Raw genomic sequence first — 72,089 nt, 5'->3', positions numbered from 1 at the left:
ATCCATAACAGTGAATAGTTGTGTAACACATGCTTTGCACTTTGGCATCTCCTGTTACAGCCTGTCGTGCTTCCTCAGCGCCTCCAATGTGTAATTCTTTTATAATAAATCTACATTTCGTACATTGAATTTCAATAATTTTCATTAGTATGTAAACATCATTATGAGAGTCAGAATTAAAGTCAGAATTGAAAGAGATTAACAAAACTCAAATAAAACAAAAAGACAACAAGAAAAGTACATTGAAGAGAATTAATATATATGAAATTGTTCATATGTCACATATCTAAACAACAACTTCTATAACAAACAATTTATCTTTTGGTCTCCACGCTGTATGATTAATGGTCTTATTACAAATATCCTCTTGTTAGTTTTGTAGTCTTTATTAATTATTGATTGTGGTATTGTATTCTGTGAAAGAAACCCATTTTGGTAGTGTAGAGGAGCAGCTGCATGCCTCTGCAGGAAACCCTGCCCCCCTACCTCCCATATGCTGGAAGCCAGAGATTGTGCTGTGTTCGACACCAGCAGTTGTGCCAATACCACAACGTGTGTTTGCAAGAAGCTACCCGTTGAGACAACCCTATCAAATGCATCCACAAAGCGATGACAACCTAAGGGAGGAACTCCCAGAAGGAATATGAAAAAGAGCAGAGAAAAGAAGCCTGTGACGTCACGAGAGTGTGAATGACGTTTCAAGATAATGGTTGAAGAAAACTAATAACGAAGTAAAGAATCAAAGGAACTTTTAAATACGAAAAATAAGATTAAAATGTGCACAAAGAGCTACAGAGAATCAATTGTTCAATAATTGCAAGGATACAGAAATGCAAGTAAACTAATTCATCATAGAAGCTGGCTATACATAGGGAATAGAATGCATGCAAAGCCGCCATTGTACAGAAGTTGGACATCAGTACCATGAATTTAGTAAGCCAGAACCCATTAAGATGATAGGGAAAAACTATGTTGCAGCAAGAATAAGCTGAATCGCGTAGCTGCATGGCGAGGTTGTCTAGACGGAAGTCAAGATTGAAGCAGCCAAGGTCAGCTATCTATTCTGAAAAGGAGTGAACGTATGAAGGATGAATCACCTCTTGTTAAGGAGCAAAGAAATAACACCAAGAGTGGCAAGTTTAATTCATTTAAGACATTTAAAAGCTGCAAAATGGATAGCGAGTGCCTTCCCTCCTGTGTATTCTCAGAGACAAGGATACTCTGCAAGGACAAGTTCAAAGACAATCTTCATGGCAGAAGGCTTGGGTGATGAGAGATATTGGGCTAATTGGGTGGGGAGGTAGAGTCAGGCCCATCGCCTTGCACCTGGGTCTTGGCTTACGTGCTGCTAAGTGAACCGAATGTTCCAGACATGGCACAAGCGTGCCAACCAATTGTGGTGGTCCATGTAATGAAGGACCTTATAGATTGGAAACCAATAAGAAACCGTGTATCTAATGTTTTTGAAGATTACATGTTTTAGAGGTAGGCACATGTTGTCCACCTGAAAGTGGGCAGCCAATTACAATCCTAATTCCTATAGATAGTATACTTAGATGTTGCCCTTATCCATCCCGATCCCTAGTTGGTTTTTCATTATTTGCCACGTAGTATGACATCACCTCTGATGTATTTTTGGTATATAACTTTTATTTTGTGAAAAGATCGCTGAGAGAAATCGAGCGTACGTCCATTGATGTCAGTTGTAACTCCTTGAATTAGATCATTGTTAATAAAACGGCACTTTGCCATCTTCCTAAATTGGTCCAGTTATTTGGACTCAGAGTTATTCTGTGTAAACCCATCCATTGCATGCACATTCCTAAAGGGCCCTAAGCTCACATCGTAGCAGTACGGATGGTTCAAAAGATCCAAACCAGTTCTGCTCCAGATTTTCAGACGATCGGGCATCCTCCACCATTAGCTGGAAGATCACAGAGTTACCTGCAGAGAGTGGCCGAATAGAAATAAACTTGAAAGAAAAACTGAGACTGTGGGCCCCATTTGAAGAAATCCCTGCCCGGGCGCTGTGCGGTCGGAAGGCGAAGGGGTCAGATAGAAGGAGGAGTCGATTCCAAAGTTCTCGAGTCGATTAACGCATGGTGAGTAGACTAAGCGGAATGACAAATAATTGGACGGGATTGTAATAATTTTGAGTAAAAGGAAATAATTGTAGCGATAAGAGATACTGCCTAGAATTCCTAATTCAAGGGAGTAAGAAGGAGACATTTCAAATCCAAATGGGGGTAGAGTGAAATATAAAATGCGTAGTCAAGACTACGTAATGTGATGTCTCAAACCCAGCACAGAGTAAAAAGTAAAGGCGAGGAATGAAGTGATCACAGTTTTTTATAAAGTATAACTGTTTGACTTGTCTAAATGTTGTTTGTTGAGTAAAATATCGAACAGCGATAGAGATTGTGAAGAATTGAAAAAGTAACAGTGAGTAAAAATAAAGTGTAGTAAAACGATGGCACCAATCAAAAGAATAGAGTGGATTTAGTAGCGATTGATGGTGCTTGCTCATATTGTTGTTTTAAAACATTGAAAAGTGGTGATTTAAGGCAAGGTAAAAGATTTATTGAATTGCCTAGTAAGTATCACAGAATTGTATCCTTGAAAGGAACTGAGAGCAGCAATGAGGTACAGTAATACAAAATATGAACCACCACTTACAGAAGCGACGATTGTCCAGAAGAGAATAAAAGAAAGGAAGAGATTTATAAGTTAATACAAGACAAGTAAGAAAAAGGAGAGAGGTTGAATTTGTCAAAAGCGATAGACAGGGAGAAAAAGATAAGGCTGACAAGGTAGCACTCGTACAATACGAATGGATGGGAGGACAGATATTACTCAAGATAGATGGGAAATGTATTGAAGAAGTTATGCAAAGAGAAGATAAGGACGAACATGAAAGAAAGGATAAGGAACGAGAGAAAACAATGAAAGACATGTCAGATGCAGAAAGAGAGTCCAGTCTTGGGGCAGAAGGAGGGAGAGCGTGCACCCCTGAAGGAAGTGTTGAAATGGATAAGGAAGTGAGATGGTCAGATCTGGTACAGCCTAAAGATAGAACACCAGATCCAATAGCATATCCTCAGAGTCCCCGAGGATGATCACATAGTGAGAAGGAAGAGTCGCCACCATATGTAATTAGGTTAAGTTCATTACCGACAAGAAGACAGACAGGCACGATTATCCCTGCCATGGATAGACAAATAGTGGGATACGACTATGAGACAGGGTTTACACAGTTTTAGAAAAAGGGGGAGCAAGACCGTAATACATACTATGGTCATGTATGGATAAGGATAACTTAAAATGTAAGCTCCCTAGTTTGATTTAGGGGGCTGGGAAATGGATATACGAATTAGAGAAAATGACAGGAGGAAATACGCTGAGCATACATAAAAGGTCTCTTGACAGCCATTCTTGGAGCGAGGGCTCATGACATATGGAGAAGCGCGGGATATTCAGGTGTGACTGCACAAAACACAGCAAGTGATGCAGCACCATTTAATAATTGTAGACCAGACGTTTGGAGGGCTCGCAGGTTACAATATCCTGAGACATCAGATATGGGTGCAATTATGACACATAAAATGAAGGAAGATGAAGACCCTATTGCTTACATTCAGGATATTCAGGAGAAATGGCAGCTTGAAACTCGACAGCTGCGGGAAAATTCGGTGCCACTATTTCATCATATTCTAAATAAGGGGTTGCCTGAGCCAGTACATAGGCAGATGAAAAAATAAGTGGAGGCAAAGCCATGGGCTGAGATATAGCTGACAATAGTGTACCATTGTCGGTTATTACAAGAGAAAAACAAAAAGAAAGATGAGAATTGGAAAATTGAGGATGGCTAGTTAGTTCAGCAAAAATTGTCAACATTTGCCATAGAAGGTGCGGTATTGACAAGCCGAGAAGTAATGGGAATGCAGGAAGCAATGGTACATCACAGGCAAATAGTCTCCGCCCGATGGACCAAGGTGAGTATGGGTTTAGGCCACAAGGCAGCGGTATGGGTTATAGAGGAAGAGGAGGAGGCGGATTTCAGAATAACCAAGGTGGTTTTCAAAACAAACAGAACGAAAACCTAGAGCACGCATGGAGGATATAACCAAAGAGGGATTAACAGACGTGTTACCTCAGTATGTTGGAATTGTAGAATGACAGGACATATTGCATGCATATGTGGGAGCCAAGGGAATTTACAAAATGGCCAGTTTTCCAGTGCAGGTACAGCTTATCCTCAGCCATACAGCACACAGACCAGAGAGGGCTTTGCCCAAGATCACACATCTTATCAGGCACAAGCACCACAAGTACAGCAGGTGCAACAGCTATGCAGACACAACAGTATACGAATAAAGGACAAGCATTGACATCTAGAATAGGAGGTGTCACTGTGGTAGCAGGAAATCCTTCCACAGGGACGGGGATGAAATTGGATCCACAACTGGACAGCTCACAGGGTGACTTGATGTGTTCAATACTTTCTGTGACACCAGACCCCCCAAGAGGAACCAAGGGTTGATGTGACGATGGGAGGCCAATCCTTTTCTTGTAGACACTGGAGTGACTCGTTCGTGTATACAAAAGGGAAAATATCCAATGTCGGGTATTGCCATGAATGGTCATGTCATGCCGCCGAGTTCCTGGCGTCTATGGAGCCGCTGGCGACGCGGAACTGAGTCCCGTTCGCCGGCAGCTTTCGGCCACGCCCCCTGTTTCCTGGTTTTGATTTCTTTCTGTTCCTATTGGTTGGGCACTCCACGGCCCAGTGTTTTAACCAGCCACTCCTGGGTCACGGATGCGTCGCAACGCTTCCGGTTTCATCCGTTAGCCCTGAGTTGCCTGCTACCTGTTGCTATCCTCCTGGGTTGCTCGCTTCCCGCCGGTCGGGTCCTCGAGCCCAGTCTGGCTCCCCCTCTGTTCTTCATTCATCCTTCCGCTGGTCCTTTCTGAATTTCTCTCGCTCCCTTGGCTTTGTTTCACTCGCCCGTCTCTTCTGCCCTCCTTCCAACTGGTTTACCCTCCCTCCTTCCCATCTTCACTTACCGCTTTTCCTCCTCTTGTCTGTTCCGCTTGCTCCATCCTTCTGTTTCCTGCTTCCTCTCGCTCTGCTCCGTACCTTCCGTGTGCCAGTTCCCTGCCTTGTCCATTGGACGTGCTCTCGCCTACCTTCTGGATTGTTTGCTGTGACCTTCCGTGTACCAGACTCCGGCCTGTTCCCCTGGACTGCCTTTGCTTACCGTTTTGTTACTTCCACTTCTAGCCTCGTGTACCAGATCCTCGGACCGCTTACTGGACTGCCTGTGTTCTGGGGGGATTCACTCCACGTGTTGCCTCCAGACACTTTCCACCAGCTCTCACCCTTCGAGGATTCCTGGTTCCACACCTCCAAGGCACCCGACGTTAACACAGGGGTTTTTTGTGCCTAAAGGCTTTTTCCCCTCTTGGTCTATCCCGGGGGAGGGGCCCCCTGGTCTCCCTTCTTGGGGGGCACAGTGGCTTCCTCCCGGGGTCGTCCCTATCTACATAAGAAAAAGGTGCGATCACGAAGAAAGGAAAAGAAGGGTTCTTGGAAGGAAGAAGAAGGTGAGGAGTCGGGGGAGATCTCAGAATCTACACTGTCGGACGAAGATATCACCGACCCCGGTGACAGGTCAAGAGTTCCCTGGAGCTAAAAGTCGAGTTTCTTTTACTGATAAATTACCAGTCTCCTTAGGAGAATGTGACATGCCCGTTCCCCTATTATACTCATGACAGACACTGGTTAATATTTTAGGAAGAGATTTAATGACAAAACATAACATGACAATTTCATTTACTGATCAAGGAATAGTGTGTTTCTCTTCTGGAATACACTATTTTAACATAGGAGAGTTTATAATGGTGTTCACAGGGTAAGTAGCCCTGCGAGGCCTTCCAATAGATCCAGGGATTTTTCTTCATGCTGTAAGCATTTTACTGACATGGCTACCTGGCGTGGTGGGAAAGATTGTGAGGATACCTGACGAGTTTTTTGTTCAGACCATGAATACCTATGGATGAGCAGAATGGACAGATCATTCCTATAGAGTTGGAAGCAGCTATAGTATGAAAAGAAATGGCAATGCTCGAAGAAGTAGACAATGAGGGTAGACCATGGAGAACAGTGATAGCTCTCGAGGAAGGGTACAGATTAACTTACATAACTGATGATGATATGGTCTGAGAAGACCGAAGCAATGATGAAGTAGTGTACTTCATGAGCATTACATATTGGATAAGGATAGAGAAAAGGGAAGTCCCACAGCAAATGTCGATAATGTGGCAACAACCAGCATTTTTTCAGGAGGATCTAGAAAAGGTGCCAAGTGCCCTATGGACCACAGGCCCTTATTACGTAGGTTTATTGAAGGGATATGGGATATTAAAATAAAGCATAAGCTAGGAGAAATGTTACCTCGCGAAAAACAGTACCACATGTCTCGAGAGGCTGATGAAGGTATATTTCAGACTATTTCACCACTGATGAATCAGGGGATTCTGGTGCCAGAGTCATTGTGTAATACTGCTAGTGTATCCAATTAAAATTTCTAAAGGAGAGTCATGGAGATGTATCCAGTATTTTAGACCTCTTAACCAGATGCTGAATATCCTTTAGTTCATAATCCGGCAACAATATTGTGCATTATCCCAGTTGAAGCTTGATAGTTCACAGTGATCAATTTCAAAAATGTGTTTTTCTCGATCCTGTTGCATAAGGACTCCCAGGACTTGACTTCATTTACGTTTCACAAAATAAAAACTAGAACAGAGTAGGCTGCCTCAAGGGTACTGTGATCCCCACTGATATTTAACAGAGTCCGATAGATGGATTTAGGCAATATCCATATTGAAAGTGCGCTGATACAAACATAGATGACCTGTTGATTTGCAGTACAACAGAGGATGAGTGCAGACAGGATTCTATCTGATTAATGACTATTCTAGCAGACAAAGGATATAAGATGGACAAAGAGATGTTACAGTACTGCCAAGAAGAGGTTTTATACATAGGTCAGATGGTTTCTCATGAAGGAAAGAAAATGGCACCTGATTGAGCTGAGGTGATAAAAACATCAATAACAAACACTGTGAGACAAATGCAACGGTTTCTGTGTTTGTGCAATTATGTTAGTGCCTCAGTGTTTGATTATAGTACATACACAAGGCAACTTCTACAACCGAGCACAAGATGGTAAAACAAAACAAGAATCGACCGAAGAAATGGAGGGAGGATTTGAAGAACTGAAAAAAGCAATTTTTACAGCCCCAGTTTCAGGAATTTTCAATTATGGCGAGGAATTTGATCTGTTTTAACACACAGATGGGTCAGTAATGACGGCAGTGCTTACATAAAGAACCGAATTGGCATAGACACCTTTGGCATATTATAGTGGGATTCTATATCCTGTTATGAGAGGAAACTACCCTTGCAAACAATCTTTGACAGCCGCCACATTTGCAATTGAGAAGTCTACAAGTATTGTCATGGGCTGCTCTATGACTCTTTTCATGGAGAATGCTCTATTTGCCATTCTAGAGAATCCCAAGGGCATATTGACATCCCAAAGAGCTAAAATTGTAAGATGTAAAATAGTGAATCCAGCCATGTTTATAGTTGAGCCAGTAGAGGAAGGTAATCATGTGCATGACTGTGCAAATTATGTTGAATTTTATGATGATATACCCCATGTAAAGAAGAATGCTTTAGCGTGAGGGGAGATTCTTTTCATTGATGGGTCTCTAAAAATTGATCAGACTAGTGGAGAAAGGCATTCAGGCGCTGCAGTAGTAAGTCACAGATTAAATGATGAATTTGAAGTAGTAGTGAGTGAAAGACTACCGTCTCACTTTTCAGTGCAAGCAGCAGAATTGGTAGCGCTTATTGTCACACTTGAGAAACATGAAGGACAGGAAGTGATGATGTACAGTGACTCTGCCTATGTGACATCAATCATACATGCAGGGTTGGCACGTTGGAAGAGATGGGGCTACCTCCACAGAGATGGCTCTGCAGTCCAACATGTGTCCTTTTTGGAGAGGCTCATTAAGGCACTATAACTTCCAGCAGGCATGAAAGAACAAGGAAATATTGAGGCTGAGTACCACAAAGGAAATACACCAATCACGGCTAAAAAGATTCGCAGATCTTTTATTACTGTACAGTTTACAAAGCAACACAGATAGCTATCTGGCTCCCAACACACCGCAATGTGCACCAGTCCGACAGAGAGAGGTGAGAGAGTGCTGGATGTCTAAACGTTTGTGCTTTTATACAATTTTGAGTAATATTGTCCAGCCTGTCTTCATGTTAATAATTCGTGGTCTAGAGTTCGTGCCTAGTTCACATACGGGTCATACAATATTATACAAAGGATTACATAGGTTTGCATTTCCATGGAGGCACAATGGCGATGTATCTTCTCAAATCCTGCAGTAAGCATCATTCAATATCCCTTTACAATTGCGTTCGGCCTGTGTCTACGCTCGAAGTATGTTCTACATTGTCCCCAGTGTGTATTCAAGGATGAGTCTTGTGAGCGCAGACAACACTTAGACAACAGTTCATATGCAGTGCAAGGCCTTAATGCCTACTCTAAACAGTCGGCTCTTGGACAGTCTAAATGTTAACAGAACTCAAAGGTCGGGAAGCTTGGTTGCAAGTTGAAAACACAGTCCACCATTTTAGAACGAAGAACACACAAGTGGAAATCAAAATGGCGGATGAATCTTAAAATGGCAGCAAAGTCAACCCAAAATCGGAACTTTGCAACACGGTTTTCCATGTAGCGCGACTAGGCTTAGGCCAATATAAATATAAAGGGGGCACTATACAATTACTGTTTAACAAACCCTCCTTTTGGCCTAAGCCAAGAGCTTTACAAAAAATAGCCACTTTACTCGTAACTCAACGTCTCAATGTCCGTACATCCTGAATCACATTCATCAGATATATCAATTGCCATTAGATCTATGACAGTAATATCCTTCATCACGAATACATTAGTCATCTTCTCAGGTGAGTGCACTTTATGTCCTAATGTTCCTACAGTTTGCGCACAACATCCCCCTAACATCGAACATATGGCAGGAAGACATTGTATGCAACAACAACAGAACAACAGAATGCCAAGGATTACCATAAAGACTGAGAGAAGCTTCCATCCCTAAGAGTGTAAGAAGTCCCAGAACCAAGTACTAAGATCCTAGTTTCCCTCAGGAACATGCACTTCTGAGCTTAGTACGTGCAGATATTGTATTGCCTTAAATATGGTCTGGGAGGAGTCAGGTACGAAAACACAACAAGCGGACCCCACCGATTTGCATACTCCACCACGCTCAGCCAGGATGATGTCTAACACCATGCGGTTCTGTAGAGCCACTAATCTGATTGCTTTCTGTTCTAGAGTCATGTTGTAGAGTATGTCAGTGGTCCGGTTGATGGTTCTCTCCAGTACTCTAGCCAGTCTCATAATGTCCTCGGAATTCATGATCTGTCCCCAAAATGGTACAAAGGATTTTGCTACATCACCCAAGACTTGTGAAGGAGTATCACCATTCTCGTCTCGCCTTGGACGAGCCCTTGTGATTTCAGTGGTACTAGCAACATATACCCCTGCTAGCAGGATACCCAAATAAGTTCCCTGCCAATCGCTAGGTAGCAATGGATAAGCTTCATTACCGCAAATTAAATAAACTGGATCACCTACATACAAAGGTCTGTCCTCACTGGTCAAGTTTGCAACATTGGTACAACCCTCAAAATTACCCATTGACTGAGAACCATTTCTTGTATGCAGAAGGAGACAGAGCTGGGGCTATGATTGATAGTGTAATAAGGTGGTGTGGCATCCCGGTTGCCTACAGAAGCCATCTTGAAAGAAATCAGTGATTGGAAAGGTTGAGATAGTCTATCGGAAGGCCTAATAGAAGCAACATTAAGCTTGCTCCTATTTGCAACAGGTGAGCATCCCAAAGGTGTCAGGACTCGCCTTTCGAACTCATTAAAATTAGTCCCGTCAAAGTTCCCTGAGATGCTATCATTCCAACGACCAAAGAATAGTGCCCTTAGAGAGACATAACATGCAGTAGTTAAAGGCAAAGGATGAACATACCAGCCCAATCCTTTTTCCCCATGCTGTGGTAAATGCAAACACATCCAACAATTTGTTCTATTCAGAATCGCATGAGTTGCATTCATTATTAACAGAAGTGTATTATTATAATAGCTCTGTTTGTGTTGGGAGTCCTAGGAGTGTGCAGGTGGACGATAGATGTAGACATAGTGGGAACATTCTCAGTAGGCAAAAATGTTTCAATTGGACGCACTCCTTCAATGTACCAAAACCCAAGAGCAATCAATATTGTAAGACTGGTTAACACAATTACGAGAAAATAATACGTCCTCAAGGGCCATGTATTTGATTGTCCTATGTGTTTGTTGGCCACACAATCGATCGGTTGCTCCTCACCAGTAGAGATAACGACAGGCATTGTTCCTCAAAGGCTCTTTCCCAAAAAGTTCCTGCGAAAACTCTGTAGTCAGTTTGCTGGTGATCTCCTGATCACGTGGTTTATTGATTGAAGATAGTTTTTCCCAGTCCCCAGCCACTTGCTTATACTTCAGCACAAAAGTGGCAAAGAACAAGCTCAATAATCGTTTCCTGTGGGCAGAGCCGTGGTTGTGCAGTAAGTCTAGTACCGTGGACACAGATTGTACCTTGAGACTCCTGGTACTGTGTGATCTGCGAACAGTGTATCGTTGCTTCCTGATGGAAGTGGTGAAATAACAACAGAATCGTGCAAGGGTGCAGAAAGATCCAAAGAAGAGTTCAGAGGCAAAGCAGTAGTCTCCCCAGGCCCCACGGGCTCAGGAATTGTCCCCATAACACCCTCGATGCTGTTCAAGACTGATTGATCATTGGGAACAGAGCAAGTAGTTTTCTTCTTATCTTCTCCGTCGTGTGGCAAAGGGAAAGGTATCCTCTTGACATGAGTTGCGTGGATCCAATGTCATTTCCCAGCTACTCGTAGGGCAGTCTGTGTGGCCAATATGACCTGGTAAGGCCCTCTGCAGTGCCATGCAAGACTGGATGCTCTCTCAAATGACTTTGTGAGCACCCAGTCGCCGGGTCGAATTCTGTGACCTGGCCCCTCCTATTTAACTGGGAGGGCTTCTCACATCTGTTGATAAATCAAATACACATTTTGAGTTAACCAATCACAGTATTCAGAGAAAAGTAAATGCTCTACATCTATCAGATACCTAGGCTTGGGGAGGCTTCAAATGTTGGCTGGCCTCCCCATAACTATTTCGAACGGTCGTTATCGATAGGAGTGCTATCGGTAAGGCGTCCGGACACTTCAAATTGCTGCCAGACCTTAGCGATCTTATTCTTTAAAATACCATTGTGACATTCTACAAGTCCAGCACTTTGAGCATGTCTAGCTGAATGGAACCGTTTATCGATCTGTTATCCTACGCATACTTACAGAATAACAGCAGCGATAAAATGTGGACCAAAACTACCCCTCGGTGTCGACGTACACTTCCCCACATTATGCTGTAGACAGACCAGACAACTCTGGACAAAACGCTCAGCAGTTTTTGGGATGTTAACATTTACCCAGACAGATTCTAACATTTTGCAGATCTTCCTAGCACATATATGAGTGGGACCATGGGCCATTGTAATCATTGTGGTGACATACGCATCGGGTAACATCCATTTTCCCTTTGAATTATCCACGCAACACCCTTCTTCATCAACCTCGCCAAGCCCTCAGACAATGGTTTAGTTTCTTCTAGAGTGGCATCTGCTTGAATATTTCTTATGGAATCAATCCCTTCATCTATAGTACAAGTGTTTGTGGCTTGCCTTGCAGCGTACATTTCTGAGTAGATGTCAGTGGCAGTCTGGTTAGCTATCTGGTCAGCAAAAGCTTTCCCTTTCCCTACATCATCTACTATTTTCTGATGTGCCGCGCACTTCATAATTGCTAGTTGAGTGGGAAGCGCAAGCGCTGAGAGTAGCTGAACTATCAAGGTGCCATATTAGATTTTCGTTCCATGTGAGGTCAAGAAACGTCATTCTGCCCATAATCTAACGAAGTTGTGAACCACCCCAAAAGCATACTGGCTGTCAGTAAATATATTCACTCCAAGCCCTTTGGAAAGTTCACAAGCTCGAGTCAGTGCAATAATCTCTGCGGCCTGCGCTGAGTTATTCAAAATTCTCTTGGTTTCCACAATCGTGCTTAATGTAGTGATGGCATAAGCAGCAGTTGATGTACCATCCGGAAGTTTAAAGCAGGAGCCATCGCAAAACAGCTCCCCTTGAGGATCATTCAAAGGTGTATCTTTCAAATCAATTCTGCCTTTAGTTTCTTGTTCTGTGGTATAAAGGCAGTCGTGTGACATTTTGTCACTGCAAGCAATATCTTGCGGAAGAGGTAACAATTCAGCCGGATTCAGTATGCAACACCTTTTAGTTTGGATATGTGGAGCAAACAAGGTCAATTCATATCTTGTTAATCGTGCGGAAGTAAGGAGTTGTGTTTGCCTTCTATTTAACAGAACATCTACAGAGTGAGGTACCAACAAGGTTAAAGTATGGCCCAGGACCATACCCTCGCTCTGCTTTACAGACACAGCAGCAGCAGCAGCGACAACTCTCAAACATTTCGGCAAAGCACATGCAACAGGATCAAGGGTGGAGGAAAAGTAACCGCATGACCTATTCTTCCCCCCATGTTCCTGCGTTTACACAGCCAAAGCACATCCATCACGTTCATGCACATACAACTCGAAGGCCTTTTCATAATTTGGTGTGCCCAAAACTGGTGCTGAACAGAGTGCAGTCTTGAGCAGATCAAAAGCTTTCTCGTGTTCCAAGTTCCAAGGTAGTGGCAAAGAAATGCCCTTCTTTGTCAATGCCAACATTGGTTTGATCACTAGCGAAAAGTTCGGGATCCACTGTCTACAGTATGAAGCCATTCCTATCAAGACTCTGACTTCCTTCTGTGTATTTGGGACAGACACGCTAGAAATGATTCTAATTCGTTCAGGTGTCAATCTTCTTCCCTCCTTTGACAGGAGATAGCCTAAATAGGCAACCTCCTGTCGCCAATACTGAAACTTTTTTAGTGAAGCTTTATGTCCATGTTTTGCTAGATGAATAAGCAACAACACAGTGCCTTCCTTGCAAACACTTTCTGAGTCTGCAGCTAAAAGAAGATCATCGACCCAATACAAAGGAACGATGTGCAATCTCGCGAGAACTCGGATCTCCCATACCACCACCCGATAATGTACCGAAAGACAAGCAATGGTGTACTAATATCCAAAATGCCCTCTGAAATAAAGTGAAACACTAAAATCAAAAATTGCTATAAAAAAAGCCTTGCTCCCTCTTAGTGAAATTCCCAGCAAGCGAACGCTCACACTCAAACCTAGCCTAACACCCTTCAAATTCTCTAAAGTTTCCACTCATGAAACTGAAAAAATCATTGCCTCAATAAAACCATCCAATTGCAAAGGCGATCACTGCCCGGCCCAGATAATCAAGGATGCTGCCAGAGACCTAGCCCCCTTCATCACTAAACTCATCAATGCATCCGTCTCATCTAGCACCGTCCCAAGTAGCTTAAAAGAGTCCTGGGTTCTCCCCCTGCTTAAAAAACAAACCTTAGACCCCTCCATCCCCACCAACCATAGGCCCATCACCACTGTCCCTTTCCTCCTGAAGATAATGACAGAGTGGCCTATCTCCAAATCTAAAAATACCTGGAGACTAACCAACTCCTCAGCACTCGTCAATCGGGCTTCAAACCGTAGTACAGCACTGAGACCGCTATTATAGATCTGAAAGCCCAAATCGACGAGCTCAACGATAAAGGAAACACAGCTATGCTACTCCTCCTTGATCTGTTGGCGGATTTTGACCTAGTGGTCCACGCAGTACTCTGCAAACACTTAGCGTCAGCCGCCCACTTCTTAAGTGAAGCTATAGCCTTGGGTCCAATCCTTTCTCGACAACAGAAGCATGCGAATCTTCTCCACATAAACTCTGCAGACCCTATCCAGACAACATGTAGAGTCCCATAGGACTCCTGTGTCTCGCCAATCATGTACAATATCTTTACTAAACCTCTATTCGACAAATTGGACATATTCGGTGTCACCTACACAAATTATGCAGACGACACCCAGATCCTCATCTCCCTTTCGGGCAATTTCACTACGGATACAGCTTTAGTAAACAAAATCTACACCCTCATTCAGGCATGGATGGCAACCCTTGGCCTCTGCCTGAATGACGAAAAAACAGAGATCCTTATTCTAGGCTCACCCAACAACCTAAAAAGAATTTGACCCCAACTACAGCTCCTTCAATATTGAAGGCAAAATAATCCCCGTCGCCAAAGAGGTCAAAACCCTTGGTTTCTATTTGGATTCCACTTTGTCCCTAAGGAAACAAGTGAACTCCTTGGCCTCATCCACCGCCTATACCGGTAAACTTATTAAAGCATGCAGACCTTTCCTCTCACCAACTAGCTGCATTATCCTAGCCAATGCACTAATTCTCTCAAAACTGGATTACTGCAATGCACTTTATGCAGGCGCAAATAAATACATCATCAATAAACTTCAAACCCTACAAAATAACGCGCTCAGAACGGCCCTGAACCACCCAGCCAGAGAGCACATTTCGAATGTGCGGAGAAACTACAACTGGCTAAAAATCAACGATAGGATCACCTTCAAAATTGTCACACTAACATTCAAATGTCTGAACAATGCTGCTCCCATACCTTAGGGATAGAATAATAAGAAAAATTCCTGCACGACCAACCAGAACAGCCAATTCTTTCTGCCTCCAAAACCCCTAGATTCCGAGCTCAGTACTGGAACGCCCTACCAGTTGAACTAAGAAGGGATCAGCCCTACAACAGCCTCAGGCACCATACCTGCACCTGGCTTTGACGCAATGACCTTTGAAACTGATGACCCTGTGCATTGTGATCTGATGACATACGTATCCCTCCACTCTTACACGCAAAATGTACATAATGTATTCACTGTATATAAGATGCTACCTTTCTACCCTTACATGTAAAGAATGTATATAATGTAATTACTGTATACAAGTTATGTTATCTGTATAGCTGCAACCTGTAAACAAGTTCTAAGCATTCTTGTTATTCTGTGCGCCCAGCTACCCAAGGGTTTTCTGGCGCCCTATAAATAAACAAGCAAACAAACAACCAAACATCGACATATTGCACCAATGTACAAGTAGTAGGCAACTCAAGTGTATCGAGCTGCTCTTTCAAAGCCCTACTGTAAATGCTCAGACTCTCCATGTACCCTTGTGGCACACGGGTAAATGTAAACGAGCGTCCCCCTAGAGTGAACGCGAACAAATATCTACTATCCTCGTGTTGTCAAGGATGGCACTCTATTAAGAGTGGCACAGGACACCCAGAAAGGGTTTGGGTGGTTGTGCCAAATAAAGTGGACAGATAAGAACACACACAGCGGAAAGGAAAGAGAACGAAGAGTAGGCAAGAGTAGCAAGGGAAAAGATACAGAATGAATACCCTCTTGGGGTGTATGCAGATATAGGAAAAGAGTATTCCACGAACCTTGGAAATACTCTAGCCTTCTGCACAGTTTTCTATAACAGAGGCCCACGCTGTTTGCTCATGACTTGGAACAGCAGCTATGGGTGTCTGTAATGTAGAAACGAGACAAGGGAAGGGGCAGAGGTTGACTGATGGGAACCAACAGACAAGCTCTGTACAAAAGGGTCTACAAACAGTACAGGAGAAGATACTACAGACAAATCCAGGAAAGAAGGTGATAGCAAACTAGCAGAAGGAAATGAAGGGAAAGTCGTGTAACAGGATCGGATTGCAGAGGACAGTAAGGAACAAGGTTGAGAGCTCAGAGGAGCAGGAAAGCAATGAGTAAGCCCACAGGAGTAGGACTGTAAGGTAGAAAGCCCAGAGGAAAAGGGCTTAGGGCAGCAGAGTAAAGCAGACTGCACGGCAAGGATCCCAAAAGGGCCGGGCAGTAAGGAGTGAACCCTGAGGGACTGGGCCGCTGAACGTAGAAGGTAGCAGAGGACTGTAGAGGGCTGCTAGGCCGAGCACCCAGCCGAAAAGGTAGGTAGTAGGCAGCGGAGCGTGATAAACTGAAAAGTAGGAAGGCCCAGAGGACAAGGGCTGTAGGTAGTCAGAGTGAGGTAGGCTGTAGAGCAGGGAGCCCAGAGGACAAGGGCTAAGGCAGCCGGAGTGAGGCAGGCTGCAGAGCAGGGAGCCCAGAAGACAAGGGCTGAAGGCTGGAAGGCAGCAGAGCGTGATCGGCTGCAATGTGGAGAGCCCGGCAGGGCAAGGGCGGAGGCTGGAAGGCAGCAGAGCGTGATCGGCTGCAATGTGGAGAGCCCGGCAGGGCAAGGGCGGAGGCTGGAAGGCAGCAGAGCGTGATCGGCTGCAATGTGGAGAGCCCGGCAGGGCAAGGGCGGAGGCTGGAAGGCAGCAGAGCGTGATCGGCTGCAATGTGGAGAGCCCGGCAGGGCAAGGGCGGAGGCTGGAAGGCAGCAGAGCGTGATCGGCTGCAATGTGGAGAGCCCGGCAGGGCAAGGGCGGAGGCTGGAGGGCAGCAAAGTGTAACAGGCTGCAAGGCAGGAAGCCCAGAGGAGCTGGACTGAGGCAGGGAGCCCAGAAGACTATGGCTGTAGGCAGCGAAGTGTAACAGGCTGCAAGGCAGGAAGCCCAGAGGAGCTGGACTGAGGCAGGGAGCCCAGAAGGCTAGGGCTGTAGGCAGCAGGGTGTAGCAAGCAACAAGTCAGGGTCCAAGTAGGAGTGAAGGTAAACAGCATACAGGATCCGTAGGAAGACGCGAAAGGTGGAGGAAGGACTCTCAGATGCAAGAGGCTGAGCCATTGCAGGCAGCAGCCTTTATACTGCCTAGCCCAGCACAGAGGCAGGCTAATTGGTTGCACCTGGCTAAGCACACCTGCAGGCAATCGGCCACCTCCCTTTCTGTTCCTGGGCTGGTGGAAGCAGGGCAAGTCCCTTGGGCTTCTGGGGGGTGTAGTTCCTTTGATAACCCATAGGAACAGCCAGGAATCGATGCTTGTAGCCAGGTGCATTCTGGTATACGTAGTTTGTGGGAAAAATAATAAAGTTCCCAAAGTAAAAGATGGATCCAAGAGTCTGTTGCAAATAAATGATAAACAAATAGTCCATATTGAGCGTAAATGGATGCGCCCATGGCGCAGGCATGACACGTGTATTGGAATGCTAAAGAAGGCATTCTTAAGATCCACAACACTGAAATGAGTAGCAGATGCTGGAATCATCGTTAGTTTCATCGTTACATCAAGCAAAATTGGAAATTGTGGAGCAACAATCTTATTGATAGCACGTAAATCGATAATGAAACAGAAAGTAATTGCATTATCCCCTTTCTTATACACAGGTAAAATTGTGCACAATTTTCCTGCAATTTCTTCAATTACCCCACGATGTACAAAACCAGAAACTAAACACTTCAAAGCTTGCTCATCATCAACTGAAATCTTATACTGTGGAATTCGTGGCAACTTTACTCCTGGTTTCAAACGGATTTTAACAGGCTCAATTTGTAAAACACCATCATGATTGTCATCAATCGCCCATAAACACTCCGGAACTTCACTAAATTCCGGCGGAAAACGTCTAGTCAGAAATTGTGAGGCATAAAATTGCTGTGGTGAAATCGTCAAATGCACTCCATCCGAAGAACAATGAATTACCACATTTAATTCCTTCAACAGATTCAACCCCAACAAATTCTTTCCACAGTTCGTTGCCAAAAGAAATGGACAGTGATCCGTAAATGGACACAGTGAAATCGGTACCAGCAAAGAAACCAGACTAACCACTGGTGTACCAGAAAACCCTACAGAAACGTTAGTCTGCCCTGACAGTGGAATGTTTGGAACCCGTGAATGGTCAATGGAACACTTCTGTGCTCCTATGTCTATCAAAAATAGATGCTTGCTATTCCCCACCATCATCTCAACGTAGGGACCTTTCTGATAACGGGAATAGGTGTTGGTTCCAAACCCTGCTTCGGGCTGTCCTAACGAAACAATATATCATCAAAGGCAAGTTCTTCAGAAAGATAGGCAGTAGAAGGATTATAAAAAATATTTCTGCTATCCACACTAGGTTGCAGATTATCTTGCGAAAAAGACTGGGAATTTTGAGAAAACTGGCTTCTACCGGGACCCCCTGCCCCAGGGCGGCCTCTGGATAGTCTACCCATGACACCATATGTGTTATTCAACCTCTGCTGGAGGATCGGGCATTGTGCTCTCCAATGGCCCTCTTGTCTGCAATAAGCACATTGGTTCGCATGTACAGACTCGTTATTGACTCTATTCTCATGATACTGAGCCATATGCAATACTTCAGACTGTGATTTAGCTTGCCAAGCACTCTCGGAAGTCATAATTTGTGACTGGATATGATGCAGCAATCCACACACAAATTTGTCCACAAATAATCTTTTTCCGGACTCAGTGCACTTGTTCGAACCGATTAAAGAATTCGGTAGCACCTTCAGATTTGCCTTGGGTACAAGCAGTGAGTTTGTCCCAAACAATCCTTCTCTCAGGAATTAAGATTTTTAATTTTACTACTATATTATGCGGCAAAGTCAGTATCACCTGTGGTGGTCTTTCACCAGCTTTCCTTTCTCTATCTTGCCTAACCAAACTATCCCATGTGTCACCCAACCCTGCTGCATCATCTACAGTCCTAATCTGTTTCCATAAATCAGCAGGTAGGAGCACAGGAAACAACAAATCTATATTTCCCAGAGTGAAAACTGACGATTGCAAGACAGATTCTATTTCTTTGTAAAACCCTGTCAGATTTTTCCTAATATCTGCAATGGACTGTCTAATAGTATTCACTTCCTGTCTTAAGAACGGGACATGAACAAACTGTGATACATAATGTGCATCAATGTCATAGGCGGCTACACCAGTTGCGGCATTAGCCGGAACCTCAACTTTAGGAACAAATGTCGGAGGAACCTCTCTCATAGTCAACTGAGAAGTAGGCAACTCCAAACGCTTACTAAGCAACAGAGCTAAATTGAGCGCTAAAATGGTGGAAATGGCTAAGATGCAAAAACTCTCTTATAGATATTCAATAATTCTGCGGGACAACAAACCTTTCTCTTTGTACATTCATCCCGCAGGAATTCTACCGTTACCTGTATCACTTTCCTCTCCTTTTCTGGAGTATACTGACTATACGTGTCATATACTTCTGCGGGAGATATCGACATGTCTGAAATCCATCTAAGTGCATCTCTTGTGCAAATTTGCGTTTCTTCACTCATCGGCTTACAAAGAGGAAAGAACCGTTTATGTACATAAAAAGCACCCAAACTATCACCACCTATTTCATCATTCTGTAACCTTTCTAACTCCCTTCTAAACTCAAAAACCCTCTCGACGTGCTCATATACTTTCTCTGCAGTATCTCTTGAATAAGCTAAAACATTCAAATCCCTCAACCCTTGTGGGATATCTATGTCCATCAATCTATTCCACATTACAGTCAAATGTATTCCCATCCCTTCAATAAAGACATTTTGCTCAGGAAGACTTTCTAGATTAGAGATTGCAGCTATGACATCAGATCGTTCACCTTTCTCTATGCATTGTCTAGCTCATGCATTCAAGTCTCTCTTTCTCTCTTTGGAAACTGTATTACGAGTTGCAATTTTTGAATCAGCACTCGTTCCTCTATCAACTACAAGCGGAGTAGAACCACTTGGAAAAGAAAGTGTAGATAAATCCTGTACAACAGGCAGTGGTGATACTATTACTGGCGCCAAAGACAAATCTATTGGAACCGCAACAGTCGGTAAAGGTGGAGGAACAGGCGGAGGAACAACAACAGGAAACAGCAATAGCTGGCAGCGGAGGAGCAATAGGAGGAACAATAGGAGGAGCAGGAATTGCTACGGGAGGAGGAATGACAGCAGGAAGAGGTAAGACAGCAGGAATAGGTACATAAGGAGGTGGTGCAGTGGCACCAGGCCTACGTTTGTTTAATAGTTTATCAATTAGTTCATCTGATACATGAAAATCTTTAGACGGATATATTTTCTGTATACCAAGTTGAAAAGCCCTATCCATGTTTCTAACAGAGTCTGACTGTTTTTGTTGAACATATAATAATGCCTTTTCGGCATTTGACATATGTTGACGTACATGTTTCTCTTCACTTTTAAGTTGCAGCATAGCTTCTTTTTTCCAGTTTTGTATTACATCGAATGCTGCAGGTCTAGCTTTTTTCTTTAACAATATAGCTTCTAAATACTCTATACGGGAAATCTCAAAGCTACCATTGATTGGCCACTGAAGTTCGGAAGCATGTCTAGTTTGTCTGTGCCAAATATCATTGAATACTATACTACCAATGCCGTACTTATAGTACATTGCACATGCCGGCGACCCCTCCTGTGGTGCCGTATGGCCAAATTCCAAAGATTGTTTGTCTCTGCGGAATAACGCCTTGAAACAGGCAAATAATTTCCCAGGCATATCAGATCACTGGTGTTACCGGGCAAAGATTGCGCTCGCGAGAACAATACTACAACCAAATATCAGGATACTTAAGAATCGGGGCACGAGTCACCTGATTCAAAGGACTAAGGGAGGTCCGATCGGATTACAAAGGACAACAAAGGACCCTCGTGGTTGGTGATTTCGGCAAAACTGCCCACCTCGTTATATGGACCCTCGTCAGGATGGCGTCTTGGACCGCGAGCTCACCATCCAGGGATCAGGTTGTGCAGTACTGTTGAGGTGTCACGTCTCATCCAAAAAGGGGCCCCCTTTCTCACCGTCCGATCCCGGTCTGATAGCCGCGTCAACTCTTCAACGAGATGGCGTCAATCTGGAGGGTCCCTATTCGGGTGCCATCTTTAAGAACAAGGATATATCGAGGTTGAGTACCACAAAGGAAATACACCAATCACGGGCTAAAAAAGATTCACAGATCTTTTATTACTGTACAGTTTACAAAGCAACACAGATAGCCATCTGGCTCCCCACACCCCGCAATGTGTACCAGCCCGACAGAGAGAGGTGAGAGAGTGCTGGACGTCTAAACATTCATGGTTTTATACAATTTTGAGTAAAATTGTCCAGCCTCTCTTCACGTTAATAAGTCGTGGTCTAGAGTTTGTTCCTAGTTCACATACGGATCATACAATATTATACAAAGGATTACATGGGTTTGCATTTCCATGGAGGCACAATGGCGATGTATGTTCTCAAATCCTGCAGTACGCATCATTCAATATCCCTTTACAATTGCGTTTGGCCTGTGTCTACGCTCGAGATTTGTTCTACATTGTCCCCAGTGTGTATTCAAGGATGAGTCTTGTGAGCACAGATAACACTTAGACAACAGTTCATATGCATTGCAAGGCCTTATTGCCTAGTCCAAACAACAGTCGTCTCTTGGACAGTCTAAACATTAACAGAACTCAAAGGTGGGGAAGCTTGGTTGCAAGTTGAAAACATAATCCACCATTTTAGAACGAAGAACACACGAGTGGAAATCAAAATGGCGGATGAATCTTAAAATGGCGGCAAAGTCAACCCAAAATCGGAACTTTGCACTTTCCATGTAGCACGACTAGGCTTAGGCCAATATAAATATAAAGGAGGCACTATACAATTACACCATATGTGGTAGTAACATAGAGGTTGTTAAAGGTGCAGCTCACACTAAGCAATCAGATGTTATGTCTTGCGCGAATGAAGACGCAGATGTAGAAGTCAAAAGGGTTGAATATTCTCCAGAAATATCTAGTTTTGATACTGAAAGTATTAAAGAGAACTTGGTTACAACTATGTTAGTACAAGAGGCGTTAAACAAATTGTCAATAACCCAATTAATAGAGATTCAGGGAAGCACACCACAGGAAGAGCAAGAACTGTGGAAACAAAGGAGATGTTCTTTATCCCCCACAGAAACATTATGGCAAAAGGATAGCACTGGAAAGCCAGTAAAGCCAGTAATTCTATTAAAAGTTGCGCTTGAACAACTGCATTACCCCGCACATGTAACTAGAGAAAGTTTTGCTGCTACAATTTCAGAAGACTGGTTCAATCCTAATTTGTTGGAACACGTTGCATTTTTTATGGTGAATTGCATTGTGTGTCAAAAGTTTACCACTGGACATACACTTAGAACAATTAAAGGAGTAATACTTTGACCGAGTGGTCCATTTCAGCATTTACATATCGACAATGTTGATATGCTGCAGACATTAACTGTGTAATTCATGGATTATTTGCACTGAAAAAAAAGGGATTTGTGCGCCATTCTGCCCGCAAATTCCCATTTGTTAAACAGGGATTTCCAGGCAGAATGGCGCACATATCCCGTTTTTTTCGGCGCAAATAATCCATGAATTACCCGGTTAATGGATATAGGTATCTATTAGTGGTGGTGTGTCCCTTTTCTAGGTGGAACAAGGCAGGTCTGTGTACACATCCTGATGCCACTTGTGCAGCAAAGTTTATAGTGTGCAAAGTATTTCCGAAGTGGGGTTGGGGTGTGTGTGAAGTGCTGAGATCAACAATGGGCCACATTTTGTTCATGAGTTATTCGAACAGATTGGGCTTCTATTAAACAGGAAACACAAGTTCTCTTCTGCTTATCACTCACAAGCGAATGGCACATGTGAGAGACTCAACAGCCTCCTTAAAGAAAGGATTGCCAAGATTAAATTGACTCTGAAAAAGAGATGGCTGTATTGCTGTCATGATGCCCGCTCCCTGGGAGCCGGTTCAAGCCCTGCGTCCCTGAAAGCGGACATCCAGTCCCCAAGGAAGGACCCAGCAACCCCATATAGGGGCCCTTTGGACAGTGTCCTGGCGCCTATGGTGCCAGGCTCATAAAAGACATCAGTCCTGGCGTCATAGGCGCCAGGCTCATTATGGGAGTGCTTGGGTGCACTTACCTGATGCAGACCATTCTGCAGGATCCTGGCCTCCTTGAGGCCTGAAAGGAACTACTTTACCTGTGGGACTAATTTACCATCTGGGCGTGGTCGGGGAAGGATACATACCTGATTGGAGGAAGGATACATACCTGGAACTTCTTCCAAGGCTATTTAAACCCCACCCGAACAGCCACACGTGCTTCGCGTTGTTCTGCATCTAGCAGCTGGACGCTCACCGTGTCTGCTCCTGCATCCTGACTTCTGCCACGCCTGCCAGCATCCTGGATCACCTGCAAAGGAAGAGAAGAAGAGAACAGAAGAAGGAAAAGTCCTTACCTGCTAAAACCGAATCCCCGGAGACATCTCGCCGACAATCCTGAAAAGGAAGACTTTTATTTAAAAGCTCATCGCGTCGATCGCTGCAGCGCCGCATTCCACTCACCTTTACAGGGTGCCTCCATGTTCAGCAGCGATCATCCGGATTCGCAGTCACGCCCCAGCGCCTAGGGAGAAAAAGACCAGAACAAAAGATGAGAGAGAGAAGGGAATAAGGAAAGCTAAATCTCTATGTTAAGACTTACCTGTTGATTCATTCCCTCTCCATTTTGGGTCCGCGCAGCATCCTGGCATTTCCGGACCCCGGCCCCTAAGGGGAAAAAGAGACATCAGCGTTAATGAGCGAATGAAAAGACAATACCAAAAAACGCTCATTAAAGACTTACCTGATTTCTACAAGGATTTCACCTCTCATCTCGGGTCAGTGCCTGTTCCCCGGCATTCCGTACCCCGGCCCCTATGGGGAAAAAGACACTAGCATTAGTACATTAATGCATGGACACAAGGGGAACCTTATCAAAAAAACTTACCTGGAAGCCAAGCAAGTTTGGTTCTCACCAATCCGAAAATCCAGTGAAGTAACTGGATACCAACGCGCCCCTGCATCAGAAGCAGGATGTAGAGCTCGTCCTTCCAGACCCTAAGGTGGGACGCTATGAGGAATCACAGAAGGATTTCGAGGAGGGTGAGAGGGGAAAGTGGGAGGCCGATTGCATTACCCCGCAGACAGTTAATCCCCTATTTTTGCCTACAGAAGGATACTTCTGCGAGCCAGACAAGCCAGATTTGGGGGCCCGGTCCAGTCCGTCTTCCGAACCCTGTGCATCACCTTAGAAGAGGTCACAGCAGCGCGAACCAGGCCAGCGTCTCCGTGGGAGTCAGGTGAGCGTTACAATTGCCTACCCCTGGCCTTATATGCAGTTTGGAATCAGTCAGGGTAGGACGACCACCTGAACACACACAAGTTAGTGACAGGGCATCGATAAGAACGCCCCTTACATTTCCGACTAGCATTAAGAGTGATGCCCAGAGTGTAGCTAAATATTTAGGTGATGAGATACATGATTATTTGACATGTATGACTTCTAGTATTTTGTTCATTTCAGATCAAGTCAAGCGCCAGGGGGGTCGGTCTAAGAACACGGAAGAAGATAATTCGGCAACCAAACCAAGTGAACTATTACCATCACCTAAGTTATATGCTGGGGACCTAGTGTTAAATAACATTTTTATCAGGAAGTGGCATGAACCACATTTCCTTGGCCCTTTTATTGTTGAGGAAGTGTCCCCTTCTGTACTTAACCCTTTAAGTGCCATGGGTATTTCTCCCCAGTGCCAGAGCCTTTTTTGGTGATTTTGGTATGTGGCCATTCAATGGCTTGTAACTTTTTTGTTACATGAGATATCTCGGCCAAATTTGGCTCCTTTTCTTCCCACATGTAGGCGGTCGTAACGCCACCCAGGAATCCCAGGTTGCTGTAGGGGGGTGAGAGAAAATAAGGAAAATGTGCGAAAATTTTGGGTTTTTTCAAAAAATGCCAATAAAATGATGCACAAAGAAGCCAGTGGTTTTTTCCTTGTAAGAGCTAGGAACAAATGGTTTGCTGTGCTGAGTTCCCCAATGTGTTGGCTTTCAGGAACAGGTTGAGTGGAAATGGAAAAAAAATATTTTGATGGGGATATCAACCGTTTTGTGAGAGGTAGGCGATTTTTGCCATTTTTGCCAATTGGACATGCATGGACGGAATGGAAGAAAAGGGCAGGAAAGCCAAATTGGAGGACAGAAAGGCATATATTTCTGAAAAGTAGACAAAATTCCAAGTTTAGGAAGGGGTGATTTGTATAGGTCAGGCAACAACTAGGTAGGGGAAACTGCCATCGAATGGGGGAAAAGCGGGAAAATGACTGAAAAAAAAGGTATGTGTTGGACATGGTTGGCTTGGTACGGCAATGGCTTCTATGAATTTTGAGAAAAGCAATGCTCCGCTACATTCCCCCGACTCTTGCAGTTAGGAGAGCATACCATTTTTGTAGTGTTTGTACAAAACAAGCAATACCACAAGCCAAACACTGAGCCATGGTACACAGGAGTTTTACGCTCACGGTCTGACCAGACGCACTTAGCATGTGTAAATTGGGAAAACCAATGTGGTGAGGAACGGCAGCCATACATTTTTTGAAAGAGCACAGGCAGACCTTTTCAAGGGTAGGTGACTTGTGCAGGTTACAAAAGTGTATGGTGGCTAAAGCAGCGACTAAATGTAGGTCACATTTGGGAAAAGAAAGGGTTGTGAGACAAAGGGCTCCAGCAAATGGGTCAAAACGTTATGAAAACCACACAAACACAACACATGGCCTACCGTCCCGCGTTCCCACAGGTGTCCCGATGAAAACGGTACCTCACATGTGTGGGTGCACCTACCTGGCCGCCAAGGGGAAAGCCCAAAACACAAGTAACCCCAAGTCTGTTTTCACACCGGAAATGTCACACTCTCCCATCATACAGATATGGGCCTCGGGTGTCCAAGCCACCGAGGAAAACAGGGAACCCCATGCATTTCCGAAAAGAGGACACCCGTGGGAATCCGCAGAGGTATGATATGCCCAAATTGCCCCAGAATTTATTACCCAGACACCCCTGCAAAGTCGGAAATGTGGGGAAAAAAACGCTTTTTCCGTACATTTCGCTCGACGCACCCATCGAAACACGCCCCCAACAACACATGGCCTACCGTCCCGCGTTCCCACAGGTGTCCCGATGAAAACGGTACCTCACATGTGTGGGTGCACCTACCTGGCCGCCAAGGGGAAAGCCTAAAACACAAGTAACCCCAAGTCTGTTTTCACACCGGAAATGTCACACTCTCACATCATACAGATATGGGCCTCGGGTGTCCAAGCCACCAAGGAAAACAGGGAACCCCATGCATTTCCGGAAAGAGGACACCCGTGGGAATCCGCAGAGGTATGATATGCCCAAATCGCCCCAGAATTTATTACCCAGACACCCCCGCAAAGTCCGAAATGTGGGAAAAAATACGCATTTTCCTCACATTTCGCTCGACTCACCCATCGAAACACGCCCCCAACAACACATGGCCTACCGTCCCGCGTTCCCACAGGTGTCCCGATGAAAACGGTACCTCACATGTGTGGGTGCACCTACCTGGCCGCCAAGGGGAAAGCCTAAAACACAAGTAACCCCAAGTCTGTTTTCAGAGGGAAAACTCAGACATTCTGCCGACCGGCACAAGGTACAGATATGGGCCTCGGGTGTCCAAGCCACCGAGGAAAACAGGGAACCCCATGCATTTCCGAAAAGAGGACACCCGTGGGAATCCGCAGAGGTATGATATGCCCAAATTGCCCCAGAATTTATTACCCAGACACCCCTGCAAAGTCCGAAATGTGGGGAAAAAAACGCTTTTTCCGCACATTTCGCTCGACGCACCCATCGAAACACGCCCCCCACAACACATGGCCTACCGTCACGCGTTCCCACAGGTGTCCCGATGAAAACGGTACCTCACATGTGTGGGTGCACCTACCTGGCCGCCAAGGGGAAAGCCTAAAACACAAGTAACCCCAAGTCTGTTTTCACACCGGAAATGTCACACTCTCACATCATACAGATATGGGCCTCGGGTGTCCAAGCCACCAAGGAAAACAGGGAACCCCATGCATTTCCGGAAAGAGGACACCCGTGGGAATCCGCAGAGGTATGATATGCCCAAATCGCCCCAGAATTTATTACCCAGACACCCCCGCAAAGTCCGAAATGTGGGAAAAAATACGCATTTTCCTCACATTTCGCTCGACTCACCCATCGAACCACGCCCCCAACAACACATGGCCTACCGTCCCGCGTTCCCACAGGTGTCCCGATGAAAACGGTACCTCACATGTGTGGGTGCACCTACCTGGCCGCCAAGGGGAAAGCCTAAAACACAAGTAACCCCAAGTCTGTTTTCAGAGGGAAAACTCAGACATTCTGCCGACCGGCACAAGGTACAGATATGGGCCTCGGGTGTCCAAGCCACCGAGGAAAACAGGGAACCCCATGCATTTCCGAAAAGAGGACACCCGTGGGAATCCGCAGAGGTATGATATGCCCAAATTGCCCCAGAATTTATTACCCAGACACCCCTGCAAAGTCCGAAATGTGGGGAAAAAAAACGCTTTTTCCGCACAATTCGCTCGACGCACCCATCGAAACACGCCCCCCACAACACATGGCCTACCGTCACGCGTTTCCACAGGTGTCCCGATGAAAACGGTACCTCACATGTGTGGGTGCACCTACCTGGCCGCCAAGGGGAAAGCCTAAAACACAAGTAACCCCAAGTCTGTTTTCACACCGGAAATGTCACACTCTCACATCATACAGATATGGGCCTCGGGTGTCCAAGCCACCAAGGAAAACAGGGAACCCCATGCATTTCCGGAAAGAGGACACCCGTGGGAATCCGCAGAGGTATGATATGCCCAAATCGCCCCAGAATTTATTACCCAGACACCCCCGCAAAGTCCGAAATGTGGGAAAAAATACGCATTTTCCTCACATTTCGCTCGACTCACCCATCGAAACACGCCCCCAACAACACATGGCCTACCGTCCCGCGTTCCCACAGGTGTCCCGATGAAAACGGTACCTCACATGTGTGGGTGCACCTACCTGGCCGCCAAGGGGAAAGCCTAAAACACAAGTAACCCCAAGTCTGTTTTCAGAGGGAAAACTCAGACATTCTGCCGACCGGCACAAGGTACAGATATGGGCCTCGGGTGTCCAAGCCACCGAGGAAAACAGGGAACCCCATGCATTTCCGAAAAGAGGACACCCGTGGGAATCCGCAGAGGTATGATATGCCCAAATTGCCCCAGAATTTATTACCCAGACACCCCTGCAAAGTCCGAAATGTGGGGAAAAAAACGCTTTTTCTGCACATTTCGCTCGACGCACCCATCGAAACACGCCCCCCACAACACATGGCCTACCGTCACGCGTTCCCACAGGTGTCCCGATGAAAACGGTACCTCACATGTGTGGGTGCACCTACCTGGCCGCCAAGGGGAAAGCCTAAAACACAAGTAACCCCAAGTCTGTTTTCACACCGGAAATGTCACACTCTCACATCATACAGATATGGGCCTCGGGTGTCCAAGCCACCAAGGAAAACAGGGAACCCCATGCATTTCCGGAAAGAGGACACCCGTGGGAATCCGCAGAGGTATGATATGCCCAAATCGCCCCAGAATTTATTACCCAGACACCCCCGCAAAGTCCGAAATGTGGGAAAAAATACGCATTTTCCTCACATTTCGCTCGACTCACCCATCGAAACACGCCCCCAACAACACATGGCCTACCGTCCCGCGTTCCCACAGGTGTCCCGATGAAAACGGTACCTCACATGTGTGGGTGCACCTACCTGGCCGCCAAGGGGAAAGCCTAAAACACAAGTAACCCCAAGTCTGTTTTCAGAGGGAAAACTCAGACATTCTGCCGACCGGCACAATGTACAGATATGGGCCTCGGGTGTCCAAGCCACCGAGGAAAACAGGGAACCCCATGCATTTCCGAAAAGAGGACACCCGTGGGAATCCGCAGAGGTATGATATGCCCAAATTGCCCCAGAATTTATTACCCAGACACCCCTGCAAAGTCCGAAATGTGGGGAAAAAAACGCTTTTTCCGCACATTTCGCTCGACGCACCCATCGAAACACGCCCCCAACAACACATGGCCTACCGTCACGCGTTCCCACAGGTGTCCCGATGAAAACGGTACCTCACATGTGTGGGTGCACCTACCTGGCCGCCAAGGGGAAAGCCTAAAACACAAGTAATCCCAAGTCTGTTTTCACACCGGAAATGTCACACTCTCACATCATACAGATATGGGCCTCGGGTGTCCAAGCCACCAAGGAAAACAGGGAACCCCATGCATTTCCGGAAAGAGGACACCCGTGGGAATCCGCAGAGGTATGATATGCCCAAATCGCCCCAGAATTTATTACCCAGACACCCCCGCAAAGTCCGAAATGTGGGAAAAAATACGCATTTTCCTCACATTTCGCTCGACTCACCCATCGAAACACGCCTCCAACAACACATGGCCTACCGTCCCGCGTTCCCACAGGTGTCCCGATGAAAACGGTACCTCACATGTCTGGGTGCACCTACCTGGCCGCCAAGGGGAAAGCCTAAAACACAAGTAACCCCAAGTCTGTTTTCAGAGGGAAAACTCAGACATTCTGCCGACCGGCACAATGTACAGATATGGGCCTCGGGTGTCCAAGCCACCGAGGAAAACAGGGAACCCCATGCATTTCCGAAAAGAGGACACCCGTGGGAATCCGCAGAGGTATGATATGCCCAAATTGCCCCAGAATTTATTACCCAGACACCCCTGCAAAGTCCGAAATGTGGGGAAAAAAATGCTTTTTCCGCACATTTCGCTCGACGCACCCATCGAAACATGCCCCCAACAACACATGGCCTACCGTCACGCGTTCCCACAGGTGTCCCGATGAAAACGGTACCTCACATGTGTGGGTGCACCTACCTGGCCGCCAAGGGGAAAGCCTAAAACACAAGTAACCCCAAGTCTGTTTTCACACCGGAAATGTCACACTCTCACATCATACAGATATGGGCCTCGGGTGTCCAAGCCACCAAGGAAAACAGGGAACCCCATGCATTTCCGGAAAGAGGACACCCGTGGGAATCCGCAGAGGTATGATATGCCCAAATCGCCCCAGAATTTATTACCCAGACACCCCCGCAAAGTCCGAAATGTGGGAAAAAATACGCATTTTCCTCACATTTCGCTCGACTCACCCATCGAAACACGCCCCCCACAACACATGGCCTACCGTCCCGCGTTCCCACAGGTGTCCCGATGAAAACGGTACCTCACATGTGTGGGTGCACCTACCTGGCCGCCAAGGGGAAAGCCTAAAACACAAGTAACCCCAAGTCTGTTTTCAGAGGGAAAACTCAGACATTCTGCCGACCGGCACAATGTACAGATATGGGCCTCGGGTGTCCAAGCCACCGAGGAAAACAGGGAAACCCATGCATTTCCGAAAAGAGGACACCCGTGGGAATCCGCAGAGGTATGATATGCCCAAATCGCCCCAGAATTTATTACCCAGACACCCCCGCAAAGTCCGAAATGTGGGAAAAAATACGCATTTTCCTCACATTTCGCTCGACTCACCCATCGAAACACGCCCCCAACAACACATGGCCTACCGTCCCGCGTTCCCACAGGTGTCCCGATGAAAACGGTACCTCACATGTGTGGGTGCACCTACCTGGCCGCCAAGGGGAAAGCCTAAAACACAAGTAACCCCAACTCTGTTTTCAGAGGGAAAACTCAGACATTATGCCGACCGGCACAATGTACAGATATGGGCCTCGGGTGTCCAAGCCACCGAGGAAAACAGGGAACCCCATGCATTTCCGAAAAGAGGACACCCGTGGGAATCCGCAGAGGTATGATATGCCCAAATTGCCCCAGAATTTATTACCCAGACACCCCTACAAAGTCTGAAATGTGGGGAAAAAAAACGCTTTTTCCGCACATTTCGCTCGACGCACCCATCGAAACACGCCCCCAACAACACATGGCCTACCGTCACGCGTTCCCACAGGTGTCCCGATGAAAACGGTACCTCACATGTGTGGGTGCACCTACCTGGCCGCCAAGGGGAAAGCCTAAAACACAAGTAACCCCAAGTCTGTTTTCACACCGGAAATGTCACACTCTCACATCATACAGATATGGGCCTCGGGTGTCCAAGCCACCAAGGAAAACAGGGAACCCCATGCATTTCCGGAAAGAGGACACCCGTGGGAATCCGCAGAGGTATAATATGCCCAAATCGCCCCAGAATTTATTACCCAGACACCCCCGCAAAGTCCGAAATGTGGGAAAAAATACGCATTTTCCTCACATTTCGCTCGACTCACCCATCAAAACACGCCCCCAACAACACATGGCCTACCGTCCCGCGTTCCCACAGGTGTCCCGATGAAAACGGTACCTCACATGTGTGGGTGCACCTACCTGGCCGCCAAGGGGAAAGCCTAAAACACAAGTAACCCCAAGTCTGTTTTCAGAGGGAAAACTCAGACATTCTGCCGACCGGCGCAACTTACAGATATGGGCCTCGGGTGTCCAAGCCACCGAGGAAAACAGGGAACCCCATGCATTTTCGAAAAGAGGACACCCGTGGGAATCCGCAGAGGTGTGATTTGCGCCCATCGCCCCAGATTTTTTTACCCAGACAGCCCTGCAAAGTCGGAAATGTGGGGAAAAAAACGCTTTTTCCGCACATTTCGCTCGCCGCACCCATCGAAACGCGCCCCCCACAACACATGGCCTACCGTCCCGCGTTCCCACAGGTGTCCCGATGAAAACGGTACCTCACATGTGTGGGTGCACCTACCTGGCCGCCAAGGGGAAAGCCTAAAACACAAGTAACCCCAAGTCTGTTGTCAGAGGGAAATCTCCGACATTCTGCCGACCGGCGCAACTTACAGATATGGGCCTCGGGTGTCCAAGCCACCGAGGAAAACAGGGAACCCCATGCATTTTCGAAAAGAGGACACCCGTGGGAATCCGCAGAGGTGTGATTTGCGCCCATCGCCCCAGATTTTTTTACCCAGACAGCCCTGCAAAGTCGGAAATGTGGGGAAAAAAACGCTTTTCCCGCACATTTCGCTCGCCGCACCCATCGAAACACGCCCCCCACAACACATGGCCTACCGTCCCGCGTTCCCACAGGTGTCCCGATGAAAACGGTACCTCACATGTGTGGGTGCACCTACCTGGCCGCCAAGGGGAAAGCCTAAAACACAAGTAACCCCAAGTCTGTTGTCCATTCTGCCGACCGGCGCAACTTACAGATATGGGCCTCGGGTGTCCAAGCCACCGAGGAAAACAGGGAACCCCATGCATTTTCGAAAAGAGGACACCCGTGGGAATCCGCAGAGGTGTGATTTGCGCCCATCGCCCCAGATTTTTTTACCCAGACAGCCCTGCAAAGTCGGAAATGTGGGGGAAAAAACGCTTTTTCCGCACATTTCGCTCGCCGCACCCATCGAAACGCGCCCCCCACAACACATGGCCTACCGTCCCGCGTTCCCACAGGTGTCCCGATGAAAACGGTACCTCACATGTGTGGGTGCACCTACCTGGCCGCCAAGGGGAAAGCCTAAAACACAAGTAACCCCAAGTCTGTTGTCAGAGGGAAATCTCCGACATTCTGCCGACCGGCGCAACTTACAGATATGGGCCTCGGGTGTCCAAGCCACCGAGGAAAACAGGGAACCCCATGCATTTTCGAAAAGAGGACACCCGTGGGAATCCGCAGAGGTGTGATTTGCGCCCATCGCCCCAGATTTTTTTACCCAGACAGCCCTGCAAAGTCGGAAATGTGGGGAAAAAAACGCTTTTCCCGCACATTTCGCTCGCCGCACCCATCGAAACACGCCCCCCACAACACATGGCCTACCGTCCCGCGTTCCCACAGGTGTCCCGATGAAAACGGTACCTCACATGTGTGGGTGCACCTACCTGGCCGCCAAGGGGAAAGCCTAAAACACAAGTAACCCCAAGTCTGTTGTCCATTCTGCCGACCGGCGTAACTTACAGATATGGGCCTCGGGTGTCCAAGCCACCGAGGAAAACAGGGAACCCCATGCATTTCCGAAAAGAGGACACCCGTGGGAATCCGCAGAGGTATGATATGCCCAAATTGCCCCAGAATTTATTACCCAGACACCCCTGCAAAGTCCGAAATGTGGGGAAAAAAACGCTTTTTCCGCACATTTCGCTCGACGCACCCATCGAAACACGCCCCCCACAACACATGGCCTACCGTCACGCGTTCCCACAGGTGTCCCGATGAAAACGGTACCTCACATGTGTGGGTGCACCTACCTGGCCGCCAAGGGGAAAGCCTAAAACACAAGTAACCCCAAGTCTGTTTTCACACCGGAAATGTCACACTCTCACATCATACAGATATGGGCCTCGGGTGTCCAAGCCACCAAGGAAAACAGGGAACCCCATGCATTTCCGGAAAGAGGACACCCGTGGGAATCCGCAGAGGTATGATATGCCCAAATCGCCCCAGAATTTATTACCCAGACACCCCCGCAAAGTCCGAAATGTGGGAAAAAATACGCATTTTCCTCACATTTCGCTCGACTCACCCATCGAACCACGCCCCCAACAACACATGGCCTACCGTCCCGCGTTCCCACAGGTGTCCCGATGAAAACGGTACCTCACATGTGTGGGTGCACCTACCTGGCCGCCAAGGGGAAAGCCTAAAACACAAGTAACCCCAAGTCTGTTTTCAGAGGGAAAACTCAGACATTCTGCCGACCGGCACAAGGTACAGATATGGGCCTCGGGTGTCCAAGCCACCGAGGAAAACAGGGAACCCCATGCATTTCCGAAAAGAGGACACCCGTGGGAATCCGCAGAGGTATGATATGCCCAAATTGCCCCAGAATTTATTACCCAGACACCCCTGCAAAGTCCGAAATGTGGGGAAAAAAAACGCTTTTTCCGCACAATTCGCTCGACGCACCCATCGAAACACGCCCCCCACAACACATGGCCTACCGTCACGCGTTCCCACAGGTGTCCCGATGAAAACGGTACCTCACATGTGTGGGTGCACCTACCTGGCCGCCAAGGGGAAAGCCTAAAACACAAGTAACCCCAAGTCTGTTTTCACACCGGAAATGTCACACTCTCACATCATACAGATATGGGCCTCGGGTGTCCAAGCCACCAAGGAAAACAGGGAACCCCATGCATTTCCGGAAAGAGGACACCCGTGGGAATCCGCAGAGGTATGATATGCCCAAATCGCCCCAGAATTTATTACCCAGACACCCCCGCAAAGTCCGAAATGTGGGAAAAAATACGCATTTTCCTCACATTTCGCTCGACTCACCCATCGAAACACGCCCCCAACAACACATGGCCTACCGTCCCGCGTTCCCACAGGTGTCCCGATGAAAACGGTACCTCACATGTGTGGGTGCACCTACCTGGCCGCCAAGGGGAAAGCCTAAAACACAAGTAACCCCAAGTCTGTTTTCAGAGGGAAAACTCAGACATTCTGCCGACCGGCACAAGGTACAGATATGGGCCTCGGGTGTCCAAGCCACCGAGGAAAACAGGGAACCCCATGCATTTCCGAAAAGAGGACACCCGTGGGAATCCGCAGAGGTATGATATGCCCAAATTGCCCCAGAATTTATTACCCAGACACCCCTGCAAAGTCCGAAATGTGGGGAAAAAAACGCTTTTTCCGCACATTTCGCTCGACGCACCCATCGAAACACGCCCCCCACAACACATGGCCTACCGTCACGCGTTCCCACAGGTGTCCCGATGAAAACGGTACCTCACATGTGTGGGTGCACCTACCTGGCCGCCAAGGGGAAAGCCTAAAACACAAGTAACCCCAAGTCTGTTTTCACACCGGAAATGTCACACTCTCACATCATACAGATATGGGCCTCGGGTGTCCAAGCCACCAAGGAAAACAGGGAACCCCATGCATTTCCGGAAAGAGGACACCCGTGGGAATCCGCAGAGGTATGATATGCCCAAATCGCCCCAGAATTTATTACCCAGACACCCCCGCAAAGTCCGAAATGTGGGAAAAAATACGCATTTTCCTCACATTTCGCTCGACTCACCCATCGAAACACGCCCCCAACAACACATGGCCTACCGTCCCGCGTTCCCACAGGTGTCCCGATGAAAACGGTACCTCACATGTGTGGGTGCACCTACCTGGCCGCCAAGGGGAAAGCCTAAAACACAAGTAACCCCAAGTCTGTTTTCAGAGGGAAAACTCAGACATTCTGCCGACCGGCACAATGTACAGATATGGGCCTCGGGTGTCCAAGCCACCGAGGAAAACAGGGAACCCCATGCATTTCCGAAAAGAGGACACCCGTGGGAATCCGCAGAGGTATGATATGCCCAAATTGCCCCAGAATTTATTACCCAGACACCCCTGCAAAGTCCGAAATGTGGGGAAAAAAACGCTTTTTCCGCACATTTCGCTCGACGCACCCATCGAAACACGCCCCCAACAACACATGGCCTACCGTCACGCGTTCCCACAGGTGTCCCGATGAAAACGGTACCTCACATGTGTGGGTGCACCTACCTGGCCGCCAAGGGGAAAGCCTAAAACACAAGTAATCCCAAGTCTGTTTTCACACCGGAAATGTCACACTCTCACATCATACAGATATGGGCCTCGGGTGTCCAAGCCACCAAGGAAAACAGGGAACCCCATGCATTTCCGGAAAGAGGACACCCGTGGGAATCCGCAGAGGTATGATATGCCCAAATCGCCCCAGAATTTATTACCCAGACACCCCCGCAAAGTCCGAAATGTGGGAAAAAATACGCATTTTCCTCACATTTCGCTCGACTCACCCATCGAAACACGCCTCCAACAACACATGGCCTACCGTCCCGCGTTCCCACAGGTGTCCCGATGAAAACGGTACCTCACATGTCTGGGTGCACCTACCTGGCCGCCAAGGGGAAAGCCTAAAACACAAGTAACCCCAAGTCTGTTTTCAGAGGGAAAACTCAGACATTCTGCCGACCGGCACAATGTACAGATATGGGCCTCGGGTGTCCAAGCCACCGAGGAAAACAGGGAACCCCATGCATTTCCGAAAAGAGGACACCCGTGGGAATCCGCAGAGGTATGATATGCCCAAATTGCCCCAGAATTTATTACCCAGACACCCCTGCAAAGTCCGAAATGTGGGGAAAAAAACGCTTTTTCCGCACATTTCGCTCGACGCACCCATCGAAACATGCCCCCAACAACACATGGCCTACCGTCACGCGTTCCCACAGGTGTCCCGATGAAAACGGTACCTCACATGTGTGGGTGCACCTACCTGGCCGCCAAGGGGAAAGCCTAAAACACAAGTAACCCCAAGTCTGTTTTCACACCGGAAATGTCACACTCTCACATCATACAGATATGGGCCTCGGGTGTCCAAGCCACCAAGGAAAACAGGGAACCCCATGCATTTCCGGAAAGAGGACACCCGTGGGAATCCGCAGAGGTATGATATGCCCAAATCGCCCCAGAATTTATTACCCAGACACCCCCGCAAAGTCCGAAATGTGGGAAAAAATACGCATTTTCCTCACATTTCGCTCGACTCACCCATCGAAACACGCCCCCCACAACACATGGCCTACCGTCCCGCGTTCCCACAGGTGTCCCGATGAAAACGGTACCTCACATGTGTGGGTGCACCTACCTGGCCGCCAAGGGGAAAGCCTAAAACACAAGTAACCCCAAGTCTGTTTTCAGAGGGAAAACTCAGACATTCTGCCGACCGGCACAATGTACAGATATGGGCCTCGGGTGTCCAAGCCACCGAGGAAAACAGGGAAACCCATGCATTTCCGAAAAGAGGACACCCGTGGGAATCCGCAGAGGTATGATATGCCCAAATCGCCCCAGAATTTATTACCCAGACACCCCCGCAAAGTCCGAAATGTGGGAAAAAATACGCATTTTCCTCACATTTCGCTCGACTCACCCATCGAAACACGCCCCCAACAACACATGGCCTACCGTCCCGCGTTCCCACAGGTGTCCCGATGAAAACGGTACCTCACATGTGTGGGTGCACCTACCTGGCCGCCAAGGGGAAAGCCTAAAACACAAGTAACCCCAAGTCTGTTTTCAGAGGGAAAACTCAGACATTATGCCGACCGGCACAATGTACAGATATGGGCCTCGGGTGTCCAAGCCACCGAGGAAAACAGGGAACCCCATGCATTTCCGAAAAGAGGACACCCGTGGGAATCCGCAGAGGTATGATATGCCCAAATTGCCCCAGAATTTATTACCCAGACACCCCTACAAAGTCTGAAATGTGGGGAAAAAAAACGCTTTTTCCGCACATTTCGCTCGACGCACCCATCGAAACACGCCCCCAACAACACATGGCCTACCGTCACGCGTTCCCACAGGTGTCCCGATGAAAACGGTACCTCACATGTGTGGGTGCACCTACCTGGCCGCCAAGGGGAAAGCCTAAAACACAAGTAACCCCAAGTCTGTTTTCACACCGGAAATGTCACACTCTCACATCATACAGATATGGGCCTCGGGTGTCCAAGCCACCAAGGAAAACAGGGAACCCCATGCATTTCCGGAAAGAGGACACCCGTGGGAATCCGCAGAGGTATAATATGCCCAAATCGCCCCAGAATTTATTACCCAGACACCCCCGCAAAGTCCGAAATGTGGGAAAAAATACGCATTTTCCTCACATTTCGCTCGACTCACCCATCAAAACACGCCCCCAACAACACATGGCCTACCGTCCCGCGTTCCCACAGGTGTCCCGATGAAAACGGTACCTCACATGTGTGGGTGCACCTACCTGGCCGCCAAGGGGAAAGCCTAAAACACAAGTAACCCCAAGTCTGTTTTCAGAGGGAAAACTCAGACATTCTGCCGACCGGCGCAACTTACAGATATGGGCCTCGGGTGTCCAAGCCACCGAGGAAAACAGGGAACCCCATGCATTTTCGAAAAGAGGACACCCGTGGGAATCCGCAGAGGTGTGATTTGCGCCCATCGCCCCAGATTTTTTTACCCAGACAGCCCTGCAAAGTCGGAAATGTGGGGAAAAAAACGCTTTTTCCGCACATTTCGCTCGCCGCACCCATCGAAACGCGCCCCCCACAACACATGGCCTACCGTCCCGCGTTCCCACAGGTGTCCCGATGAAAACGGTACCTCACATGTGTGGGTGCACCTACCTGGCCGCCAAGGGGAAAGCCTAAAACACAAGTAACCCCAAGTCTGTTGTCAGAGGGAAATCTCCGACATTCTGCCGACCGGCGCAACTTACAGATATGGGCCTCGGGTGTCCAAGCCACCGAGGAAAACAGGGAACCCCATGCATTTTCGAAAAGAGGACACCCGTGGGAATCCGCAGAGGTGTGATTTGCGCCCATCGCCCCAGATTTTTTTACCCAGACAGCCCTGCAAAGTCGGAAATGTGGGGAAAAAAACGCTTTTCCCGCACATTTCGCTCGCCGCACCCATCGAAACACGCCCCCCACAACACATGGCCTACCGTCCCGCGTTCCCACAGGTGTCCCGATGAAAACGGTACCTCACATGTGTGGGTGCACCTACCTGGCCGCCAAGGGGAAAGCCTAAAACACAAGTAACCCCAAGTCTGTTGTCCATTCTGCCGACCGGCGCAACTTACAGATATGGGCCTCGGGTGTCCAAGCCACCGAGGAAAACAGGGAACCCCATGCATTTTCGAAAAGAGGACACCCGTGGGAATCCGCAGAGGTGTGATTTGCGCCCATCGCCCCAGATTTTTTTACCCAGACAGCCCTGCAAAGTCGGAAATGTGGGGGAAAAAACGCTTTTTCCGCACATTTCGCTCGCCGCACCCATCGAAACGCGCCCCCCACAACACATGGCCTACCGTCCCGCGTTCCCACAGGTGTCCCGATGAAAACGGTACCTCACATGTGTGGGTGCACCTACCTGGCCGCCAAGGGGAAAGCCTAAAACACAAGTAACCCCAAGTCTGTTGTCAGAGGGAAATCTCCGACATTCTGCCGACCGGCGCAACTTACAGATATGGGCCTCGGGTGTCCAAGCCACCGAGGAAAACAGGGAACCCCATGCATTTTCGAAAAGAGGACACCCGTGGGAATCCGCAGAGGTGTGATTTGCGCCCATCGCCCCAGATTTTTTTACCCAGACAGCCCTGCAAAGTCGGAAATGTGGGGAAAAAAACGCTTTTCCCGCACATTTCGCTCGCCGCACCCATCGAAACACGCCCCCCACAACACATGGCCTACCGTCCCGCGTTCCCACAGGTGTCCCGATGAAAACGGTACCTCACATGTGTGGGTGCACCTACCTGGCCGCCAAGGGGAAAGCCTAAAACACAAGTAACCCCAAGTCTGTTGTCCATTCTGCCGACCGGCGTAACTTACAGATATGGGCCTCGGGTGTCCAAGCCACCGAGGAAAACAGGGAACCCCATGCATTTTCGAAAAGAGGACACCCGTGGGAATCCGCAGAGGTGTGATTTGCGCCCATCGCCCCAGATTTTTTTACCCAGACAGCCCTGCAAAGTCGGAAATGTGGGGGAAAAAACGCTTTTTCCGCACATTTCGCTCGCCGCACCCATCGAAACGCGCCCCCCACAACACATGGCCTACCGTCCCGCGTTCCCACAGGTGTCCCGATGAAAACGGTACCTCACATGTGTGGGTGCACCTACCTGGCCGCCAAGGGGAAAGCCTAAAACACAAGTAACCCCAAGTCTGTTGTCAGAGGGAAATCTCCGACATTCTGCCGACCGGCGCAACTTACAGATATGGGCCTCGGGTGTCCAAGCCACCGAGGAAAACAGGGAACCCCATGCATTTTTGAAAAGAGGACACCCGTGGGAATCCGCAGAGGTGTGATTTGCGCCCATCGCCCCAGATTTTTTTACCCAGACAGCCCTGCAAAGTCGGAAATGTGGGGAAAAAAACGCTTTTTCCGCACATTTCGCTCGCCGCACCCATCGAAACACGCCCCCCACAACACATGGCCTACCGTCCCGCGTTCCCACAGGTGTCCCGATGAAAACGGTACCTCACATGTGTGGGTGCACCTACCTGGCCGCCAAGGGGAAAGCCTAAAACACAAGTAACCCCAAGTCTGTTGTCAGAGGGAAATCTCAGACATTCTGCCGACCGGCGCAACTTACAGATATGGGCCTCGGGTGTCCAAGCCACCGAGGAAAACAGGGAACCCCATGCATTTTCGAAAAGAGGACACCCGTGGGAATCCGCAGAGGTGTGATTTGCGCCCATCGCCCCAGATTTTTTTACCCAGACAGCCCTGCAAAGTCGGAAATGTGGGGAAAAAAACGCTTTTTCCGCACATTTCGCTCGCCGCACCCATCGAAACACGCCCCCCACAACACATGGCCTACCGTCCCGCGTTCCCACAGGTGTCCCGATGAAAACGGTACCTCATATGTGTGGGTGCACCTACCTGGCCGCCAAGGGGAAAGCCTAAAACACAAGTAACCCCAAGTCTGTTGTCAGAGGGAAATCTCAGACATTCTGCCGACCGGCGCAACTTACAGATATGGGCCTCGGGTGTCCAAGCCACCGAGGAAAACAGGGAACCCCATGCATTTTCGAAAAGAGGACACCCGTGGGAATCCGCAGAGGTGTGATTTGCGCCCATCGCCCCAGATTTTTTTACCCAGACAGCCCTGCAAAGTCGGAAATGTGGGGAAAAAAACGCTTTTTCCGCACATTTCGCTCGCCGCACCCATCGAAACACGCCCCCCACAACACATGGCCTACCGTCCCGCGTTCCCACAGGTGTCCCGATGAAAACGGTACCTCACATGTGTGGGTGCACCTACCTGGCCGCCAAGGGGAAAGCCTAAAACACAAGTAACCCCAAGTCTGTTGTCCATTCTGCCGACCGGCGCAACTTACAGATATGGGCCTCGGGTGTCCAAGCCACCGAGGAAAACAGGGAACCCCATGCATTTTCGAAAAGAGGACACCCGTGGGAATCCGCAGAGGTGTGATTTGCGCCCATCGCCCCAGATTTTTTTACCCAGACAGCCCTGCAAAGTCGGAAATGTGGGGAAAAAAACGCTTTTTCCGCACATTTCGCTCGCCGCACCCATCGAAACGCGCCCCCCACAACACATGGCCTACCGTCCCGCGTTCCCACAGGTGTCCCGATGAAAACGGTACCTCACATGTGTGGGTGCACCTACCTGGCCGCCAAGGGGAAAGCCTAAAACACAAGTAACCCCAAGTCTGTTGTCAGAGGGAAATCTCCGACATTCTGCCGACCGGCGCAACTTACAGATATGGGCCTCGGGTGTCCAAGCCACCGAGGAAAACAGGGAACCCCATGCATTTTCGAAAAGAGGACACCCGTGGGAATCCGCAGAGGTGTGATTTGCGCCCATCGCCCCAGATTTTTTTACCCAGACAGCCCTGCAAAGTCGGAAATGTGGGGAAAAAAACGCTTTTTCCGCACATTTCGCTCGCCGCACCCATCGAAACACGCCCCCCACAACACATGGCCTACCGTCCCGCGTTCCCACAGGTGTCCCGATGAAAACGGTACCTCACATGTGTGGGTGCACCTACCTGGCCGCCAAGGGGAAAGCCTAAAACACAAGTAACCCCAAGTCTGTTGTCCATTCTGCCGACCGGCGCAACTTACAGATATGGGCCTCGGGTGTCCAAGCCACCGAGGAAAACAGGGAACCCCATGCATTTTCGAAAAGAGGACACCCGTGGGAATCCGCAGAGGTGTGATTTGCGCCCATCGCCCCAGATTTTTTTACCCAGACAGCCCTGCAAAGTCGGAAATGTGGGGAAAAAAATGCTTTTTCCGCACATTTCGCTCGCCGCACCCATCGAAACGCGCCCCCCACAACACATGGCCTACCGTCCCGCGTTCCCACAGGTGTCCCGATGAAAACGGTACCTCACATGTGTGGGTGCACCTACCTGGCCGCCAAGGGGAAAGCCTAAAACACAAGTAACCCCAAGTCTGTTGTCAGAGGGAAATCTCCGACATTCTGCCGACCGGCGCAACTTACAGATATGGGCCTCGGGTGTCCAAGCCACCGAGGAAAACAGGGAACCCCATGCATTTTCGAAAAGAGGACACCCGTGGGAATCCGCAGAGGTGTGATTTGCGCCCATCGCCCCAGATTTTTTTACCCAGACAGCCCTGCAAAGTCGGAAATGTGGGGAAAAAAACGCTTTTTCCGCACATTTCGCTCGCCGCACCCATCGAAACACGCCCCCCACAACACATGGCCTACCGTCCCGAGTTCCCACAGGTGTCCCGATGAAAACGGTACCTCACATGTGTGGGTGCACCTACCTGGCCGCCAAGGGGAAAGCCTAAAACACAAGTAACCCCAAGTCTGTTGTCCATTCTGCCGACCGGCGCAACTTACAGATATGGGCCTCGGGTGTCCAAGCCACCGAGGAAAACAGGGAACCCCATGCATTTTCGAAAAGAGGACACCCGTGGGAATCCGCAGAGGTGTGATTTGCGCCCATCGCCCCAGATTTTTTTACCCAGACAGCCCTGCAAAGTCGGAAATGTGGGGAAAATAACGCTTTTTCCGCACATTTTGCTCGCCGCACCCATCGAAACGCGCCCCCCACAACACATGGCCTACCGTCCCGCGTTCCCACAGGTGTCCCGATGAAAACGGTACCTCACATGTGTGGGTGCACCTACCTGGCCGCCAAGGGGAAAGCCTAAAACACAAGTAACCCCAAGTCTGTTGTCAGAGGGAAATCTCTGACATTCTGCCGACCGGCGCAACTTACAGATATGGGCCTCGGGTGTCCAAGCCACCGAGGAAAACAGGGAACCCCATGCATTTTCGAAAAGAGGACCCCCGTGGGAATCCGCAGAGGTGTGATTTGCACCCATCGCCCCAGATTTTTTTACCCAGACAGCCCTGCAAAGTCGGAAATGTGGGGAAAATAACGCTTTTTCCGCACATTTCGCTCGCCGCACCCATCGAAACATGCCCCCCACAACACATGGCCTACCGTCCCGCGTTCCCACAGGTGTCCCGATGAAAACGGTACCTCACATGTGTGGGTGCACCTACCTGGCCGCCAAGGGGAAAGCCTAAAACACAAGTAACCCCAAGTCTGTTGTCCATTCTGCCGACCGGCGCAACTTACAGATATGGGCCTCGGGTGTCCAAGCCACCGAGGAAAACAGGGAACCCCATGCATTTTCGAAAAGAGGACACCCGTGGGAATCCGCAGAGGTGTGATTTGCGCCCATCGCCCCAGATTTTTTTACCCAGACAGCCCTGCAAAGTCGGAAATGTGGGGAAAAAAACGCTTTTTCCGCACATTTCGCTCGCCGCACCCATCGAAACGCGCCCCCCACAACACATGGCCTACCGTCCCGCGTTCCCACAGGTGTCCCGATGAAAACGGTACCTCACATGTGTGGGTGCACCTACCTGGCCGCCAAGGGGAAAGCCTAAAACACAAGTAACCCCAAGTCTGTTGTCAGAGGGAAATCTCCGACATTCTGCCGACCGGCGCAACTTACAGATATGGGCCTCGGGTGTCCAAGCCTCCGAGGAAAACAGGGAACCCCATGCATTTTCGAAAAGAGGACACCCGTGGGAATCCGCAGAGGTGTGATTTGCGCCCATCGCCCCAGATTTTTTTACCCAGACAGCCCTGCAAAGTCGGAAATGTGGGGAAAAAAACGCTTTTTCCGCACATTTCGCTCGCCGCACCCATCGAAACACGCCCCCCACAACACATGGCCTACCGTCCCGAGTTCCCACAGGTGTCCCGATGAAAACGGTACCTCACATGTGTGGGTGCACCTACCTGGCCGCCAAGGGGAAAGCCTAAAACACAAGTAACCCCAAGTCTGTTGTCCATTCTGCCGACCGGCGCAACTTACAGATATGGGCCTCGGGTGTCCAAGCCACCGAGGAAAACAGGGAACCCCATGCATTTTCGAAAAGAGGACACCCGTGGGAATCCGCAGAGGTGTGATTTGCGCCCATCGCCCCAGATTTTTTTACCCAGACAGCCCTGCAAAGTCGGAAATGTGGGGAAAAAAACGCTTTTTCCGCACATTTCGCTCGCCGCACCCATCGAAACGCGCCCCCCACAACACATGGCCTACCGTCCCGCGTTCCCACAGGTGTCCCGATGAAAACGGTACCTCACATGTGTGGGTGCACCTACCTGGCCGCCAAGGGGAAAGCCTAAAACACAAGTAACCCCAAGTCTGTTGTCCATTCTGCCGACCGGCGCAACTTACAGATATGGGCCTCGGGTGTCCAAGCCAGCGAGGAAAACAGGGAACCCCATGCATTTTCGAAAAGAGGACACCCGTGGGAATCCGCAGAGGTGTGATTTGCGCCCATCGCCCCAGATTTTTTAACCCAGACAGCCCTGCAAAGTCGGAAATGTGGGGAAAAAAACACTTTTTCCGCACATTTCGCTCGCCGCACCCATCGAAACACGCCCCCAACAACACATGGCCTACCGTCACGCGTTCCCACAGGTGTCCCGATGAAAACGGTACCTCACATGTGTGGGTGCACCTACCTGGCCGCCAAGGGGAAAGCCTAAAACACAAGTAACCCCAAGTCTGTTTTCACACCGGAAATGTCACACTCTCACATCATACAGATATGGGCCTCGGGTGTCCAAGCCACCAAGGAAAACAGGGAACCCCATGCATTTCCGGAAAGAGGACACCCGTGGGAATCCGCAGAGGTATGATATGCCCAAATCGCCCCAGAATTTATTACCCAGACAACCCTGCAAAGTCGGAAATGTGGGGAAAATAACGCTTTTTCCGCACATTTCGCTCGCCGCACCCATCGAAACACGCCCCCCACAACACATGGCCTACCGTCCCGCGTTCCCACAGGTGTCCCGATGAAAACGGTACCTCACATGTGTGGGTGCACCTACCTGGCCGCCAAGGGGAAAGCCTAAAACACAAGTAACCCCAAGTCTGTTGTCCATTCTGCCGACCGGCGCAACTTACAGATATGGGCCTCGGGTGTCCAAGCCACCGAGGAAAACAGGGAACCCCATGCATTTTCGAAAAGAGGACACCCGTGGGAATCCGCAGAGGTGTGATTTGCGCCCATCGCCCCAGATTTTTTTACCCAGACAGCCCTGCAAAGTCGGAAATGTGGGGAAAAAAACGCTTTTTCCGCACATTTCGCTCGCCGCACCCATCGAAACGCGCCCCCCACAACACATGGCCTACCGTCCCGCGTTCCCACAGGTGTCCCGATGAAAACGGTACCTCACATGTGTGGGTGCACCTACCTGGCCGCCAAGGGGAAAGCCTAAAACACAAGTAACCCCAAGTCTGTTGTCAGAGGGAAATCTCCGACATTCTGCCGACCGGCGCAACTTACAGATATGGGCCTCGGGTGTCCAAGCCTCCGAGGAAAACAGGGAACCCCATGCATTTTCGAAAAGAGGACACCCGTGGGAATCCGCAGAGGTGTGATTTGCGCCCATCGCCCCAGATTTTTTTACCCAGACAGCCCTGCAAAGTCGGAAATGTGGGGAAAAAAACGCTTTTTCCGCACATTTCGCTCGCCGCACCCATCGAAACACGCCCCCCACAACACATGGCCTACCGTCCCGAGTTCCCACAGGTGTCCCGATGAAAACGGTACCTCACATGTGTGGGTGCACCTACCTGGCCGCCAAGGGGAAAGCCTAAAACACAAGTAACCCCAAGTCTGTTGTCCATTCTGCCGACCGGCGCAACTTACAGATATGGGCCTCGGGTGTCCAAGCCACCGAGGAAAACAGGGAACCCCATGCATTTTCGAAAAGAGGACACCCGTGGGAATCCGCAGAGGTGTGATTTGCGCCCATCGCCCCAGATTTTTTTACCCAGACAGCCCTGCAAAGTCGGAAATGTGGGGAAAAAAACGCTTTTTCCGCACATTTCGCTCGCCGCACCCATCGAAACGCGCCCCCCACAACACATGGCCTACCGTCCCGCGTTCCGACAGGTGTCCCGATGAAAACGGTACCTCACATGTGTGGGTGCACCTACCTGGCCGCCAAGGGGAAAGCCTAAAACACAAGTAACCCCAAGTCTGTTGTCCATTCTGCCGACCGGCGCAACTTACAGATATGGGCCTCGGGTGTCCAAGCCAGCGAGGAAAACAGGGAACCCCATGCATTTTCGAAAAGAGGACACCCGTGGGAATCCGCAGAGGTGTGATTTGCGCCCATCGCCCCAGATTTTTTTACCCAGACAGCCCTGCAAAGTCGGAAATGTGGGGAAAAAAACACTTTTTCCGCACATTTCGCTCGCCGCACCCATCGAAACACGCCCCCCACAACACATGGCCTACCGTCCCGCGTTCCCACAGGTGTCGCGATGAAAACGGTACCTCACATGTGTGGGTGCACCTACCTGGCCGCCAAGGGGAAAGCCTAAAACACAAGTAACCCCAAGTCTGTTGTCAGAGGGAAATCTCAGACATTCTGCCGACCGGCGCAACTTACAGATATGGGCCTCGGGTGTCCAAGCCACCGAGGGAAACAGGGAACCCCATGCATTTTCGAAAAGAGGACACCCGTGGGAATCCGCAGAGGTGTGATTTGCGCCCATCGCCCCAGATTTTTTTACCCAGACAGCCCTGCAAAGTCGGAAATGTGGGGGAAAAAACGCTTTTCCCGCACATTTCGCTCGCCGCACCCATCGAAACGCGCCCCCCACAACACATGGCCTACCGTCCCGCGTTCCCACAGGTGTCCCGATGAAAACGGTACCTCACATGTGTGGGTGCACCTACCTGGCCGCCAAGGGGAAAGCCTAAAACACAAGTAACCCCAAGTCTGTTGTCAGAGGGAAATCTCAGACATTCTGCCGACCGGCGCAACTTACAGATATGGGCCTCGGGTGTCCAAGCCACCGAGGAAAACAGGGAACCCCATGCATTTTCGAAAAGAGGACACCCGTGGGAATCCGCAGAGGTGTGATTTGCGCCCATCGCCCCAGATTTTTTTACCCAGACAGCCCTGCAAAGTCGGAAATGTGGGGAAAAAAACGCTTTTTCCGCACATTTCGCTCGCCGCACCCATCGAAACACGCCCCCCACAACACATGGCCTACCGTCCCGCGTTCCCACAGGTGTCCCGATGAAAACGGTACCTCACATGTGTGGGTGCACCTACCTGGCCGCCAGGGGAAAGCCTAAAACACAAGTAACCCCAAGTCTGTTGTCCATTCTGCCGACCGGCGCAACTTACAGATATGGGCCTCGGGTGTCCAAGCCACCGAGGAAAACAGGGAACCCCATGCATTTTCGAAAAGAGGACACCCGTGGGAATCCGCAGAGGTGTGATTTGCGCCCATCGCCCCAGATTTTTTTACCCAGACAGCCCTGCAAAGTCGGAAATGTGGGGAAAAAAACGCTTTTTCCGCACATTTCGCTCGCCGCACCCATCGAAACGCGCCCCCCACAACACATGGCCTACCGTCCCGCGTTCCCACAGGTGTCCCGATGAAAACGGTACCTCACATGTGTGGGTGCACCTACCTGGCCGCCAAGGGGAAAGCCTAAAACACAAGTAACCCCAAGTCTGTTGTCAGAGGGAAATCTCCGACATTCTGCCGACCGGCGCAACTTACAGATATGGGCCTCGGGTGTCCAAGCCACCGAGGAAAACAGGGAACCCCATGCATTTTCGAAAAGAGGACACCCGTGGGAATCCGCAGAGGTGTGATTTGCGCCCATCGCCCCAGATTTTTTTACCCAGACAGCCCTGCAAAGTCGGAAATGTGGGGGAAAAAACGCTTTTTCCGCACATTTCACTCGCCGCACCCATCGAAACACGCCCCCCACAACACATGGCCTACCGTCCCGCGTTCCCACAGGTGTCCCGATGAAAACGGTACCTCACATGTGTGGGTGCACCTACCTGGCCGCCAAGGGGAAAGCCTAAAACACAAGTAACCCCAAGTCTGTTGTCCATTCTGCCGACCGGCGCAACTTACAGATATGGGCCTCGGGTGTCCAAGCCACCGAGGAAAACAGGGAACCCCATGCATTTTCGAAAAGAGGACACCCGTGGGAATCCGCAGAGGTGTGATTTGCGCCCATCGCCCCAGATTTTTTTACCCAGACAGCCCTGCAAAGTCGGAAATGTGGGGAAAAAGACGCTTTTTCCGCACATTTCGCTCGCCGCACCCATCGAAACACGCCCCCCACAACACATGGCCTACCGTCCCGCGTTCCCACAGGTGTCCCGATGAAAACGGTACCTCACATGTGTGGGTGCACCTACCTGGCCGCCAAGGGGAAAGCCTAAAACACAAGTAACCCCAAGTCTGTTGTCAGAGGGAAATCTCCGACATTCTGCCGACCGGCGCAACTTACAGATATGGGCCTCGGGTGTCCAAGCCACCGAGGAAAACAGGGAACCCCATGCATTTTCGAAAAGAGGACACCCGTGGGAATCCGCAGAGGTGTGATTTGCGCCCATCGCCCCAGATTTTTTTACCCAGACAGCCCTGCAAAGTCGGAAATGTGGGGAAAAAAACGCTTTTTCCGCACATTTCGCTCGCCGCACCCATCGAAACACGCCCCCCACAACACATGGCCTACCGTCCCGCGTTCCCACAGGTGTCCCGATGAAAACGGTACCTCACATGTGTGGGTGCACCTACCTGGCCGCCAAGGGGAAAGCCTAAAACACAAGTAACCCCAAGTCTGTTGTCCATTCTGCCGACCGGCGCAACTTACAGATATGGGCCTCGGGTGTCCAAGCCACCGAGGAAAACAGGGAACCCCATGCATTTTCGAAAAGAGGACACCCGTGGGAATCCGCAGAGGTGTGATTTGCGCCCATCGCCCCAGATTTTTTTACCCAGACAGCCCTGCAAAGTCGGAAATGTGGGGAAAAAAACGCTTTTTCCGCACATTTCGCTCGCCGCACCCATCGAAACGCGCCCCCCACAACACATGGCCTACCGTCCCGCGTTCCCACAGGTGTCCCGATGAAAACGGTACCTCACATGTGTGGGTGCACCTACCTGGCCGCCAAGGGGAAAGCCTAAAACACAAGTAACCCCAAGTCTGTTGTCAGAGGGAAATCTCCGACATTCTGCCGACCGGCGCAACTTACAGATATGGGCCTCGGGTGTCCAAGCCACCGAGGAAAACAGGGAACCCCATGCATTTTCGAAAAGAGGACACCCGTGGGAATCCGCAGAGGTGTGATTTGCGCCCATCGCCCCAGATTTTTTTACCCAGACAGCCCTGCAAAGTCGGAAATGTGGGGAAAAAAACGCTTTTTCCGCACATTTCGCTCGCCGCACCCATCGAAACACGCCCCCCACAACACATGGCCTACCGTCCCGAGTTCCCACAGGTGTCCCGATGAAAACGGTACCTCACATGTGTGGGTGCACCTACCTGGCCGCCAAGGGGAAAGCCTAAAACACAAGTAACCCCAAGTCTGTTGTCCATTCTGCCGACCGGCGCAACTTACAGATATGGGCCTCGGGTGTCCAAGCCACCGAGGAAAACAGGGAACCCCATGCATTTTCGAAAAGAGGACACCCGTGGGAATCCGCAGAGGTGTGATTTGCGCCCATCGCCCCAGATTTTTTTACCCAGACAGCCCTGCAAAGTCGGAAATGTGGGGAAAATAACGCTTTTTCCGCACATTTCGCTCGCCGCACCCATCGAAACGCGCCCCCCACAACACATGGCCTACCGTCCCGCGTTCCCACAGGTGTCCCGATGAAAACGGTACCTCACATGTGTGGGTGCACCTACCTGGCCGCCAAGGGGAAAGCCTAAAACACAAGTAACCCCAAGTCTGTTGTCAGAGGGAAATCTCCGACATTCTGCCGACCGGCGCAACTTACAGATATGGGCCTCGGGTGTCCAAGCCTCCGAGGAAAACAGGGAACCCCATGCATTTTCGAAAAGAGGACACCCGTGGGAATCCGCAGAGGTGTGATTTGCGCCCATCGCCCCAGATTTTTTTACCCAGACAGCCCTGCAAAGTCGGAAATGTGGGGAAAAAAACGCTTTTTCCGCACATTTCGCTCGCCGCACCCATCGAAACACGCCCCCCACAACACATGGCCTACCGTCCCGAGTTCCCACAGGTGTCCCGATGAAAACGGTACCTCACATGTGTGGGTGCACCTACCTGGCCGCCAAGGGGAAAGCCTAAAACACAAGTAACCCCAAGTCTGTTGTCCATTCTGCCGACCGGCGCAACTTACAGATATGGGCCTCGGGTGTCCAAGCCACCGAGGAAAACAGGGAACCCCATGCATTTTCGAAAAGAGGACACCCGTGGGAATCCGCAGAGGTGTGATTTGCGCCCATCGCCCCAGATTTTTTTACCCAGACAGCCCTGCAAAGTCGGAAATGTGGGGAAAAAAACGCTTTTTCCGCACATTTCGCTCGCCGCACCCATCGAAACGCGCCCCCCACAACACATGGCCTACCGTCCCGCGTTCCCACAGGTGTCCCGATGAAAACGGTACCTCACATGTGTGGGTGCACCTACCTGGCCGCCAAGGGGAAAGCCTAAAACACAAGTAACCCCAAGTCTGTTGTCCATTCTGCCGACCGGCGCAACTTACAGATATGGGCCTCGGGTGTCCAAGCCAGCGAGGAAAACAGGGAACCCCATGCATTTTCGAAAAGAGGACACCCGTGGGAATCCGCAGAGGTGTGATTTGCGCCCATCGCCCCAGATTTTTTTACCCAGACAGCCCTGCAAAGTCGGAAATGTGGGGAAAAAAACACTTTTTCCGCACATTTCGCTCGCCGCACCCATCGAAACACGCCCCCAACAACACATGGCCTACCGTCACGCGTTCCCACAGGTGTCCCGATGAAAACGGTACCTCACATGTGTGGGTGCACCTACCTGGCCGCCAAGGGGAAAGCCTAAAACACAAGTAACCCCAAGTCTGTTTTCACACCGGAAATGTCACACTCTCACATCATACAGATATGGGCCTCGGGTGTCCAAGCCACCAAGGAAAACAGGGAACCCCATGCATTTCCGGAAAGAGGACACCCGTGGGAATCCGCAGAGGTATGATATGCCCAAATCGCCCCAGAATTTATTACCCAGACACCCCTGCAAAGTCGGAAATGTGGGGAAAATAACGCTTTTTCCGCACATTTCGCTCGCCGCACCCATCGAAACACGCCCCCCACAACACATGGCCTACCGTCCCGCGTTCCCACAGGTGTCCCGATGAAAACGGTACCTCACATGTGTGGGTGCACCTACCTGGCCGCCAAGGGGAAAGCCTAAAACACAAGTAACCCCAAGTCTGTTGTCCATTCTGCCGACCGGCGCAACTTACAGATATGGGCCTCGGGTGTCCAAGCCACCGAGGAAAACAGGGAACCCCATGCATTTTCGAAAAGAGGACACCCGTGGGAATCCGCAGAGGTGTGATTTGCGCCCATCGCCCCAGATTTTTTTACCCAGACAGCCCTGCAAAGTCGGAAATGTGGGGAAAAAAACGCTTTTTCCGCACATTTCGCTCGCCGCACCCATCGAAACGCGCCCCCCACAACACATGGCCTACCGTCCCGCGTTCCCACAGGTGTCCCGATGAAAACGGTACCTCACATGTGTGGGTGCACCTACCTGGCCGCCAAGGGGAAAGCCTAAAACACAAGTAACCCCAAGTCTGTTGTCAGAGGGAAATCTCCGACATTCTGCCGACCGGCGCAACTTACAGATATGGGCCTCGGGTGTCCAAGCCTCCGAGGAAAACAGGGAACCCCATGCATTTTCGAAAAGAGGACACCCGTGGGAATCCGCAGAGGTGTGATTTGCGCCCATCGCCCCAGATTTTTTTACCCAGACAGCCCTGCAAAGTCGGAAATGTGGGGAAAAAAACGCTTTTTCCGCACATTTCGCTCGCCGCACCCATCGAAACACGCCCCCCACAACACATGGCCTACCGTCCCGAGTTCCCACAGGTGTCCCGATGAAAACGGTACCTCACATGTGTGGGTGCACCTACCTGGCCGCCAAGGGGAAAGCCTAAAACACAAGTAACCCCAAGTCTGTTGTCCATTCTGCCGACCGGCGCAACTTACAGATATGGGCCTCGGGTGTCCAAGCCACCGAGGAAAACAGGGAACCCCATGCATTTTCGAAAAGAGGACACCCGTGGGAATCCGCAGAGGTGTGATTTGCGCCCATCGCCCCAGATTTTTTTACCCAGACAGCCCTGCAAAGTCGGAAATGTGGGGAAAAAAACGCTTTTTCCGCACATTTCGCTCGCCGCACCCATCGAAACGCGCCCCCCACAACACATGGCCTACCGTCCCGCGTTCCCACAGGTGTCCCGATGAAAACGGTACCTCACATGTGTGGGTGCACCTACCTGGCCGCCAAGGGGAAAGCCTAAAACACAAGTAACCCCAAGTCTGTTGTCAGAGGGAAATCTCCGACATTCTGCCGACCGGCGCAACTTACAGATATGGGCCTCGGGTGTCCAAGCCACCGAGGAAAACAGGGAACCCCATGCATTTTCGAAAAGAGGACACCCGTGGGAATCCGCAGAGGTGTGATTTGCGCCCATCGCCCCAGATTTTTTTACCCAGACAGCCCTGCAAAGTCGGAAATGTGGGGGAAAAAACGCTTTTTCCGCACATTTCACTCGCCGCACCCATCGAAACACGCCCCCCACAACACATGGCCTACCGTCCCGCGTTCCCACAGGTGTCCCGATGAAAACGGTACCTCACATGTGTGGGTGCACCTACCGGGGGCGCAAAAGGAAAAGGGTAACCAACTGGGAACCCCAAGCCATTCGCCACTGCCCATTTTGTTCATGTGGGCAACCTACAGATTTGGGCCTAGGGTGTCGCAGCCAGCAAGGGAAACAGGGAACCCCATGCATTTCCCAAAAGAGGACACCCGTGGGAATCCACAGAGGTCTGACTTACGCAAATCGGCCCAGAATGTAATACCCAGAACCACCAGCAAAGACCCACATGGGAGAAGGGTGCCCAAGGCCAGGGATATTACCGCCGACTTTGCTGGAGCCCTGGCTGCCCTGCGTTACAGCTTCTCCCCACCAAGGAGTCTCGGCAGTGTGCCAATACCTCCCCGAAGGGAAAAGCTGTAATGCAGCCAAGCCGCAACTCCAGGACAGTTGGAGGTGATCTGCCCAGACGGGCCATTCCCACCCACACCACCAACAATCCAGCCCCAGTCTCACCCACCCCACTGACAGTGGGCCCTAACCATAGAATAATAAAAAACAGTACTCACATAACGTTGCAGCTGCTCGGGTAGAAAAAGCTGTAAACAAAACAAAGAACATGTGTTACCTATGGTCACACCAGCAAAATGTAGCCCTCCCCGGGGGCAGATAGGGGGGGGGGGTTGTCCTGCACTCCTCCCTGGGCTGAGGCGTCCGTTCCTAGGAGCAGATATCTGGTCCCAGGAAGGGCTGCATGACTTGGCACCCACTCCATTGCGGGTGGGGGGGGGGTCAACGCCCCATCCCATTAGAAAATTCCCTGACCCATTGGGGTGCCCCACCGCCCCCCCTAAAAAGCGTACCACCATTTTCATTTTTTTCCTTTGGTAACCCAACTCCCCTTGGTGCAGAGGGTCACATTGGTGTGCCAATCTGGCGCCGGGGTGCCCAAACCTTACTGCCCCACCCACTGGGGGGGCCTGACCCACCATTTTTGGGGGCCCTCTCCCCCCTCACCCCAAATGGCTGGGGGACACACCTCATGCAGGCCTCCCTGGGCCTCCTCCAAACGGCTGCGTGAGGTACACCCCACCTCCATTTGGGGTGAGGGGGGAGAGGGCCACCCCAAAAGGTGGGGCAGGACCCCCAATAGATGGGGCAGTAGGGTTTGGGCACCCTGGGGGCAGATAGCCACACTAATGTGGCCATCTGCACCAAGCAAAGTTGGGTAAACAAAAACAAAATATACAAAACCACAGGCTGCTTTTTAGGGGGGGCTGAGGGCCACCCTAAATTGGCAGCGCATGATGTACCGCAACGGGGGGTGGCCCTCAACCCCCCCCCCCCCACCCCAAATGGAGGGCCCCACCTCATGCAACCCTCCCTGGGGGCAGATATCTGCTCCTAGGAAGGGGCATCTGACCCCAGGGAGGGATGCATGAGGTGAGGCCCCCCTATCTGCGCCCAGGGAGGGTTGCATGAGGTGGGGCCCTCCATTTGGGGTGGGGGGGGGTTGAGGGCCACCCCCCGTTGCGGTACATCATGCGCTGCCAATTCAGGGTGGCCCTCAGCCCCCCCTAAAAAGCAGCCTGTGATTTTGTATATTTTTTTTTGTTTACCCAACTTGGCTTGGTGCAGATGGGCCCATTAGTGTGGCTATCTGCCCCCAGGGTGCCCAAACCCTACTGCCCCATCTATTGGGGGTCCTGCCCGACCTTTTGGGGTGCCCCCCCCACCCCACCCCCAATGGCTGGGGGACACACCTCATGCAGGCCTCCCTGGGCCTCCTCCAAACGGCTGCGTGAGGTACACCCCACCTCCATTTGGGGTGAGGGGGGAGAGGGCCACCCCAAAAGGTGGGGCAGGACCCCCAATAGATGGGGCAGTAGGGTTTGGGCACCCTGGGGGCAGATAGCCACACTAATGTGGCCATCTGCACCAAGCAAAGTTGGGTAAACAAAAAAAAATATACAAAACCACAGGCTGCTTTTTAGGGGGGGCTGAGGGCCACCCTAAATTGGCAGCGCATGATGTACCGCAACGGGGGGTGGCCCTCAACCCCCCCCACCCCAAATGGAGGGCCCCACCTCATGCAACCCTCCCTGGGGGCAGATATCTGCTCCTAGGAAGGGGCATCTGACCCCAGGGAGGGATGCATGAGGTGAGGCCCCCCTATCTGCGCCCAGGGAGGGTTGCATGAGGTGGGGCCCTCCATTTGGGGTGGGGGGGGTTGAGGGCCACCCCCCGTTGCGGTACATCATGCGCTGCCAATTCAGGGTGGCCCTCAGCCCCCCCTAAAAAGCAGCCTGTGATTTTGTATATTTTTTTTTGTTTACCCAACTTGGCTTGGTGCAGATGGGCCCATTAGTGTGGCTATCTGCCCCCAGGGTGCCCAAACCCTACTGCCCCATCTATTGGGGGTCCTGCCCCACCTTTTGGGGTGCCCCCCCCCACCCCACCCCCAATGGCTGGGGGACACACCTCATGCAGGCCTCCCTGGGCCTCCTCCAAACGGCTGCGTGAGGTACACCCCACCTCCATTTGGAGTGAGGGGGGAGAGGGCCACCCCAAAAGGTGGGGCAGGACCCCCAATAGATGGGGCAGTAGGGTTTGGGCACCCTGGGGGCAGATAGCCACACTAATGTGGCCATCTGCACCAAGCAAAGTTGGGTAAACAAAAAAAAATATACAAAACCACAGGCTGCTTTTTAGGGGGGGCTGAGGGCCACCCTAAATTGGCAGCGCATGATGTACCGCAACGGGGGGTGGCCCTCAACCCCCCCCCACCCCAAATGGAGGGCCCCACCTCATGCAACCCTCCCTGGGGGCAGATATCTGCTCCTAGGAAGGGGCATCTGACCCCAGGGAGGGATGCATGAGGTGAGGCCCCCCCTATCTGCGCCCAGGGAGGGTTGCATGAGGTGGGGCCCTCCATTTGGGGTGGGGGGGGGTTGAGGGCCACCCCCCGTTGCGGTACATCATGCGCTGCCAATTCAGGGTGGCCCTCAGCCCCCCCTAAAAAGCAGCCTGTGATTTTGTATATTTTTTTTTGTTTACCCAACTTGGCTTGGTGCAGATGGGCCCATTAGTGTGGCTATCTGCCCCCAGGGTGCCCAAACCCTACTGCCCCATCTATTGGGGGTCCTGCCCCACCTTTTGGGGTGCCCCCCCCCACCCCACCCCCAATGGCTGGGGGACACACCTCATGCAGGCCTCCCTGGGCCTCCTCCAAACGGCTGCGTGAGGTACACCCCACCTCCATTTGGGGTGAGGGGGGAGAGGGCCACCCCAAAAGGTGGGGCAGGACCCCCAATAGATGGGGCAGTAGGGTTTGGGCACCCTGGGGGCAGATAGCCACACTAATGTGGCCATCTGCACCAAGCAAAGTTGGGTAAACAAAAAAAAATATACAAAACCACAGGCTGCTTTTTAGGGGGGGCTGAGGGCCACCCTAAATTGGCAGCGCATGATGTACCGCAACGGGGGGTGGCCCTCAACCCCCCCCCACCCCAAATGGAGGGCCCCACCTCATGCAACCCTCCCTGGGGGCAGATATCTGCTCCTAGGAAGGGGCATCTGACCCCAGGGAGGGATGCATGAGGTGAGGCCCCCCCTATCTGCGCCCAGGGAGGGTTGCATGAGGTGGGGCCCTCCATTTGGGGTGGGGGGGGGTTGAGGGCCACCCCCCGTTGCGGTACATCATGCGCTGCCAATTCAGGGTGGCCCTCAGCCCCCCCTAAAAAGCAGCCTGTGATTTTGTATATTTTTTTTTGTTTACCCAACTTGGCTTGGTGCAGATGGGCCCATTAGTGTGGCTATCTGCCCCCAGGGTGCCCAAACCCTACTGCCCCATCTATTGGGGGTCCTGCCCCACCTTTTGGGGTGCCCCCCCCCACCCCACCCCCAATGGCTGGGGGACACACCTCATGCAGGCCTCCCTGGGCCTCCTCCAAACGGCTGCGTGAGGTACACCCCACCTCCATTTGGGGTGAGGGGGGAGAGGGCCACCCCAAAAGGTGGGGCAGGACCCCCAATAGATGGGGCAGTAGGGTTTGGGCACCCTGGGGGCAGATAGCCACACTAATGTGGCCATCTGCACCAAGCAAAGTTGGGTAAACAAAAAAAAATATACAAAACCACAGGCTGCTTTTTAGGGGGGGCTGAGGGCCACCCTAAATTGGCAGCGCATGATGTACCGCAACGGGGGGTGGCCCTCAACCCCCCCCCCACCCCAAATGGAGGGCCCCACCTCATGCAACCCTCCCTGGGGGCAGATATCTGCTCCTAGGAAGGGGCATCTGACCCCAGGGAGGGATGCATGAGGTGAGGCCCCCCCTATCTGCGCCCAGGGAGGGTTGCATGAGGTGGGGCCCTCCATTTGGGGTGGGGGGGGTTGAGGGCCACCCCCCGTTGCGGTACATCATGCGCTGCCAATTCAGGGTGGCCCTCAGCCCCCCCTAAAAAGCAGCCTGTGATTTTGTATATTTTTTTTTGTTTACCCAACTTGGCTTGGTGCAGATGGGCCCATTAGTGTGGCTATCTGCCCCCAGGGTGCCCAAACCCTACTGCCCCATCTATTGGGGGTCCTGCCCCACCTTTTGGGGTGCCCCCCCCCCACCCCACCCCCAATGGCTGGGGGACACACCTCATGCAGGCCTCCCTGGGCCTCCTCCAAACGGCTGCGTGAGGTACACCCCACCTCCATTTGGGGTGAGGGGGGAGAGGGCCACCCCAAAAGGTGGGGCTGGACCCCCAATAGATGGGGCAGTAGGGTTTGGGCACCCTGGGGGCAGATAGCCACACTAATGTGGCCATCTGCACCAAGCAAAGTTGGGTAAACAAAAAAAAAATTACAAAACCACAGGCTGCTTTTTAGGGGGGGCTGAGGGCCACCCTAAATTGGCAGCGCATGATGTACCGCAACGGGGGGTGGCCCTCAACCCCCCCCACCCCAAATGGAGGGCCCCACCTCATGCAACCCTCCCTGGGGGCAGATATCTGCTCCTAGGAAGGGGCATCTGACCCCAGGGAGGGATGCATGAGGTGAGGCCCCCCCTATCTGCGCCCAGGGAGGGTTGCATGAGGTGGGGCCCTCCATTTGGGGTGGGGGGGGGGTTGAGGGCCACCCCCCGTTGCGGTACATCATGCGCTGCCAATTTAGGGTGGCCCTCAGCCCCCCCTAAAAAGCAGCCTGTTTTTTTGTATATTTTTTTTTGTTTACCCAACTTGGCTTGGTGCAGATGGGCCCATTAGTGTGGCTATCTGCCCCCAGGGTGCCCAAACCTTACTGTCTCATCTATTGGGGGTCCTGCCCCAGCTTTTGGGGTGCCCCCCCCCACCCCACCCCCAATGGCTGGGGGACACACCTCATGCAGGCCTCCCTGGGCCTCCTCCAAACGGCTGCGTGAGGTACACCCCACCTCCATTTGGGGTGAGGGGGGAGAGGGCCACCCCAAAAGGTGGGGCTGGACCCCCAATAGATGGGGCAGTAGGGTTTGGGCACCCTGGGGGCAGATAGCCACACTAATGTGGCCATCTGCACCAAGCAAAGTTGGGTAAACAAAAAAAAAATTACAAAACCACAGGCTGCTTTTTAGGGGGGGCTGAGGGCCACCCTAAATTGGCAGCGCATGATGTACCGCAACGGGGGGTGGCCCTCAACCCCCCCCCCACCCCAAATGGAGGGCCCCACCTCATGCAACCCTCCCTGGGGGCAGATAGGGGGGGCCCCACCTCATGCATCCCTCCCTGGGGTCAGATGGCCCTCCCTAGGAACAGATATCTGCCCCCAGGGAGGGTTACAAGGGGTGCCCCCTTTCTACTTTGGTTGGGGGGGCACCCGCCCCTATGGGGGGACACCCCCTCCCTTTCATTCAGTAAATAATCCATGGTGGCTAGTGGCCCCCACCCCTTCCCCCAACCCTGTTTCCCATCATTTCATTTTTGTTTTTTATTTTACATTCCCTTGGGGCAGATGGTCAGCCATCTGCCCCAGGGTTCACATACACGTGCCCCCATGCTTTGGGGTCGGGAGGGGGGAGAGGGCTGCTTACTTGAAGCAGCCCCCTTACCACCCCCCACCTCACAAAGAGATCCATGGTGGTCTAGTGGGTTGCTGGTCACGGATCGAGCGCTCTGCGCCGATCCGTGACCAGCAATGCCTCATATGTGGTGTCCTTGGAAAGGGGAGAAAGTCCCCTTTCCAGGGACACCACTTTCTGTTCAATCCCTGGTGGCCTAGTGGGCCCCAGGACCCCAAACCCCCTCCCACCTCCCCCCATCCCTCAGATTATTATTATTTTTTTTATATATATTTCCCTGGGGGCAGATGGCCAGCCATCTGCCCCCAGGGTACATTTTCATGTGTCCCCATGCTTTGGGGGCCGGGGGGGGGGGAGAGGGCTGCTTACCTGAAGCAGCCCCCCTCCCCCCCAACTCGCAAACAGATCCATGGTGGTTCAGTGGGTTGCTGGTCACGGATCAGCGCTCTGCGCTGATCCGTGACCAGCAATGCGGCATATGAGTGGTGTCCCTGGAAAGGGGAGAAAGTCCCCTTTCCAGGGACACCACTTTTAGGTCAATCGCTGGTGGCCCAGTGGGCCCCAGGGCCCAAAACCCCCTCCCACCTCCCTCCTTCCCTCGATTTTTTTTTTTTTTTTTTTTTTCCCCCCACCCCCGGGGGCAGTGATCATCTGCCCCCAGGGGTCCCTGGCGCTGTGGCCCCATGCTTTGGGGCCACGGGGGAAGGGGGCCGCTTACCTAGTAAGCAGCCCCCCCTCCCCCACGCGTCACAAAAGGATCTTCGTTTGATCCGTGACGTTGCTGCCCGCGGATCGAGGCGCCCTGCGCCCGATCCGCGGGCAGCAAAGTCACACAATGGGTACCGTTGGAAAGGGGAGAATCTCCCCTTTCCAACGGTACCCGCCTCGATCTCCGGCTTGAAATACAGCCGGAGATCGAGGCGGAACAAGAAGGGCACTCACCTTCTCTCTCCAACGCAGCAGCCGAAAATGGCTGCTGCGTTGGAAATACTTTCCGTTTCACGCCGACGTGCGTAACGCACGTCGGCGTGAAACTGAAGGAAATCCAACCCCCGGGCAGTGAGGGGGGACCTCCCCCTCGCATAGCCCGGGGGTTGGATTACAGTTTTGAGCGATCCCTGCTTTGCAGGGATCGCTCAAAACAAGGTGCCAAAAAGGACGAGCTATCTCGTCCTTGGCACTGCGTGTGCACTTCCAAGGACGAGATACCTCGTCCTTGGCACTTAAAGGGTTAATAAAAGGAAGAAGAGCTTAGTTGCCCATGAACGACATGAAGATTTATAAAGGAAAGACCTTCCCTCCCATCGTTGCTGATACAGATGCAAGACAAGAAGAAGAATTTCCACATGTGCAGACCTAATCGATGACCCAGAAGAAGGACGATAAAACAACAAGTGATTAACGTGTACACTGTTTTGGACTGGAATTCAATAGACACTCCTTATATATATTTTAGCAGGGAGTGCCAAGACTTCCAGAGAGTTCCAGGAATTTTGAAATTAACTTTCAGAAATACATTGACACAGAGAATAATGCATCAGAATTATGCATAAACGTCAGTTCTTGATCAGAAATTGGAAACAAGTACTCAGATTAATTTTGTGGAGAATATCTGCTTTACGTGATCAAAACATATGGTACCTGCCGACAGTGACATTCATTGGCTTGTGGTTGCTGTCTTTGTGTTCATACTTCAATCTTACCCTGCTCTTGTTAGAAGAGACGTTAATATTCACACATTCTTCTTACAAGATCCTAAAAACGGTCCAGTGATAAGAAGACTTCTTATTGCTATAATTAAACAAATGGAACAGTTGCAATATATAAAGAAATGTGATGATTGTTTTAAAAAATGTTAATGAAGAAAATGGCGTGGTTATAGAAAATGAACAAATTCGGCAAGCAGCAGGATGGCGCAAGAAATGGATGCCCAGATTTGTATGCATGATATATATTTGCATGATTGTTATTGTTGTCTTTCTCTTCCTTATTTTTCACAGTCTGTATCACCTTAGTACTTCTGCTGAAGAATGAGTTCCAATAGTTCCCATAGTTCTCACTACTGTGAAAATAAATAAAGAAATGCTTTTTATTTCTATAAATATATTGAGAGAGACAAAAGAGAAGGAGAGGAAGATAGTAAAGGCATAACTACCTATATAGATAACACAGCTCACCTGGGGAATGAGTGGGGGGAAAAGCATCTAAGAAGGGTTGCTACTTCTGCTCTCTCATCCCTTATGCATGAATACAGTAAGGACTTTCATTGCAAAAGAGGTTCCAGAGCATGATGCAAAGGGCCTCAGCCTTCTTGCAACATGTACTACACAAGGACAAGTCCAAGGAAGTTGGGTGACATTGCGATGGAGATCAAAATGGTTGTTTCCATACCACTATGACTCCATCAAAACTCAAATTGAGAAGGATCCTGGATGGAAGAGCATGATGCTTGTGTATCCTGCTGCAGGACAGGACAAGGTGATCTTTGAAGAAATTAAGAGAATTAATTGCACTGATGTGACGGAAATAGCCGGATCACCAAGATGTTGGGAACAAACTCAATTACTGATCTATGGACAAGTGAAGAAGGAATGATGTCCTCATCTGCTGTAAACAGATTACGTACAAGAAGTGCAGAAGGCGAATGATGGATTTTTAAAGTCATGGTCAAAGCACTCCAAGTTACTGACATGGGTAGAAGAGAGATCAGGCACAGTAGTTGTAATCCCATTGGTTAATCCAACACTATGCTTCCGAAGACACGGAAAGAAGCATGTGGGATGTAAAAAAGAATGCAAAACCACAATTGACGTTCCTAGAATGGGAGAAGGGATAGCCGTCCTTATAGACCGATATTGTGCTTGTGGATCTAGAGCTTATATGAGGTTGCCCAAGGATTGGGGTGGAGTAGGTTCCTTGGTGCTCATCCATGTTCCAGCATTAGTGATTCCTCAGAGTGATCGGACCATTGGAGAATTTCCAAAAGTGGATGCCCACTTGAGAAAAAGAAGATCGCTTGAACTTCTCTGATGAACAAGCAGAGAATTTATTTTTCTCAGACAAATGGATAACAATGTATGACTCCATTCCTGAGGAACACAGGTAGTTCAGCAGGACTGCCACAATACTGATGACTATATTTATGCCTGGGATCCAGACAGTGGCTAACACCAAGTGGTTACAAATCACAAGTTGGGAGCTTCTGCAGACAATTAATGCTACCATAAAGGGATTCCACACCCTTATGGAAGAATTGAGGGCCTATATGACTGATGACCCTCCAGAACAGGTATGTCCTTTATATGATCACAACGATGGAATGAGGTGTTTGTGCCAAAATCAGGCCATCATGTTGCACATTTATGCCCTCTCACGATGAACAAAATGGAACCTTGACAGAGGCCATACCATTGTTCACAGACCTGCATAAAAAGATGGAAGGTGAGACAGAGTATATTGAAGATGACAGTTGGTTTGCTTCCTTATTTTCATGGATCCTTCGATAGTTGGCGAACATATTCAAGGTTCTTGGTGATGTGTGGATTCAGCATAGTGAGGATGGTGATTGCCCAATGCTAGAAAACAGCAAAGAAGTTGGTAGGAATGAAGATTATGATGGATGTCAAACCTGAATTAAACGCCAAGTAGCTGACTGATGAAGATGTCAGGAAATAGATAATGGCCTATATCATAGCACCTGAAGGAATGAAGTTCCTGTATCCAAAGAATCTTAAGACGTACGTGGGACGATGGGTCTATTGTACCCCAAATGCACAATGTAACTACATGACCTGGAATGTAGATGAACATGTCAAATCAGCAGTCTCACTGAGGGGGTGATGCAGATATGGACACATTTCTTTAAGAGAAAATACCTGGATGTGGAAATGATTGAGGAGGTGGTCGAGGACTCGACCTTAGGGGGGAATGTAGAGGAGCAGCTGCATGTCTCTGCAGGAAACCCCGCCCCCCTACCTCCCATATGTTGGAAGCATGAGATTGTGATGTGTTTGACACCAGCAGTTGTGCCAATACCCCAATGTGTATTTGCAAGAAGATACCCATTGAGACAACCCTATTGAATGTATCCCCAAAGTGATGCCAAACTAAGGTAGGAACTCCCTGAAGAAATATGAAAAAATATCACAGAAAAGAAGCCTGTGACGTCACAAGAGTATGTCTTGAGATAATGGCTGAAGAAAATTAATAACTAATAACGAAGTAAAGAATCAAGTGAACTTTTAAATACGAAAAAGAAGATTAAAACATGCACAAAGTGCTGCAGAGAATCAACCGTTCAATAATTGTACATTTGCTAAAACACAAGTAGACTAAGTCATCATAGAAGCTGGCTAAACGTAGTAAATAGAATGCAGGCGAAGAAGCCATTTTATAGAAGCTGGACATCGGTATCATGAATTTAGTAAGCCAGAACCCATGAAGAGGAAAGGGAAAAACTATGTTGCAGCAAGAAAAAGCTGACTCGTGTAGCTTCATGGCGAGGTTGTCTGACCTGAACCAAGTTTGAAGCAGCCAAGGTCAGCTATATATTCTGAAAAGGAGTGAACGTACGAATGATGAATCATCTCTTGTTAAGGTGCAAAGAAAGAACACCATGAGTGTCAAGTTTCATTCAGTTACGTCATTTAAAAGCTGCAAAAAGGACCAAATCATGTTCTCCTGTCACACAAGCCAGGGATCAAAATAGAGTTTGAACTTGGAGTGCTACGACACGCTAGCGAGTGCCTTCACTCCCATGTATTCTCAGACACAAGGATACTCTGCATGGCCAAGTTCAAAGACAATCTTCATTGGGTTGGGAGTTAGAGTCAGGCTCATCTCCTTGCACCTCACCTGGGTCTGGCCTTACGTTCTGCTAAGTGAACCGAATGTTCCAGAGATGGCACACGTGTGCCAACCAATTGCGGTGGTACATATAATGAAGGACCTTATAGTTTGAAAACCGATGGGAAACCGTGTATCTAATGTTTTTGAAGATTACATGTTTTAGGGGTAGGCACATTTTGTCCACCTGACAGTGGGCAGCCAATTACAATCCTAGTTCCTATACATAATATGCTTAGATGTTCCCTTTAATCCAATCCCGATCCCTAGTAGGTCCCTAGTAGGTTTTTTCATTATTGGCCACATAGTATGACATCACCTCTGACGTATTTTTGGTAAATAACATTTATTTTGTGAAAAGATTGCTGATAGAAATCAAGCATAAGTCCGTTAATGTCCGTTGTAACTCCCTGTTTTAGATACATTTTAATAAAACAGTACTTTGCCATCTTCCTGAGTTGGTTTGGTTATTTGGACTCAGAGTTATAATCTTTAAACCCATCCATTGCATGCACATTGCCAAACGGCCATAAGCTCAATAGGTTAACGAGTGGGTTGATTATTGCCATTCATACAGAACCTATATTTCTTTAAAAAATGTATTGATAAACACAATTTACCTTAGTGTTGCTCTTGTGATTAGTTTGGCTGCTAATGATTCTCCTTCCCTAATATTTTAGATTCTAATTCGAGTTGTTAGTTCATATTGCATTTTTGGTGCACTTTATGTGGAGAGTTTACCTATAATGAAATTGGTAAAACGTTTGTATTAATTGTCCCTTACGTTTTTTGAATAACTTCCCACACACAGTTCATGAACTAGAATATCTAATGGTGTCTCAAACTGAAATCAATTATAATTTAGGAATGTGCTTGGAGGGCACATATAATGCAAATGATATAACTAATAGTTGTTCCTCATCTAATATTGATACGTTTTCACATAGAATTGGTAAATTAGTATACCCAAAGAGTTGTTTGAAAAGTATTATTACAATTGTTGTTACTGGACATGATTTTAACTATTGGTAGTTTTAAATAGACATAATCGTGATTTCCACTTACCCATATCTACTTTGTAAAGTTGAAATCACAGCACCTCTCTGTATCACATGTTCCACAAGCTTCTAATGCCACTGAACCATTTTGGATTGTTTATATAGTGCACTACGAATACATACAAAAAACGACTTATTAAGAACGTCTTACGGGTTGACCATGTTGTGGTCAGTCACACTTGTTATGCACCCATATGCAAAGAAAGGACTAACTGAGAAAGACTTATGGTTCGGCCATCTTATGGTCAGTCATATTTGTTGTGCATCCCTAAATAAACATGGAGAAACTTGACACAATTTGTCACAGATAGTGTGCTGAAAAATGAACCATTTAACCAATTGTTTTCAAACTTTCCATATCCGCTCGCAGCCTCCCTGGTTAAATTGAGTTCCTAGCGGCGATCGGTCTTTGCCACAAATTTGTGGCAAACGTTTACAGCCCTGCAATAAAAGAATTCACTGGTCACCCTCCCTCTCCCCCAAAAGTAAATTTTCAGAAAATGTACCTTAGCATTGTAAATACGAACGATTGCGAAATGTTCGCTTTAATAGTCAGATGCCTCCAGAATCTTCCATGCAGTGCGTGGTCGCTGGTCAAGGTTTATTTTTTGCTTTTGTTTACAAAGAAAACATTGGCCTCCGCTCCTACATCCAGGTTTGAATTGAAATGACTAAGACCCTTGCATTCAGTGTTTGAATGTCGTTGGTAAATACTGCATAATTAAAGAGATGGCTCCCTTGCTCATCAAATAGCTGTTCTGCTTCATTGAGGCTATCCCTGCTCCCCTCCCCAACTGCAGGTTCCACTAAACTATTGCTACCTTTCATGCTTCCTTGTGCTTCTACGGATAACGCTTCATTACAACCTTTCTCAACATAGCAGCAAAGCTATGTTGCATTTCCCTCTCCCCCCACAATCTAACCCCCCAACCTCTCCTTCAGATCCACCAGAGTGCCCGGCGAACAAGAATGTGGCAGCGTTGAGTGTTATCAATACAAGCAACACAACATCACAACAGATGTGACAAGAAGTTAATGAGCCGTCATTGCTGTTACCAATAAATGATAAGATGCTAGTGTTATCAATACAAGCAACACAACATCACAACAGATGTGACAAGAAGTTAATGAGCCGTCATTGCTGTTACCAATAAATGATAAGATGCTGTATATATTGTATATCTTAAGTGCATGCCTCTGTTATTATGAATATGTTTGTGCTTTCTGTTTGATTTGTATTCTAAATGATAAATAAAGTGTTACACAAAAAAAAGAAGTTAATGAGCAACACCCAAAAATAGAAGCATGAGGTGATCCATTTCTTTTCCATAAGATGACATGTATTTCAAAGGTTTATTTTATTATTGTATTGGGCATTTGTAAAGCGCTTATACAACAATGCATTGTGTTTCAAGGCACCCACAGGGAGAAGGGAGGGGAACAGGGGAAAAGGAACAGCAAGACAATGGTAAGTGCAAAGTACAGAAAGCCAGTCCTACTAGACCTTGTGAACATTTGGATCATGCATTTGCAGGCGAGAGGGGGCTACAGGGGAACGGGGCAAGTGATCTGCAGATCCACAAGGGATGAAGTGCCAGAGGGATGGTTGCAACAGTACCAGATAAGTGCTGGAGTCAGTTGTGGGGCAACAGGTAAGTGCCAGGCTGTGACCCCAAGATAGAATTGGTGACACTGGCCCATAGATAAGTGCAGGCCTGAGCACTAAGGCCAAGTGGAGCCCAAAGGCAAGTGTAGGATGGTGCAGTTGCTTCAGTCAATCACACAGAAGGCCAGGACTCCGGAGGACACATACGGGCCCAGGCCACCAATCAACAGCTACTGTGGGGAGTAGCACAGATGGGAGAGAGGGAAGGAGGAGGAAAAGAGGAAAGTCTTGAGGTGTTTGCTTTACCTGAGGAGGTATGAGTCAAGACGGAGAGAAAGGTGAAGGTTCTTCTAAAGGATGGAGCCAGCAGAGGAGAGGGATCAACCACTCTTTCTCTGCTTAGAGAAGTGCTTGACCAACAGAGGGTTGGAGCCAGAGGATCGAAGCAATCTAGATGGTGAGTACTTGGTGAGGGTAAGTTGTAGATAGCATGGTCTCTGGCCACAGACAGCCTTGTGGATGATGCTTAGGGATTTAAATTTGATCCTTGAAGCAACTGGGAGCCAGCAGAGAGTTGTTTGGGCTGGAGAGATTCGGTCCCTGGGCTTCAGGCCAAGCATAAGTGTTGCAGACCTGTCCTGGATTAGCTGGAGCGGGCGGATAGAATAAGATGGTAGGTTCAGGAAGAGGCTGTTGCATTAGTCCAGCCTGAACAGCACCAGACATCTGGTGACATTGAGCTCCTGTGGGAAGGGGAAGAAGTGGAGGATGCCCTTGAGGAGGATAAGTTGGAAATTGACCTTCTTGGTAAGGTCCAAGATGTGGGGAATGAAAGAGAGAGAAGGGTTGAAGATAGCTCCCATGTTTCTGGCCACAGAGGAAGAGGGGGTGTTGAGGGTGGCCAAAGCGAAGGGTGAAAAGAGGGAATAGGAGTCCTGATTGGAAGAATCTCAGTCTTGCTCTCATTGAGACAAAGGTCATTGGAGGTACACCAAGTCTGGAAAGCAGAGAAAACAGTCAGCTATGATAGAGGAAGTTAGAATGGAAGCGTAGGGTAGTCTGAAGAAGAGTTGGGTTTCCTCTGCATAATACTGCAAGTGTGGTGAGAAGGTGGAGATAAGGTGAGTGAGAGGAGTGAAATAGATGTTAAAGAGCTAGGGTGAAAGATTGAAATGCTGGGGGACGCCACAGGTGGAGATGTAGGTAGGCAAGGAGAAAGAACCCAGGGTAACCTGGGTGGGACGGTGATGGAGGAAGGAGGTCAGCCAGTCCAGTGCACACTTCGAGATACCAAAGGTGTCATGGAGCCATTTTATGAGGATGGAGTGGTTCACTGTTTCAAAAGCAGAGGAGAGATCGAGTAGAATGAGAATATCTTTTGAGTTGGAATCAACAGATGCAAGCAATTCTTCACAGTTGTTCAGGTGAGCAGTTTAGATGCCTCTGACTGCTTGGAATCCAGACTGATGGTCATGCAAGCAAACAACAAGCTCAGTGTGCGGGGTCAGTTGTGGGAGAACCAACTTTTCCCGAAGTTTCCCAAAGAATGGAGTGATAGAGATTGGGCGGTAGTTAGCAGACATGAGAGGTCAGTAGAAGGCTTTTTTAGGAGAGGGCGCACAAGAGAGTGCTCGAGGGAAGACGGCAAAGATCCAGAGGCAAGAGAGTGATTGCATAGGTCCGTGAGTGCATGGGCAAGGAATCCACTTAGAGCAAGGTGAGTGGTTCAAAAGGGAAGGGGCATTTTTCAACAAATTGGCTGCAATATCCCACTTGTGTCATTTCACTAATGTTTTGCGAATTTCCTCAATCTCCAAGTAGTGAGTGCACTGAGCGAGTTACACTTTCAAAAGGCAGCATGTGGATTACACTCTGGCAAGGTATATTTTTTAAAAAGGCAGCCAAACCCTGCACGTTACAGCACATTTTCAAAGACTTTTAGCTACACTGCTCAGAAGCGAAGCTAAATAAATGATTCATTACGCCACATCCTATCACCGTACCCAGGAGCCTTTTCTTTTTCCTGCCGAAAAAAAGTCCTTGTGAAGGGTAGTACAATGAATACACAACAGAATCATAGTGACAAATATCTGCATTCATAGAACCACACAACACTGTGCCAGTAGAAATAACATATGTTTTGAATACTGTGCCACAAAACGGAATTGCCCTCCTTGAGCCTTTCCATATGACAATCCTAGTAAATATAATGCCATCTGAATTACTGTTCCCCTTTCCCCGCTCTATCCATCTAATTCCGTAGCAATCCCTCCCAAGGACTAATCATGGGTCTGCAACATGTGTCTCTCTGGATGTTTTGAACTACAGGTCCTATGGGCCAATGCCATTGCCTTTGGTGCGTAGGGCAGATGGGAGTTGTAACCCAAAGCACCTGATGAGCCAAAGGTTGTAGAATCGTATTTTGAACATTTCTGCCATGTTCCTTAAGCCCATCTGGTCTTGGTAGCCGCTGCTTTATCTGCACACTTCTGCCTTCTTTTGCAGTTCTGACAGCCTCTGCATACTGCCTTTCTTTTCTAGGTTTCCTGATCTCCTTACTCTTCCATGGCTGGCTTTCGTGGCTGCCCCTTCCTTTTTACTCAGTAGTGACCATTTTATACGTGTCAGTTCTTCCTCCCCTTGACTTGTCTTCTCTCCTCAATCTCTAGTAACCTCTCCTCAGCGTCCCCCGTATAGATGTTTTTTGCTCTCCATGTTTTTTCCTCCGCTAATACAGTGCGTGATTTGTAAAGAAATATATGCCAGAGCCAACATATTTTCTAGCACATCTCGGACACATCAGGGCAGCCAATCCCCAGCCCACTGGTGCCTGTAGGAGCGACAAGTGGTGCAAATTTCAACCAGGCCAAGAATTTCATCAGCAACTCAGACTTCTATGGAAGGTGCGTGCCAATGTATGAATGATAATGGTATTGAATACAATGCATGTGTGTGGCTTAGCACTGATGTGAGGCACCCAGGTGAATTAAAGAATGGGTGACTTGGGATTTAGCATTAAATTGCATAGGCATAGTGTGGCTTTAGCACATGGACTAGCAAGCATAACACTACTAATCCCCTAACATACCAATAATTAACCCTAACATACTAAAATGATTAGAATGGGGCACACCATGGGTGCAACCTGGGGCAGTAGATACTGAATGCATGACAGTGTGGACATGAAGCTCTGAAAGCAAGGAATTTGCATAATCATTCTGCCTAAAGCAGCCATTGTTTAAAACTTCAGCACAAGAAATTAGGATGAAAGTGTTTAAAACCTTCATCTGGGTCCACTGAGCTGACCCATTTACAAAGGTAACTGTGAAGGTGCACATGCTAGCCTCTTGGAAATTTACTAGGGTGTGTGCTAAAGATGGGACACCATTTTGTTTAGAAACATTATTCATGACATCACCATTTATGCAGGAATGAGGAGAAAAGAAGTAAAGATTCTATATTGGATATAGAAGTAAAGGGGGAGAAGGAGTGTGGGAGGACTGTCAAAGCGAGATTGGATGAAAGAAGGGAGAAGTGACGAGAAAGAGAAAAACTGAAGGGGTGTTGATTTCCGGCCATCTGTGTGCTAATCAGAGTGCTTGGAGACTGCAGTCGATGTCAGTGAAGGAAGGAGGGGCTGCTCCAGCAGACAGTGGCTGTTGCAGACTTGAATTAGGCAGAGGCAGCTGGAGATATCGAAGACTTCCCATGCAAGCTGAGTTCCCTCAATGAATTAGGTGTGAATGTGTTTGTGAATCTAAATGTATTGAACATTGATATGAGCACTGATATTTTCAATGTGTCTTTCCTTTCTATGTGAAAAGGGCTTATATTCTAAGTGCAAACTGAGAGCAACGTAAGCCTGCCCTGATTTTTCTAAGACATTCTAAGGTTACAGACAGCTATGTGTTTCCAGATAAACAGTGAAGTCGGAATAGATTTACTAAGAGAGAAAAGAATAAGTGCAGACATCAAGTGTCAAGAGCGGGGGGGACTGTAGGGATACAGAAACAGCCCCCAAGTGCAGCGATTGCCCGGGAGGCAGTGCACGTGTGCAGCTGGTGGGGGAAGGGACCTGGGATCGAGATCAGAGGGTAGGCAAGTGACCAGTGCAGTTTCAGGCAGGAGTTCAGCAGGGGAGAGGAGGAGAGAAAGCAGAAGCAAAGAGGAAGGTCTTGAGATGCTTCCGGAACTGGAGAATGTTCTCTTCAAGTTTCAGGGAGGCTGTTCCAAAGGGAGGGCCTAGCAGAAGAAAGAGATCTACCACCAACTTGTTCATTGGAGAAGGGACTGACCCTGAGGGAGTTTGAGGCGGATGAGCGAAGAGCTCGAGAAGGAAGATATTTAGGAAGAGAGAGTTGGTGGTATTGAGGCCTTAGGCCCCAGAAGGCCTTGTGGACAATGCAGAGGGTTTTAAACTTAATCCTCGCAGCCACTGGGAGCCAGTGCAGAGATTTCAGTCCTGGAGAGATACGATCCCTTGGCTTGGGGCCAAGGAAAGTCTTGCAGTCCTGTTCTGGATGAGTTGCAGAGGGCGGAGAGTAGAAGCATGCAGATTTAGAAATAGGCTGTTGCAGTAGTGCAGCATAGAGAGAACCAGAGCTGTGGAGACAGTGAGCTTCTGGGGGAAGGAGAGGAAAGAAAGAATACCTCTGAGGAGGTGCAGTTGGTAGTTTGACTTTATAGAGACCTCAGAGATGTGAGGAGAGTCGGAGAGAGTGTAGTCAAAGATGACCGCAAGGTTTTTAGCCTCACAGGTGGGAGAAGGAAGAGGGCCAAGGGAGACTGGCCAGAGAGCGACAGGAAAGGAGGGAGCAGGTGTGCCAATGAGGAGAATCTCAGTCGTACTGGTATTAAGGCAGAGATCGTTTGCGGCACACCACTCCTGGATAGTGGCCAGACAGTCAGAGATGAGAGAAAGAGAAGAGGTGGTGGAAGGGGGTCTGAAAATTAGCTAAGTGTCGTCCACATAGCATTGAAAGTTGGGGAAGAGAGCGGTAATGTGGTAGGCAAGACGTGCCAGTTATTGGTTGAACAGCCAGGGAGGGAGGTTAGACCCCTGGGGAACACCACAGGTAGAGATAGAGGAGAGGAAGGACCCAAGTAGGTCATGGGACAGTCGATCTGAGAGGGAAGAGGTCAGCCAAGCCAGGGCTTGATCAGTGATACCAAGGTTATCACTGGCTTGGATAAGGGCTCTCTTCTTGGTGTAGAGTGTTGTCAGAGGATGTACTGGAAGCACACCATTTCCTTTCAGTCACCCTGCAGTTGCGTTTAAGTGTGACGAGGTCTGAGTAATACCAGGAGTTGCACTTAGCTTTGGGCTTCAAGCGGTTGCTCATGACAGGGGCAAGAACTTCAAGAGTATCAGATATAGCAGAGTGGAGCATAGAAAGGGCTGTGTCAAGATGTGAGTCAGTCAAAGAAGGAGGGAGGGTTAGAAAGTGGCGGCAACAGCCTCAACTGACACACGCTTCATGGGTCAGATAACCGTGAAGGTAGGTGGCAGTGCTGGAGTTGGCTTGGCCTTAGGGGTGGAGAGAGTGAGCTTGGTGGAAAGGAGAACGTGATCACTCCAGGAGAGAGGAGTGGTGAGAGGGATAGAAAGAGGAAGGTCTGTAGAAATCAGAATATCCAGAGTGTGCCCTGCAGAGTGAGTCGGGCCAGAGGGGAGGATAGAGAGTGAGAGAGAGTTGCAGAGGTTGCGAAAAGGTCCAGTGGAAGGACAGGAAGCATACATGTGGATGTTAAAGTCCC

The sequence above is a fragment of the Ambystoma mexicanum genome, chromosome 8, assembly GCF_040938575.1.
Source record: "Ambystoma mexicanum isolate Mex_15411 chromosome 8, UKY_AmexF1_1, whole genome shotgun sequence".
NCBI lineage: Eukaryota > Metazoa > Chordata > Amphibia > Caudata > Ambystomatidae > Ambystoma > Ambystoma mexicanum.
Note: the sequence above shows the minus strand (reverse complement) of the source record.